This window comes from Muntiacus reevesi, chromosome 18 (assembly GCF_963930625.1).
Source record: "Muntiacus reevesi chromosome 18, mMunRee1.1, whole genome shotgun sequence".
In the NCBI taxonomy this organism is placed as follows: Eukaryota; Metazoa; Chordata; class Mammalia; order Artiodactyla; family Cervidae; genus Muntiacus; species Muntiacus reevesi.
In genome coordinates, this window is record NC_089266.1 from 53,918,934 (window position 1) to 53,979,881 (window position 60,948).

At 45.9% G+C, this 60,948-nt stretch overlaps 1 protein-coding gene across 1 annotated transcript; it reads left to right on the forward strand.

Annotated features, from left to right (window-relative positions):
- The first annotated feature begins 23,258 nt into the window (after positions 1-23,258).
- TRIM25 (tripartite motif containing 25) lies at positions 23,259-54,390 on the forward strand. Its single transcript, XM_065910999.1, has 9 exons — positions 23,259-23,933; positions 28,792-28,887; positions 32,185-32,418; positions 35,068-35,239; positions 37,285-37,350; positions 39,966-39,992; positions 40,319-40,396; positions 40,475-40,573; positions 42,321-54,390. The coding sequence occupies exons 1-9, from the start codon at positions 23,334-23,336 to the stop codon at positions 42,848-42,850; spliced, it is 1,902 nt and encodes a 633-aa protein (XP_065767071.1). The 5' UTR covers positions 23,259-23,333; the 3' UTR covers positions 42,851-54,390.
- Positions 54,391-60,948: the final 6,558 nt, after the last annotated feature.

Genomic DNA, 60,948 nt, shown 5'->3' on the forward strand with positions numbered 1-60,948 from the left:
GCAGTTATGAGGGGCGACCACAACCCCTGGGGCTGAGATAGAGCCCCCAAAACCCCCATCCCTGGGGGTTGTGATCAGACCTTGTTGGGAGGGCTGCTGGAAATCCACCATCTTTCAAATCATGACACATTAAATTATGCATAATTTTAAAATTACATTTATTAATACTGCCAAATGTCTGATCTCACCAGAAGGGTCTTTTAGTATTGGGGAGCTATCAGCTCACTATTACCAGATACAAGTTTTCCAAAATTGTAATTTTTGCTTGAAAGCTCAAATTTTTTTTGTTGGCAATTAACACCACACACACACACACACACACACACACACACAACTATTCTGAAGGAGAAGGTCACTTCATTCATTGTCAAGACAGTGTCTGGCAATACCCATGTCTGCATGACCACTGGTTTTCTATCAGTAATTATTTCAAGTAATACTGGTGTTCATGAAAAATGGGGCAGTCCAGCTCACAATGCAACCAGTTGCACACATGGTTTTCCTTGGGACAACCCTGCTATAGTATGGTATGAAGCCTTTAAGGGTCACAATTTAATAACAGTTGTCTCTGCTGCATCAAGGATGTTCTCAAGTGCAACTGTCTTCGCCCCTCCCCCAGCCCCCCTACTGTGAGTGAGAAAGCCAGGCCACCACTGGCTAGATTGGTGCTCACGTGCAGGGCTGGTTGCTTTTGCACCATCACTGCAAACATCAACACGTGAAAAGACAAATGACGTCTTAGGAGTTCCGACCTCACAGAACCCCTGAAAGTGTCTAAAGGGCCTACCTGCAGGGAGTTCACAGGCTGCACTTGGAGAACTGCTGAGGAAAGTTACAGTGCAAAGAACGGGTTTTGAAGTCTGAGCTACATGACAAAGGTAAGTGCCTTCATTTGTAGAATGAGACCAACCCACCTTAGATTTGTAATGAAAGGTCAAAGTAATGTTTGTAAAATGTGACATTCGGAAAGTATTGGTCTATCCTTAAGACTTTAATATGAATCTACAGAAACGAATTGATAAAATAAACCCTGGTGGTCCAGTGTTTAGGTGGAAAAGTCCCTTGGACTGCAAGGAGATCCAACCAGTCAATCCTAAAGGAGATCAGCCCTAAAACTTCATTGGAAGGACTGATTCTGGCTCTAGGTTAAGTGAGCACACCATTGTGGTTATCTGGGTCATGAAGATATTTTTTGTATAGTTTTTCTGTGTATTCTTGCCATCTCTTCTTAATATCTTCTGCTTCTGTTAGGTCCATACCATTTCTGTCCTTTAGTGCCCATCTTTGCATGAAGTGTTCCCTTGGTATCTCTAATTTTCTTGAAGAGATCTCTAGTCTTTCCCATTCTATTGTTTATTAGGTCCATGAATCAAGGTAAATTAGAAGTGGTCAAACAGGAGATGGCAAGAGTGAACACTGACACATTAGGAATCAGTGAGCTAAAATGGACTGAATAGGCGAATTTAATTCAGATGATCATTATATCTACTATTGTGTGCAAGAATGCCTTAGAAGAAGTGGTGTAGCCCTCATAGTCAACAAAAGAGTCCAAAATGTAGTACTTGGGTGCAATCTCAAAAATGACAGAATGATCTGTTTGTTTCCAAGACAAGCCATTTAGTATCACTTAATCCAAGTCTATGCCCCAACCGGTAATGCTGAAGAAGCTGAAGTTGAACAGTTCTATTCAGACTTACAAGACCTTCTAGAACTAACACCCCAAAAAGATGTCATTTTCATTGGCGGGGACTGGAATGCAAAAGTAGGAAGTCAAGAGATACCTGGAGTAACAGGCAAATTTGACTTTGGAGTACAAAGTGAAGCAGGGCAAAGGCTAACAGAGTTTTGCCAGGAGAACACACTGGTCATAGCAAACACCCTCTTTGAACAACACAAGAGAAGATTCTACCCAGGGACATCACCAGATGATCAATACCAAAATCAGATTGATTATATTCTTTGCCGCCAAAGATGGAGAAACTCTATACAGTCAGCAAAAACAAGACTGGGAGTTGACTGTGGCTCATATCATGAACTCATTATTGCAAATTTTAGACTTAAATTGAAGAAAGTAGGGAAAACCACTAGACCATTCAGGTATTACCTAAATCAAATCCCTTACAATTATACAGTGGAAGTGACAAATAGATTCAAGAGATTAGATCTGACAGAGTGCCTGAAGAACTATGGATGGAGGTTCATGACATTGTACAGGAGGCAGTGATCAAGACCATCCCCTGGGAAAAAAATGCAAAAAGGCAAAATGGCTGTCTGAGGAGGCCTTACAAATATCTGAAAAAAGAAAAGAAGCAAAAGGCAAAGGAGAAAAGGAAAGATATACCCATTTGAATGCAGAGTTCCAAAGAATAGCAAGGAGAGATAAGAAAGGTTTCCTCAATGATCAGTGCAAAGAAATAGAGGAAAACCAACTCAATGGACATGAGTTTGAGGAAGCTTTGGGAGACGTTGATGGACAGGGAAGCCTGGCATGCTGCAGTCCATGGGGTCGCAAAGAGTTGGACACGACTGAGCGACTGAACAACATTCTTCTTGGTTGATTGATTCATTTCACTTTTCAAGTTATATTTATGTATCCTGCTTTAAAATGTTCATTCTTTAGATTCACTGCCTAAATGAGAGTGGGGTTGTAGCTAACACCCAGCTCTTTAAACAGTCTAGGCACCATGCTGGGAATGGATCAGCCAGGAGAATATCATCGCCTCTGTGTCCCAGTGGACTCAAGGGAGAAATAAAGCTCTGGTCTGAACTGTGAGTCTTTCCAGGAATCTAAGCACCCAATCTTTGATCATCGTAGGGTCATAAAATGTTAAAGCCAGAAGCCACCTTTGGAATGACGAAGCCCAAACTCCATTTTACCCTAAAACAGCAGGTTCAGAGGTGGTGAAATAACAGAGATGCTTGCGGTTGGAACAAGGGCACTAGAGTCTGATGAGCCAGGTACAGTTCTGTCTTATTCCCTTTGTTGTCATTTTCCCATAAGACAAGTCATCTAACTTCTCTGAACCTCAATTTCCTCATCACAGTAACCACCAATAAGAGTATGGTGAGGATTGAATGAGATAATAATGCATGTAAAGCATTTAGCACAGGCCCTGGCACATAGTAAATGCTTGATAAGACATTACTTTGCCAACAAAGGTCTGTCTAGTCAAAGCTATGGTTTTTCCAGTAGTCATGTATGGATATGAGAGTTGGACCATAAAGAAAGCTGAGGGCCGAAGAATTGATTCTTTGAACTGTGGTGTTGGAGAAGACTCTTGAGAGTCCCTTGGTCTGCAAGGAGATCCAACCAGTCCATCCTAAAGGAAATCAGTCCTGAATATTGGAAGGACTGATGCTGAAGCTGAAATTTCAATCCTTTGGCCACCTGGTGCAAAGAACTAACTCATTGGAAAAGACCCTGATGCTGGGAAAGATTGAAGGTGGGAGGAGAAGGGGATGACAGAGGATAAGATGGTTGGATGGCATCACTGACTCAATGGATATGAGTTTGAGTAAACTCCAGGAGTTGGTGATGGACAGGGAGGCCTGGTGTGCTGCAGTCCGTGGGGTTGCAAAGAGTTGGACACGACTGAGTGACTGAACTGAACTGATATAGTTACCACTTATATTTCCATTTTGTGACTTCCTCAGGTACTGCTCCAAATTTTTGGTAGAATTTGAATCCCCCTCTTTTTAATTTATTTTCACTTGTTAGAAACAACTTGTGTCATATCTCATATCATGGTTTTCATTTTTAGATTTTCTTTAATTTCCTCCTTCAGGTAGGAGGAAGTCAGTCACTTAATTCTTATCAGTGATTTTTTTTGAATAGTTGGCTTGGAGAAGTCTACGATGAAATACAGAAATACAGATTTGGTTCAAATTTCACAAAATTTTATGCTAGTGTCCATTATTTGTTTTCATACCTTATCAAGACTCTACATTGTATTTAATTGCATTGCGTAGCTTCAGCTGCATGCAACAAATTCTGGTAAATTCTCTTTTGATTTTTATTCTATTAAAAATATTTTCTAATTTTCCTTGTTATGGCTTCTTAGATACACCCATCATTTAAAAGTGGACATTTAATTTCCAAACACATGGGATTTTGTTTAAAGTATCTTTAATATTAATTCCTCATGTTGATACTAACTTCTCATTTAAATGCTTTCTTCTCTGCAATCACCTTCTGGGTTTTTTTTTTAGTCTAACTTCACTGAGGCTTTCAGTGAAGTTCAAGATCTTTCTTGGTAAATGCCATATTGGACTTGAAAATATGTGGGTTATTTTCAAATATCTTTTAATATTGATTTCTAACATTATTCCACAGTGCTAACAGACTCTGTATGATTTCAATACCATTAGAACATGAAATTTTTGCACTTTTTTTTGTGTGTGTCCCTGGATATGTTCTAGTGCCTCCTAGTTTAAAGTCTATGGAAACTTGAATGGAATTTGTATCTTGCTATTGTGTGAAAAATTTCACTGTTTTACATCCTTCCTCTCTGCAAATGTTTTGCCACAAGCATGCCATACCTGTACAATTTTGTAGTACCTTTTTTGGTTTGTTTTTTATGTATAACCCATTCTTTTTATTGTGGTAAAATATACATTATATAAATGTTACCATCTTAACCATTTTAAAGTGTTAATGCAGTTCAGATATTAAATATATGAAATATATTCAGAAGGTTGTGCAGCCATCGCCACCATCCATTTTCATAATTCTTTTCATCCAGTAAAACTGAAGGCAACTGAATCTGACTCTGTGCTCATTAGATAATAACTCCCCTGTCCCTAGTCCCTGGCAAACACCATTTTACTTTCTGTCTCTATGGTTCTGACTACTCTTAAGTACTTTATACAAGGGGAATCATACAGAATTGGTCTTTTTGTGACCGGTTTATTTCACTTAGCATAATATCCTCAAGGTTCATTCCTGTTGTAGAGTATATCAGACTTTCTTTCTAAGGTGTTAAGTAATTTTTCTGATCGTGAAAATAATATATAAAACTCAGAGTTCTTGGTCTTATTTGCCATCTGCCTTCCACAAACTCCAGAAGAGTAGTAGTTTGTGTCTTCCTTTAGGAGGGCACAGAAGCTCCATTTAGGAACTTGGCCTGATGCCTGTCTGTCTGGGTCAAGGTAATTACTAGTGGTGCGGTGCTCCCACAGTTTGAAACATTTGACCTTTGACTTGACTTCAAGTTTGAAGACAGTATCATACACCATGCTCGCTGTACGCTCAGTACCTTCGTGAAACGAGTACAGAGTTCAGTAGGAGATGCCAGACTCCTTCCAAGGCCTAAACAAAAAGGATTTCAGCTATAATGCTTTGCTGTAACTTGCTATTTGTCCGGCTGTAGTATATGCTTTAAAGGGATGTGGTGTCAGTAGGAATGTTACTTGGGAAAACGTCAGAAAGTAGAGCTACTGGGCAACAGGAAGTAGAGGGGTTGTAGGGTCGGGAGTGGGTGGGGCGGGATGACGATGCAGAAGCGGCTAGTGATACAGGTCCTGATGATTTCCAACATGAAATAAGAGATATACGGCAAACCTTGGCCATCATAACTTTTTCTCTTTTCCTGAGGCTCCGCAATTACTTCAGGGGACAGGGGGAAAGAATAAAGGATCTACAATTGCCCAAAAAGCATAGCCCGCTCCCGGGCTCCGGGTGCGGGGTAGGCACCGAGGAAACGCGATCCGGGTCCCGCAGCCGCATCAGTCACGCTGCCTCCACGGACATCCAGCCTTGGCAGCAGCCCGGCACCAGCGAGAGGCTCCAGCATGCTGGCGGGGCTGATGGGCTGTGGCCACACGCGCAGGTTCCCACCTCGCCATCAACCGGTTAGTAACTCAGCAGGAAGAAACACATACCGAATTCCACATTTAGGGGCTGAGCAAAAGGTTTGGAGCGGAATCCCTTTCGCTTAAGAATGTGCTCTTGTAAAATCAATAAGTAAAAAAAGCCAAGCATAATTGAATACAAGAATGTGTTTTGGGCCTATTAACAGATAATTAGAATGACCTGCTCTGTGTATAAGGGTTTTGGTGCCTTTTTTTTTTTTACTGTTTTACGATAATGATCAGTGCAATACTTTTCCCCCCTTCAATATAAATTCAAATGTATATTGTGTCATACATGGTCATATTAAACTTTTTAACAACAATACAGAAATAGAAGAAATATAGGTAACATCATCCTCCCTCCCATTTTTTTTTTTTAAAACAAATGCTGTCTTACAAAACCCTTGGATTTCCAAACACTTACTGCATTAAAGCTGCCTGTTGCCAACTCTCTTAGAATCCCCTTTGGGCAGCAGTCTTGAGAATGCCACTCAAGTAATTACAGTAATGACAGTAATAAAAATATAGCTAATCTACTATTTTCAATTCCAGATTTAATTTCTGGAAACAGCCAAGTTTGGTGGATAAAGTGGAGATACCATCTCTGTTTCCAAATGAGGTACAACTCTAACATAATGTCCCTGATGTTATTGTGTGGGTCTGGAGGACAGCCACAAACAGTTTTATATACCTTGGTAACAGTGGGGATCCAAGGACCTCAGATGAAAAAGTCCAACTTTCGAGAATTTCCTTTGGCTCATTTAACTAAGGGATCTATTAATGCTCCAGCAATCAGGTGGCTTTTAGATACAGGAGCCTCTGGTTCGATCTCTGGGTTGGGAAGACCCCTTGGGGAAGAAAATGGCAGCCCGCTCTAGTATTCTTGCCTGGAAAATTTCATGGATAGAGGAGCCTGGCAGATTATAGTCCATGGGGTTGCAAAGAGACAGACATGACTGAGCAACTGATCACAAACACACAAACATGCACACACGCAGGCATGCGTGCACACCTTCAGAGGCCATGGTGCTTTAAACTATCCAGGGCTCCCTGCAGACAGGAGCTAAGAACAACAGCTCGGCACAGCTGGAGCCCTGCTTTCCAGTCACAGTACTGCAGCTGACCAATGATCTGGCTCCTGGGATGGAAGAGAATGGACGTGACATTGCACTCCGGCTGACACGTGTCAGTTATTGAGTTCTGATTGTTTTAAGTGCTTTACATTCATTCATTTGATCCTCACAGAAACCCTAAATCGTGTTGCCTCCCTTTCATAGCTGACATGCGGAGGCACCAGAAAGCCAAGTAATTTGCCCAGAAGTCACAGGATAAGCAGCCAAGCTGGGATTTGAAATCGGCTATGCTGAGCTCCAGAGTCACTGCTGGTGTCTTTAACCACTCACTATGCTGTACGGACAAGAATCTTAAGCCACTTAAGTGTGTATTTCAGAATCTCATAATGTAGGAGTTTTGTTTGTATTAGCAGATGTCTCATGTAAAAGTCATAGGAACTTGGGACTTCCCTGGTGGTCCAGTGGCTAAGACTCTGCACTTCCAAGGCAGGGGCCCCAGGTTCGATCCCAGGCCCGGGAACCAGATCCTACCTGCTGCAACCAAGGGTTGCATGCCGCAACTAAGTCCTGGCACAGCAAATAAAGAAATAAAAGTAACTAGAAAAGCCATAGGAACGTGGACAAGTCACTTAACTGCACCAAGCCTCCCTTTGTCGTCTGAAGAAATAGGGAGAACACAAACTCAAAGTTACAAGGATTCCTTAAAAAAATGGATACAAAGCTTCTGGTATTTAAGAGGCAAGCTGGCCATTTCCTATAGAAGAAGGGTCAACTACAGAGAATGCCCACTTACTACTTACTTTTTACAGGGTGGGGGGCACATTATGAGAAGATTATTATGATTCCACTTTAATATAATAAAAGTTTGCTTAATATCATGAACAATCTTCCCTATTTTTACCATTAACTCCTTTTTGTTCATATGATTCAACTCATTTAAAAATTATACCTTTTTCTCCTTAAAAACAATATATGCGTTGTTTGTAATAATATAGAAAACACATAAATCATAAGGAAAGAAATGCTCACAATACATTTACCCACAAATAACTCAGCATTTTGATGTGTAACCTCTTTCTACACACAAATACATTTAAATAAAACTAGCATCAAATTGTATATACTTTTTGCAAGCTGCTTTGTCTTAAAAATGTTATCATGGTGTGAGCTGTTACATATAGGATGGATGAACAACAAGGTCCTACTGTATAGCACAGGGAACTATATTTGATAACTGATAAACCACAGTGGAAAGAATATTAAAAAAGAATGTATATGTATGTGTGTGTGTATATATATATATATATATATATGTATGTATAACTGAGTCACTGCTATACAGTAGAAATGAACACATTATAAACGAACTGCACTGTAAAAAAGAAAGAAAAACATTAGTGTCTAGAAATATAAAATCAATACGTACAAATAGCTATTTAATCAATATTCCCAAATGATGTTACTATATAATGGCTAAGAACTTCTAGAATAATGGATAGAACACAAAAAAGAATATAAGAAAATATAACAGAAACAAAATAATGCCCAGGTGAGATGCATGAGACGAGTGCTCAGGCCTGGTGCACTGGGAGGACCCAGAGGAGTCGGGTGGAGAGGGAGGTGGGAGGGGGGATCCGGATGGGGAATACGTGTAAATCTATGGCTGATTCGTGTCAATGTATGACAAAACCCACTGAAATGTTGTGAAGTAATTGGCCTCCAACTAATAAAATAAAAAAAAAAAAAAAAAAAAGTTACAGCTGAAGGTGGTTCAAAATAAAGGAAGAGGAAATAAATTTTATTCTCCACCCGTAGAATCATCTGATATCTCTGTATTTCCATATTATATTAACTGAAACATCAGTCATGTAATATTATCGAATAAAGTAATATTTACTAAAAAAAAAAAAAATAATGGTGTGTCTTTGGTGTTCCTCAAAAAAAAAAAAGAAAAAAAGATGAGGAAACAAGGTTAAAAATATGTTTTCACCAAATGTTTTATAACTTTTAATAAAACACGTTAGTCAACTGTTTTCCTAAAGGAATTAAAGCTATAATAAAAACACAATCATCTCAAAAACAAACAAAAAATGTTATTCTGAAAGTATTAATCTTACTCTCCCATGTTAAGTATTCTCCTCCAACATCTTTGTGAAGGTCTGTAAACTATCACATCACATGGATGTATTAATTTACTTAATTAAGCAGTCCTCTATAGATGTTTTGTTTCTAAGTCCACAGTGAATATCTAACTAGATGTTAAGATGGTTTCTGAGGATACAATGAATATCCTTGGGGATAAAATGCATAGAAATATAACTAATTTTTTTTTTCAGGCAAGGCTTTACTGGGACTCCTGCTGCAGCAGGAGAGAGTGAGAACAAGTCACAGGTTCCCTTGCTCACTCCCAAGCAGGGGTTAACTGGTTCCATGTACGGGGTGAGGGTAGGGATGTGTCCAGACCGAAGGGGTGACCGGTTATGTTGTGTGCAGAGGGCATGAGCAGTACCCTGCTTTTACTCAGGGCACCGGGCTTTTGCTCCCAGCTCTTCAGAAGTGGAGTTGTGTTTTTTACCTTTTTGTATTTTGTTGTCCATAATTTCCTCCACCTGCACACCCACACCGTTATTTTTAGTCCCTTATGAAAGTGAAACTGATAGTCACTCAGTCGTGTCCGACTCTTTGTGACTCCGTGGACTGCAGCCCATGGAAATCTCCAAGAAAGAATACTGGAGTGGGTTGCCATCCCTTCTCCAGGGGATCTTTCTGACCCAGGGATGGATCCCCGGTCTCCTGCACTGCAGGGAGATTCTTCACCATCTGAGTCACCAGGGAAACCCCTACATAGTTTCCTTGTTTTCTGCTATTCTTACAATTTCTTTGCATTCTGTTGCTCAAGGAGGAGCTGTTTTTCCAGGTGCAAGCACTCAGTGAAGGGTCCCAGGTCCCAGCCTGTCTCATCTCTCCCCCAGGGGCGACCCACCTGACTTTGAAGAACAAAGTCTGCAGGCAAAAGGCAGTGAGTCTCAAAGCCCCACGTCCTGACTCTGGAGGAAAGTCACAGTCCTACGGAGGTCAACAGAGCAGATCTTTAGAGTTTGGGGGAAGTTCCCTTTTCTCCCAGGTCCCAGAGGCTCCCAGGCTCTGACTGGGCCCTGGCTGGAATCCAGAACAGATCCAGAAATGTCTCAGGGAGACTGGAACAGAGGTAGGGGGAGAGGACCCTGCCTTTGACAGCCCAGCTAGAGAGGAAGCCACCAGTGATCGTCCACCTCTCGGCCTCAGGCCTGACTCCATTGGCCAAGCCACCCCCTTCCCTCTCAGATCCTACACTGAGAAGAGGCCAAACCACTGGGGTGACCAACTCAACCGTTTGCCTGGGACCTCGCTAGTGTCAGCAGCAAGAGCCCTGTGACCTGGCTAGCCTGGGTGAGCTAGCATGGCTAATCAGCCTCCATAAATCCAAGTCACTGCAAATGCCCATGGCACCCTGGATGCAAGGGTCCAGGTATTCCTGTGGGCAGGGGTCCTCCAAGACTCACTGGCTAAGTTCCCACAATCTGATGCAGCAGGTTTCACTGCCTGTGAGTGCATTTTTCCTCCTCGTTCACCAGGATTTTCCATCGCTCACAGTCAGATCCAGTAAGCGCAGCTAACTAGTAACTGTGGCTGTGGCCAGTGATCGGTAGACACTGCTTTCGGTTTCTCTACCTGAAACATCCTCATGCTCTAGGCAGTGGTCCCCGTCTCTGGAGATACACTAGAATCCCCTGGGGGACTGGAAATCTTCGTTGTTCAAAGCTCCAAGGTCATCCTGGTGCACAGCTAGGATTCAAGACCCACAGCACTAGGACATAGAACACCAGCCACTTGATTTCCTTTATCTGAAACAATTTGTTTCTCAGGACAACTCAGCTCTGTTCAGGGTCTTCAGCTCTCCTTTCTGCATCTGTGAACTGGCCTCCACTCAGGCATAAATCCTGGTTAAAGCAATTTTCTCAAACCAAAAAGATCAGCCCTCGATTACATTTTCTTTCTTTTTTAAAATTAATTTATTTTTGGCTGCGTTGCTGTACGCAGGATTTCCCTCGCTGTGGAAAGTGAGGGCTACTCTAGATGCGGTGCATCGGCTTCTCGTTACAGTGGCTTCTCTTGTTGCCGCTCGTGAAATACAACTAAGTTATAAAAGTAGTCTAAGGCAGACTACTGAGGATGATAAACCCCTGGCCTCTAAAATGACCCATCGTGTTTGTTTGTTGTTAAACAATTATTTGATGTTTTGAATTCTTAGAACCATTACTTCCTCTGAGAATAAAATTAAGAGAACGTGCTAATGTGCTAGGTATATAGGAGCTGTCTAGTTTTAGATAATCAATGCAAACAGCACATTCTCCTGAAAGCTCCCCTAAGCCTGTTACAATTCCTTTAGCTGGCTTTCCTCTCAGTTCAGTTCAGTGCAGTCACTCAGTCATGTCTGACTCTTTGTGACTCCATGGACTGCAGCACGCCAGGTTTCCCTGTCCATCACCAACTCCCAGAGCTTGCTCAAACTCATGTCCATCGAGTCAGTGATGCCATCCAACCATCTCATCCTCTGTTGTCCCCTTCTCCTCCCACCCTCAATCTTTCCCAGTATCAGAGTCTTTTCCAAGGAGTCAATTCTTTGCATCAGGTTTCAGCTTCAACATCAGTCCTTCCAATGAATAGTCAGGACTGATTTCCTTTAGGACTGACTGATTTGATCTCCTTCTAGTCCAAGGGACTCTCAAGAGTCTTCTCCAACACCACAGTTCAAAAGCATCAATTCTTGGACACTCAGCTTTCTTTATGGTCCAAATCTCACATCCATACATGACTAGTGGAAAAACCGTAGCTTTGACTAGAAGGACCTTTGTTGGCAAAGTAATGTCTCTGTTTTTTAATATGCTGTCTAGGTTGGTCATCGCTTTTCTTCCAAGAAGCAAGTGTCTTTTAATTTCACGGCTGCAGTCACCATCTGCAGTGATTTTGGAGCCCAGGAAAATAAAATCTGTCACTGTTTCCATTGTTTCCCCATCTATTTGCCATGAAGTGATGGGACCAGATGCCATGATCTTCGTTCTTTGAATGTTGAGTTCTAAGCAAGCTTTTTCACTCTCCTCTTTCACTTTCATCAAGAGGCTCTTTAGTTCCTCTTCGCTTTCTGCCATAAGGGTGGTGTCATCTGCATTTCTGAGGTTATTGATATTTCTCCTGGCAATCTTGATTCCAGCTTGTGCTTCATCCAACCCGGCATTTTGCATAATGTACTCTGCATAGCATTTGCTTAATCCAGCACCATTTTGACTCCTAATTAATTTATCAAATAGACCATTAATGGTATCACAGAATAGTTTTGAAATAGGAGAGAAGAGGGTAGGACAAAACATTTGAAAGAATGACATAGCCTTAGGACACAGCATAAGCTGATTAGAATCAAATGGGTCCAAGATGGCAGACAAGTCCAGCTGACTAGTCCTTGATCTTCAGTGTATGCTTACTGGAACACAGCAGTGAACTACATGACACACCCACAGGAACTGCGACAGGCCCAAGGCCGACCATCAAAGATCAAAAAGTGGATGGGGGCCCAATTCCTGGTCATCTCCGCCCTTTCCCCAAAACAGTTGGAATAAATTTTCCACTCATTAGCCTATGAAATTACCCAGCCCATAAAAACTAACCACACCACATTTCAAGGCCACTCTTGTCTTCTGACGTGGCCCGCATTGTTTGGAATGTGTTTCTTGCTAAATAAACCCACTTATTACCTATCACTCTGTCTCTCACTGAATTCTTTCTGTGATGAGACATCCAGAACCTGAGCTTTGAACTACCCGTGTGGTACAGTGGATGGGAATCTGCCTGCCAATGCAGAGGACATGAGTCCAATCCCCGGTCTGGGATGATTCTACATGCCACAGAGCAACTAAAGTTCATGAGCCACAACTACCGAAGTCTGACTCACAGACCGCCACTACTGTGAGCTGCCACTACTGAAGCCCATGTGCCTAGAGCCTGTGCTCTGGCAGAAAGAGAATCCACTGCCAGAGAAGCCTGCACACGGCAACAAAGTGTAGCCCCTGCTGAACGCAACTAGAGAATGCTCGCGTGCAGCAATGGATACCCTGCACAAACAAAACTAAAAAAGAACCTGAGCTTTACTAGGTCTTGAAACCAGGTCTTGAAACCTCAACTGGAAAACTATGGCTTTTGGCCAGGTGCAAGTCCCAACCACAGGGGTAAGAGTCCCAAACTGGGTTTTGGCTGAGTTTGAGTCCCGGCACATGGGTTTAAGTCCCAATATGAGATGAATGGTTTCCATTTCACTGTCTTAAAAATCTTCTGGAAACCACTGATCTTTTTATGTCTCTATATATTTTGCTTTATCCAGAAATGTTATACCAGGGACATATCCAGAATGTCCCTGGTAGCTTAGCTGGTAAAGAATCTGCCTGCAACGCAGGAGACCCTGGTTTGATTCCTGGGGCAGGAAGATCTGTTGGGAGAAGGGATAGGCTACCCACTCCAGTATTCTAGGACTTCCCTGGTGGCTCAGCTGGTAAAGAACCCACCTGCAATGTGGGAGACCTGGGCTTGGTCCCTGGCTTGGGAAGATCCCACGGAGAAGGGAATAGCTAACGGCTCCAACATTCTGGTCTGGAGAATACCATGGACTATACAGTCCATGGGGTCGAAGATAGTCAGACAGGACTGAGTGACTTTCACTTTCAGAATGTCATATAGTTGGAATCATACAGTATTTATCCTTTTCAGATTGACTTTTTTCACTTAATAATGTACATTTAAGTTTCCTCCATGTCTTGACTTGACAGCTCATTTCTTTTTAGTACTGAATAATATTCCATAGTCTAGATGCACCAAAGTTTATTTACCCATTTACCTACTGAAGGACATCTTGACTGTTTCCAAGTTGTGGCAATTATGAATAAAGTTGCCATAAATATCTGCGTACAGGTTTTAGTGTGGACACTGATTTTCAACTCCTTTGGGTAAATACCAATGAGCATGATTGCTGAATTGTGTGCTGAGTATGTCACTTCTGTAAGAAATATTAAACTGATTTCTAAAATAGCTGTTCCCTTTTTGTATTCCCATCAGCAATGACTGAGAGTGCCTGAAGGGTATTGTTAAAGTTTTAGATTTTGGCCTTTCTGATTGATGTAAACTAGTATCTCGTTGCTTTAATTTGTATTTCCTTGATGACACACCATGTGGAGCATCTTTTCATATACTTATTTGCCATCTATATATCTTCTTTGATAAAGTTCTTGTTCAGGTCTTTGGTCCATTTTTTTATTGGGGTTGTTTGTTGTCTTATTGTTGAGTTTTATGAGTTATTCGCATATTTTGAAAAATCGTCTTTCATCAGGTATATGTTTTACCAGTATTTTCTCATATTCTGTGGCTTGTCTCCTTATTCTCTTGATCCTAATCCATTTTTAGGATTAGAAAATAGAGCGGGGGGGGGGGGGGGAAATAGGAGAGAGGGTGGTGCTGGATTATTGAAATGGTGGACTAGGACTAAGCTTACCGCCCCAGTAGAAAACAGCATCAAAAACATCAGAAACAAAATGTTCTGAAAGAATCTGATATCAAAAAAGACACGAGAAATGTCGACCTCTGGCTCCCTCCGCCTCCTCTCAGTCACTCAGGGGTGTCTGACTCTGCAGACTCCCCACTGACTGTAGCCCACCAGGCTCCTCTGTCCATGGAATTTTCCAGGCAATACTGGAGTGGGGTGCCATTTCCTACTGCTGGGGGATTGAACCCACATCCCATGTGTCTCCTGCACTGGCAAGCAAATTCGTTACCACCAGCGCCACCTGGGACAGCAAGTTAAAGACTTCAGAAGAAAGGATTGGTAAACCCTGAAATCAAGTCAATAGAAACAATACTAGCTAAAGAAGAGGAAGAAAATGAGACTTGAAAAGATTAACAAAGCCTCAGTAACCGATGGGACAATATCAAGCTAGCTAACATGTATTTAACTGGAGAGAGGAAATGAGGCCCCAAACTGGAAGAAACAGGAACGGAAAACATTGTCCAAATTTGGAAAAAGAGAATGAGTTACAAATCCAAGAAGCTGAGTGAGAGAGTCAGTTCTTACGTAGGTTGATAAGGAGTCCAGGGCCTTGGAGGAGGAGAAAGTGGTCTTGGGCCCTAGAGGAGAAAAGGGATAAACCTTTTTTCTACCTTCCTTGTCTTAGTGAGGTAAGACTTTTTCTTAAAGCTCTGAGTTGTTACTTGCAACAATCTATTTCTTCTAAGACTTATTTAAGCCCAGAGCTAATCATTATACAACAAAACAATTCATCTTGCGCAAGGGCATGTTTTTCCTTAAATTCTGTACTAATGATTATAAAACAACAATTTTATCTTGCTCGAGGACATATTTCTCCTTCTTAACAAGAACCTTCTGACTAATCCTATTATCTTAAAGTGTATGTTGTGGGAGTGGGTCTGGTAAGACCTTTCTTTTGTTAGTAACCAACTGGACAAAGTATATAAGGTCTTGATAAGACTAGTGAGTGGGGCACTCTCTGCCCCTTTCTGATGTCTATGGCACAAGCTTTCTCTCTTTTTCACTGTAATAAAACTTTTTCCGAACAAAGTTCTGAGTGCCTGAAGCTGTGTCTCTGGTCCCGAAGCTAAATTCTCTACTTCAGAGATCACGAATCTGACACCTTTCACCAGAAGCTATCATTAGCAAACCCCAAGCAAGATATTTTTTTAAAAAAGACACTTAGGCACATCATAGTTAAAATGCTGAAAATCACAGTTAAAGAGATAATCTCAAAACTCACCTGAGGAAGTAAAAATCATTCAACAAACTGTGGAAAATTCTTAAAGAGGTTGGAATACCAGACCACCTTATCTGCCTCTTGCTAAACCTGTATGCAGGTCAAAAAGCAACAGTTAGAACTGGACATGAAACAACAGACTGGTTCAAAATTGGGAAAGGAGAACACCAAGGTTGTATATTGTCATCCTGCTTATTTAGCTTATATGCAGAGTACATCATAAGAAATGCTGGGCTGGATGAATCATAAGCTGGAATCAAGATAGCTGGGAGAAATATCAATAACCTCAGATATACAGATGACACCACCCTTATGGCAGAAAGTGAAGAGGAACTAAAGAACTTCTTGATGAAAGTGAAAGAGGAGAGTGAAAAACCTGGCTTAAAATTCAACACTCAAAAAAATAAGATCAGGGCCTCCAGTCCCATCACTTCATGGCAAATAGATGAGGAAAAAATGAAAATAGTGACAGACTTAATTTTCTTGGGCTCCAAAATCACTGTGGACAGTGACTGCAGCCATGAAATTGAAAGATGCTTGCTCCTTGGAAGAAAAGCTATGACAAATCTAGAGCATATTAAAAAGCAGAGACTTCACTTTGATGACAAAAGCCTGTCTAGTCAAAGCTATGGTTTTTCCATTAGTCATGTACAGATGTGAGAGTTGGACTATAAAGAAAACTGAGCGCCTAAGAATTGATGCTTCTGAACTGTGGTGTTGGAGAAGACTCTTGAGAGTCCCTTGGACTGCAAGGAGATCCAACCAGTCCATCCTAAAGGAGATCAGTCCTGGGTGTTCATTGGAAGGACTGATGTTGAAACTGAAACTGCAATACTTTCGCCACCTGATGTGAAGAGTTGACTCATTGGAAAAGACCCTGATGCTGGGAAAGATTGAGGGCAGGAGGAGAAGGGGGTGACAGAGAATGAGTTGGTTGGATGGCATCACTGACTCAATGGACATGAGCCTAAGCAAACTCTGGGAGATAGTGAAGGACAGGGAAACCTGGTGTGTTGCAGTCTAAGGGGTCACAAAGAGTCATACATAACTTAGCAACTGAACAATAACAACAGGGGAGCCCCAATACAAATGGAAGTTGATGTCTCATCAGAAACAATAGAGGGCAAAGAGAACAGAATGTCATCTTTAAAGTGTTGAAAGGAAAGTCAACCAACAATTATATGTGCTGTGAAATTACCCATTAAAAGTGAAGATGAAAAAAGACACTTCCAGATAAATAAAAGATGAAAGAATTGCCAGCAGTTCTGCATTACAGGATATGCAGAAGTAAACTTGCCGTCAGAAGGATGAAGGCTACTGGAAATGGTAAATACGTGGAGAATAGACCTATCTTTTATGTATAACTGTATTTCCCTTTGAGAGGTGACTGCTTAAAGTAAATGTAATAATATAACACTGTTAAAACATTAACTGGGGAACATTACACTTGTGAAGAGTTCATTGGAGCAAACGATTTAAATCAGGCAGTGCCAAACTGAAAGTGGCTAGAAGGCACTCACTCCGCCAGCAGGAATGAAGGGGAAGGCTCCTACAGGGCAGACACAGGACAAAGCAACGGGGTCGTTTAACTGGTTTTAGTTTGGGCAGTTGCATTACTAGGGAAAGTCTAGTTAGTGGGGTTTGTGATTGGTTGTACTCAAGTGTTGATTTCTTTTTTTTTTTTTTTTTTAAGTGTTGATTTCTTAACCTTGAGGTATTTACAGAAATTGACTCTGGCTTAGGTTGTGGCTTGCTTACGTTGGCTGCCAAGCATGGGAGTCACCCTATCTAATGACTTCCTTGTTTAATGACTTTCACAACGGTGAGGGGTTAATAGGTATGTATATGTAAAATGCATGTGTACTTGGGCCACTAAGTCATGTCAGGCTCTTACATGACAACAAGAGCAAAAGAAGTGGTAGATAAAATTTTAATGTAATAAGACTGTCACACTTTATATATTTATTCATTTTAATATATTCATTATAAATAGACTGTGATAAATTAAGGATGCATATTAAAATCCTTAGAATAACCATGAGAAATATAATAAAAAGAAGGGATAGTTAGGGAGTTTGGGACTGACATGTACACACTGTTATATTTAAAATACAACCAACAATTTAAAATAAAATCAACAAGGACCTACTGTATATAGAACAGGGAATGTTCTATGTTATGTCTGCTCAATGTTATGCAACAACCTAAATGGGAAAATAACTTGAAAAACGATAGATACATGTATAAGTGAATCACTTTGCGGTGCACAGAAACTAACATAACACTGCCAACCAATCATACTCAAATATAAAGTAAAAAGTACAAAAAAAAGTATAAGCAAAAGGCCAAAAGAGAAACGAAAAAGAAATGTACAACATCTTTGATTAGTCCAAAAGAAGACAAGAAAAGAGGAAAAACAGAAAAAACCCAAAGAAACAACCAAACACAAGTAACATTTTGGTACATTTCAAATCAATAAGCATGTTAAATTCAAATGGACTAAATACTCTAGTTGAAAGGCTGAGATTGTCAGACTCGATGTAAAAGGAAGACCCAACTATGTTCAATCTACAAGACATATTTTAAATATAAAGACACAGAGAAACAGAAATTAACAGGTTAGAAATCTATACCATACAGGTAGTAAGATAAGAAAACTATTTGACTATACTGATATTGGACAAATTGGATTTTTTTTTTTTGTTTTGCTTTTTTAAATGATGTATCATCTGTTTATTTATTTGGTTGCACTGGGTCTTAGTTGTGGCATGCGAGATCTTCATTGCATCATGCAGATCTTCTGCTGTGGCACGTGGACGCTCCAGCTGTGGTGCGTGGACTCAGTAGTTGTGACACATGGGTTTAGTTGCTCCACCAAATGTGGGATCTAAATTTCCCAACCAGGAATTGAACCCACATTCCCAGCAGAAAAGTCCCAACAAAGTAGATTTTAAGAGAAAGATTATTATGAGACATAAAGGTGGATTTCAAGGGGTTAAATACCACAAAACATATAAAATCCTTAATGTGTATGTACTTGTACTAATTTCCTAGGGTTACCATTACAAAGTACCACAAACTAGGAGACTTAGAACAAAAATTTATTCACTCACAGTTCTGGACGCTGAACGTCTGAAATCAAGGTATCAGTGGGCATGCTCCCTCTGGAATCTGTAAGAGAGGCTCCTCTCTTGCCTCTTTGCAGCTTATGATGACTTTCCAGCGATCTTTGGTGTCCCTTGGCTTTCAGCTACAGCACTTCAATCTCTGACTTCAGTGTCATCCTACATCATGCCAAATTAGGGCCCCCCTAATGACCCCATCTTAACTGATTACAGCTGCAAAACCCTATTTCCAAATAAGATCACATTTATAGACACCAAGGGTTAGGACTTCAATATATATTGTGTAAAGACACAATTCAACGCATAGTGAAGTGAAAGTGAAGTCACTCAGTTGTGTCTGACTCTGCAACCACATGGACTGTAGCCCACCAGGCTCGTCCGTCCATGGGATTCTCCAGGCAAGAGTACTGGAGTGGGTTGCCATTGCCTTCTCCAGGGGATCTTCCCGACCCAGGGATTGAACCCGGGTGTTCTGCATTGCGGGCAGACACTTTAACCTCTGAGCCACCAGGGAAGCCCAATTCAATGCATAATAGTACCTAATAACAAAGTTTCAGAATACATTGGGGGTGCGGGGCAAATATAAAGTGAGAAACAGACAGACAAGTTCATCATCACATTGAAGAAATTAACATCCTGTCAGTCTCAACATATTTCAAAAGACAAACATCTTAAGTAATAGAGCTGGCCTAAAATGAAATTATATTAGAAATTAATAGCAATAAGATATCCAGGAAAGCGCTAGATATTGGGAAGTGAAGCCATATCATTATAAGTAATTAGAAAGAAATTACAATAACAAAGAAGAAATTACAAAGGAAATTAGAAAATATTTTGAATGAAGTAACAATGAAAATACACATATCAAAACTTTTGGAATATAACTAAAACAATGCATAGAGGGAGATTTATAAACATTTATATTAGAAAAGAAAGTTTAACAATATTGATCTGATGTTCCAACTTCATAAACTTGAAAAAGAAGAGCAAACTAAACCTAAAGTAAATAGAAGGAAATAATAGCTAGAAGAAATCAATGAAAAAAAACAGCAAATAGAGAAAATTAAAGCTGAAAGCTGGTTCTTTGAAAAAAATTAATAAATTAATAATCTAGTAGATGGAGTAACCAAGAAAAAAGAAAACACAGATTACTTGTATCAGGAATGAAAGAGGGGTTACTGCCACAGATTCTACTGACATTAAAAGAGTTATATGGCAGAAATAAAGACTTCTGAAAATTCTGCCTCTATAAAAGAAAACTAGCAAAAATTCCTAGGATAAACGTTTTCAGCTCTCTATAAATTAGCAAAAAGCTTGCAACAATTCAGAAAAATGCTTACTCAAAGACAGTGGCTGAATCTTGGTAAGAACAGCAAGTTTTGTGGGGTTTTAACTTGACCTTTTCCCAATATCCCCACCCTAGCTCCATGGCAGCCTCAAAAAGTAGTGGTCTGCAAATAACGCCCAGCCCTTAGAAAACACCGGGCCAGGATTTAGGGACTCAAGGAAATTCGTATCTAATCACTGGCTGATCACGAAGCTGAACAAGCTGAGTTACGAGTAACACAGACAAAGAATACAGACTTCACAGAATTAACTCAGAAAAGTCACTAAACAAAGAAAAACAAATGGCCACAACAACAAACCCTGGGTATGGGGGAACCTGGGGTCCACAGTGCCACGCTGTACTATTTTAAATGTCCATGTCCAGTTTTGAACAAAAAACTGATGACACATACAAAGAAGAAGACATGGCCCATATAAGGGAATAAAACCAGAAACTGTCCCTGAGTAAGCACGGATGTTGTACTTTCTAGAAAAATTCTTTAAATCAGTTATGCAAAATATGTTCCAAGAATATCAGGAAATCATGTCTAAAGAAATAAAGCATGAGAATGACGTCTCTTTATTGTATCAGTATGGAGACAGAAATTATTATTATTTCTTAAAAAGAACCAGATTGAAATTCTGGTTTTGGAAAGTACAATAATTACAATGAAAAATTCACCAGAGGGACTCAACATCAGACTTGAGCAGGCAGAAGAAAGAATTCATGAATCTGGACGTAGATTGAGACAATCCAGTCAGTGAAGCAGAAAAGCAAAAGAATAATGAATACAGGCTCAAAGACCCGTGAGACATCAACAAGCTTATCAACATACACATGATGGAAATTCCTAAAGGAGAGGAGAGAGAAGGAGGGAGGAAAGAATATTGGAAGAAATGACAAAAGAATAAAACAGTTTACTTGAAAATATTGAACACAGTAATTGGGAAGTTGTTTAGTTGCTGAGTCATGTCCAACTCTTTCGTGACCCATGGGTTGTAGCTCCCCAGGCTTATCTGTCCATGGAATTTCCCAGGCAGGAATACTCGAGTGGGATGCCATTTCCTTTTCTAGGGGATCTTCGCAACCCAGGGATCCAATCCACATCTCCTGCACTGGCAGGCAGGTTCTTTGTGGCTGAGCCACCAGGGAAATCCAGTAATGGAGATACTGAAGTGCAAAAAGATATATGACATAAAAATAGGTAGTGAATGACAGATAAAAATCCTATCTTCTGAGGAATTTAATGTAAATGGGTCAGATGCTCCAATTAAAAGGCAGAGATTGGCAGGATGACAAAAAAATGTGATCTGACCATATACAGTCCACAAGAACCACACTTTTAGATTCACAGACACAAATAGGTTGAAAATAAAAGGATAGAAAAAGAGAAACTATGCAAATACCAACCAATGACAAGACAGACCACATTTGGGTCTCAATAAATTTAAAGGATTGGAATAATACAAAGTATATTCTCTCTCCATAATGGAATGTATTTAGGTAGGTCTTAGTAAGTAGCTACTGCATGGAATTTGATAATAACATATGTCCCTCCTAATGTTATTCACTGACTAATCAGCCTTTCTAAACTTCTCTTCCTGGAAGGAGAGTTCTACAAGCATTCTGACATGAGTCAGGTCACCTCACCCACAAGAGCTAGGTCAGAGGGAATTTCATAATGTTTATTTCCTGGAAAATGCTCCCCATGGGGGGACAACATTTTATAGTAGGACACACTTGGTTTTTGGAATCATAGTCTGGATACCAATAATCATTCTTAGACAAGTTAGTTTCTCTAAGGCTCAGCTTTCTCATCTGTACCATAAGGTATTTATACCTCAAGAATTTAGATACTAAATAAATAAATCTTAATTTCCTACCCTCTTCTGTCTTCTTTCTTTTTCTCATACAAATAACATCGCAATATGCAAGAGAAGAAATGGGGTAAATAGTCCTGGAGCAACAGTTAGAGAAAGCTGGAATCAGGATGTTGAATAAAGCAATCTTGAGCTAGTATCCCAGCCCTCTTTTGTATGAAATACGTGACCCTGGTCTATAAAATCGACATAATGACGTCCCTCCTGTAGTGCTAACAAGGATTATGGGAGATTATAAGGGTATCTATGACTCGCCTAGCGCCCAGAGGTAGTGATAAATGGCAGTGATCAGAATTAGAATCTGCCTTTCCCCCCTTCCCCAAAGTAAACTCCAGTTCACTCCTCCCAAAGCACTACCTTTCCTTTCGCTCCGCATCTCCTTTCTTGAACACGTCTCCCCTAGTGTACACACACTTGTCCTGCACCGAGGCTAGGGCAGGCAGGAAAACAAAGCTACAATGAAGTAGAAGAAAATAACTCTAAACAATTTTGAGAACAACGTCTCAGAATTGTATTTGTGTGCGTGCACACGTGCATGTGAAAGTGGGTATGTATGAGACAGGAGATTTTCGTGAGACTAGGGTATCGCCAAACTCCAGGAAAGTGGAAGGCGGGGCGGGGCGTGGAGGGGAAAGCTTGTTACATCGCCGGGTGGGGAAAGAAATCGCCAAGCTGAAGCCTCAGTGTGTGACCAGAAGTTCCAGCCTGCGGAGATCGTGTTGCCCAAACGCCAGGGCCAGAACCAGAGAAAAGAAAGGAAGGATGAAATAAATAAAATTTTCAAAAGGCAGTGAGGCCACCCGGGAAGCCCTTACTGTAGGTGTTTTCACCGGTCCATCCGAGAAGCCCGCCCGACTCGCGGGGGCGGCTGGCGCCGGACCGGGCTCCCCGAGAGCCGGGACCCGCGCAGGCGCGTCCGCCTGGGGCCCCCGGCGCGCCCGGAATCCGGGGTTCACTCCCCTCGACGCGCCCGCTTTCTCCTCCGCCGCGCGGCCGCGGGAAACGCCCGGGGGGCCGAGAGGCCGGTCTGAACGCCCGGGGTCCGGCGCCCCGCGCCCCGCACGCGTCACCTCGGGGACCCCCGGGCACCCCCGCCCGGCGCGCCCCGCCCGCCCCACGTGACTTCCTGGAAGCCCAGGAGCCCCGCCCCGCCGCTCGGTTTCGTTTCCTCGGCGGCCTCGCGGCCACTGCGCCGCCGCGTCCCCGCGCGTCCCGTCGGACTCCCCCGACGCACCATGGCGGAGCTGTGCCCGCTGGCCGAGGAGCTGTCGTGCTCCATCTGCCTGGAGCCCTTCAAGGGCCCGGTCACCACGCCGTGCGGCCACAACTTCTGCGGCGCGTGCCTGGACGAGACGTGGGCCGTCCAGGGCGCGCCGTACCTGTGCCCGCACTGCCGCACCGGCTTCCCCGCGCGGCCGCAGCTGCGCAAGAACACGGTGCTGTGCGCGGTGGTGGAGCAGTTCCTGCAGGCGGAGCAGGCCCGGCCGGCGCTCGCCGACGACGGCTGGACGCCGCCTACGCGCGCCGCCGCCCCCAGCGCGGCCGGCCAGGTGGCCTGCGACCACTGCCTGCAGGCCGCCGCCGCCAAGACGTGCCTGGTGTGCATGGCCTCCTTCTGCCAGGAGCACCTGCGGCCGCACCTGGACAGCCCCGCCTTCCAGGACCACCCGCTGCAGCCGCCCGTCCGCGACCTGATGCGCCGCAAGTGCGCCCGGCACAACCGCCTGCGGGACTACTTCTGCCCCGAGCACAGCGAGTGTATCTGCCACGTCTGCGTGGTGGACCACAAGACCTGCTCGCCTGCGCCCCTCAACGAGGCCAGCACCGACCTGGAGGTAGGGGGCGGCGGGCGGGGGCGCCGAGGGGCAGCCTGGGCCGGCCGGGTGGCGCACAGGGCCCCGCTGTGGGCAGCGAGGCCGACCAGGCGGATCCCGTGGGTGCGGTGGATGGGCACCCTCAGGCCTGCTGTGCCTGAGATGAGGGCGGGGGCACAGCCAGTGTCCAGGTGGAAGGGGCCGTGAGAACATACAGCCCTCGTATTCGTGGCTCGCCCCATTCACCCATTTTACAGAGGGAACTACTGAAGACACGTGATGTGTTGTTTGCATTAAGCCTAGCAGTTGTCTGGTGCTTCCCTTGTGGCTCAGACGGTAGAGAATCTGCCTGCTATGCGGGAGACTCAGCTTCTGTTTTGGGTCGGGAAGATCCCCTTGGAGAAGGGAATGGCAACCCACTCCAGTGTTCTTGCCTGGAGAATTCCATGGACAGAGGAGCCTGGCGGGCTACAGTCCCTGACGTCTCAAAGAGTGCGACAAGACCGAGTGACTACACTTTCACTTTAGCAGTGGTCTGACATGTTTAGTAGAGGGTTTTGAACATCAAATATGAGCGCTGGAAGTTACCTCTGTTCCCTTAAGGTTCCCTAGCACCCAGGTGATGGTATAATTAGTTGTTTACAGCTGAGGAAATAGAAAATGGACATTCAGAGAAGTTCATTTCACTCGAGTTAACCCAAGTGGCCAAGTGGCCATTAAGCCTTGGCCAGCTGGTCCAACACCATCGTTGCTGTTTCTCCCGGTGGACCAGCCTGAAGGCCAAGTCTTGGAGTTCAGAGCACAGAACATTCCTGAGGTCATGTGAGATAAAGTCTTTGTGAGCCAGAGACTTCTGGTGACCAGGGAGGACCGACCACTATGAGGGAGGGTGGGCAGGGTCCCAGGAGGCCCAGCCGCACGCTTGCTGTGCCCTTTCTTCTGCCTGAGCCACTTTAAAGGACCCGGGCTGGTCCTCATTAGCAACGTGAGGAGGGGCATCAGATGGATTCCTCAGGGCCCTTCTTGCTCTGAGATGGTTTCAGTGGTTCGCGGATCCTGATTTCCCATCTGGAACGGAGGCAGAGGCTGAACAGGCGTAGTCCCACTCCCTTGCCTTGCCTCAGTCTAACTCCAGGGTGAGGCCTGGGTTCTCTTCCCTCTCCTAGGCTCTCGGGGAAAACACGGGCTGTCCTTGTGCTGTCTAAGGAGACGTGAAGTCTGGGGAGGTTTGCAGTGGCTCCAGGGCTCGGGTGCAGTGCTGCTCTGGCCCGGGCAGGCCCCTCCCAGCCTGGCCAACCTGGCCAGGCTGAGCTGGGTTCCTGCGGCCTGCTTCCCCGAGTCCCTCAGGCCTTGCCTGACGTTGACCTGGGAGGTAAAACCATCTCAGGCCCAGCCCACCTGGGTCTCCACCTGTTACAGGAAAGAACCTGTCTGGCCTTCAGAGCCTGGAGGGCTGCTCTGCTTACATTAGCTGTGGTTCAGGGCAAGTCATTGCATTTCTCTTGAGGGTCAGCTTCTTCATCCCTAAAATGGGATTAATAGCATTCCCTCTGCACGTCCAAGGGTGGCTAGGAGGCTTCAGAGGGCTAAGCTGTTTGGGAAGTGCTTCTTAGGCAGGCCCCAGAGCCTGGCTGGTTGACTTGGACTCTGACCAGAGCTGAATGTTGAGACCTGAGTTTGAATACTGGCTCTGCTTCCTGGCTGGGAACCTATCAAAGGGCCCAATAATGGTGCCTAATTGAGGAGGCTGTTGGGAGGATTAATGAGGTGATCCATAAATGGCGGGTTTTGTTTATTTGTTTTGAACACAGCTGTCAATCCGCCTGCAGGGCGGGAGACCCAGGTTCAATCCCGGGGCCGGGAAGAGCCCCTGGAGAAGGGAATGGCTACCCACTCCAGTATTCTTGCCTGGAGAATTCCAAGGACAGAGGAGCCTGGCAGGCTACAGTCCATGGGGTTGCAAAGCATCAGACATGACTGAGCAACGAACACTTCACTTCTCAGCTTTTAGGTTGTATATTTTGTTTTTTTTCAGTTGACAGAGATCAGAGTGGCTTTTTTAAAAAAAATAGGTATTTTAATTTTTGGCTATGACAGTCTTAGTTGTGGTGCACAGGATTAGTTGCTCCTTGGCATATGGGATCTTAGTTCCCTGAGCAGGGATTGAACCTGTGTCTCTTGCATTGGAAGGTGGATTCTTAGCCACTGGACCACCAGAGAATTCCCCATACATGGCATTTTTATAGTTCACTAGTGCTGATTAGAGCTGCTGCTAACATTGCTGTTACTCAGAAATGCCCCGAGGAGAGTTTGCTGCATGGAGGGTGTTAGACTGCCCAGATTTTCTTCTTCATGGGATGTGTGGGCCTGAGGACTTGGGGGGCCTGGCTCTGCTCAGAAGGCCTGCTAGCGGTTCTTATCCAGGAGGCAGAAGGCAGGGGCAGAAGGACCCGTCGTAGTCTGGTCTGGAGCCACAGCTTCCACTCGGTCTCCAGGGCCTGGAGCTGGAATCTGCACCCAGATTATCTGTATGCCCTACACACTTGACTTTTTAATCCTTTTAACAAGCCTTGCCTGCCCCCATCTCCTGGCCTGCAAGTCCTTTAACCCGGCGGCCCCCCACCTTTTTGGCAGGCAGCAGGGACTGGTTTCGTGAAAGACAGGGAGAGGTGGTTCAGGCGGTGTGGGGAGCGGCAGATGAAGCCTCGCTTGCTTGCCTACTGCTCACCTCCTGCGCTGCGGCTCGGTTCATGGCAGACCTTGGACTGGTACCGGTCTACAGCCCAGGGTTGGGGACTCCTGCTTTAACCCGTCTCCTTTTCCAGTCCTGCTGCTGGTCAGTACTGGCAGCAGAGCCAGCCCAGCTGGGTTTAATCACTGGTGTAGGGTGGACCTAGGACTCTGGTGCCTACTTGGAGGACCGAAGTCCCCAGTCTGTGAAGGGATGCTCAGAACTTTGAAAAGTTCCCTATCCTTGATTAAGCTGCTCTCAAAGGCCTTGGGTGTCTTTCCTTTGGTCTGTAACCCTGTGGGCCCCTGTGTATCATCAGGGACTGTTGTATGCCTTTGATCAATATGTATAAAATCTTTCAAGATATGGTGAGGGGCAGGGAGGCCTGGTGTGTTGCAGTCCATGGGGTTGTAAAGAGTCGGACACAACTGGGAGACTGAACAACTATAAGAACAACCCCTGAGACTGGGTCTTGGAAACAGTTGTCAGCCTCCAGGAGTCCTGAGGTCTGTTCCAGCTCTGAGACCTGTGAGGCTGGATGTGCCCAGGGCTGGCCTTCCGCCTCTGGTCACGGTTTATCTTGGCCACTGCTAGAGGCCGGGTCAGAGGTTATTGTCACAGAAGTCACATCTGAAACACCATCAGTGACTTGGGCCTTCAGGGTTGAGTTAGTGTGGCCTTGGTTTGTGCTTCCAGGCTTTCCATGTGACTGTCACTGGGTTATTCCAATCCAGAGTGAAGGTCAGTGACCTGGGAGAGTCAGAGGAGAGGAAGGGAAGGCCAGAGAATTGTTGAGCCAGCTAGTTAAGGGACGTGCATGTTTTTCCCCTAGAAATTTCCTGTGTACTCAGTTTGGACATAAGTCTGTCATTGTAACACCAGGATCTTATAACACCAGTTAATAGCGATGTGGCCTAGGTAAGCCCCTTAATTATTCTGCTTCAGTGACATCATCTGTAAAGGGTGGATAACCCTCTACCTCCTACTGTTGTTTTTAGCTTTACACAGTTAATAACGTGGAAAGCACTAGAACAGTGTCTGACTTGGAGTAAGTTCATGACCACCACTGGCTGCCGTCATTACAGTGGAGGTGGTGGTGATTTTCGTACCTATTTCTATGCCCCAGGATTTCGCCTGAGTTGGGTGCAAGTTGGCTGGTGATTATGAAAATTTACAAAAATACTAGGAGGACTCGGGTGACATTAGCTGCCTTGGTGCCTAATTTACTTTGCATCTGAACATGACCTGGGGACTAGTGATTCTGAATCACCCTAGTTCAGTTTCAGGGACTGAGCTGGTTTTCCACCAGTTCATCCTTATTCCAGGGTGTAGCCCTTGGAGGGCTCAGTCTGTGGGGCTTATCAGGTGAGCCTTGGACTTTGGTTTTTGTTCTCCCCCTGCCTCTCTGAGGCGCATAGAGGCTCTCCCAGCTGTGTTCCGGAACTGGCAGATGGTCTGGCAGAACCCCAGATGCCAGACCTATCTCTTTGGGTTTCCTTTTCTGGATCTTAATTGTGTGATCCTCCCCTTCTTTGTTAGCCCCGCTTTGGTTTTCAGTAGGTGCCCCCTCCCCCAGTGTTACGTCTGCTTGCTGGTTGTTTGTAGTGGGAAGCTTGATGTGAACAATTCCATTTGCTGCTTACTGCTCGACTGTCTCAGCTCATTCTGTCTGGGTGAGCTTGGCCCCCTTGCTTTCTTCTCTGCCTCAGTTTCAACATCTGTAAAATGGGTGCTAATGAAGAAGCTTGTAATAATCCAAGCTGACATTTACTAAGGATGTTTGTCCTTGCTAAGATCCAGGCACTAGGCAGGCTGAGGACTCACACTGCTTCAGTTAATCGTCCTCCTAATCCTGCAGGGTATGAACAGCGGTATCTATTTCTTGACCAGAGAAGCTGGTGAGAGGCAGTTCGACAACTGAGAATTGAGTCGGTCTGTCTAGCTCCAGGTCCTAATAACTTCTTCCCTATCCTGTCCCCCTGAAAGGATGGAAGCTGTAAATACGAGAATGCGTCAGAAAGCTGCAAGCAGGCGAGACTTGGGGGGGTGGAAACAGCTGTGGGGGAGAGTTGAGGGTAGTCTCTGGTGTTGGGTGCTTCTGGGGGGCTGGGACAAGGTGTGTTCTTACCCGGTTCATTTTCTCTGCAGAACAAGTTGAGGCAAAAACTGACTGTCATGTATGGCCAGATCAATGGGGCGTCAAGAGCGCTGGAGGACGTGAGAGCTAGGCAGCAGGAGGTGCAGGTGAGTGACGGGGCTCCTGGCCCCGCCCAGCCCCGCCCAGCCCCGCCCCCGCCCCGGGACCTGCCTCTGCCCCCGCCTCCGTGGAGGCGGGCACAGCTCTGGCATCCACACGGCTCCTGTTGGGTTCACTCACAGTGTCAAAATTCAACAAAACATGCAAAGATCTACATGCCCAGAGAGATCCTTCATAGACTATGAGTCCAACCTGGGTGGGAGGAATCACTTAAAATTAAGGTTAAAACATAGTAACGTAAAAAGTAGTTACCGTTTAAGTGGGAGAGAAACAGGAAGACAAAGCTGCATCTATTTATTTAGTTAGTTTTTGGCTGCGCTGCATGCAGCATGGAGGAACTTTTGTTCCCCAGCCAGGGATTGAACCCATGTCCCCTGCATTTAAAGCACAGAGTCTTAACCACCAGACCACCAGGGAAGTTCCTGCATCTATTTGTTTGTTAACAGTGTATTTGTCTTTTAGGACTGCTGTAACAAATTACCACAAACGTGGGTTAGGACAACAGAAAGGTAGTTTCTCACAGTTCAGTTCTCTGGTTGTTTGCAGGAGGAGGCTTGGTTTGAACGACCCCATCTGCCACTTACTGAAGCCGCTATCTCAGCTAATTCCGTCTTTGTGAACTTGACCCCCATGCTGTCCCCTCTGCCTCAGTTTCATCATCTGTAAAATGGGTGCCAGGAGGCCAGCAGTCCAAATCCAAAGTGTTGACAGGGTCACATTCCTTCCGAAGGTTCCGAGGAAGAGTCTGTCCCCACCTCTCCAGCTTCTGGTGGCATCAGGCATTCCTTGACCTGTGGCTGCATCACTCCAGTCTCTGCCCCCATCTTCACATTGCCTCCTCCCTGTGTCTGCTGTTTGTCACCAATAAGGACACTTGCTAGTGGCTTTAGAACCACCTGGGTAAACTAGGATGATCTTGGCTCAAGATTTCTACCTTAGTTACATCTGCAGAGACTCCTTTTCTCAGTAAGGTCACACTTCCAGGTTCTGGAACATGGATGTAACTTTTTGGGAGCCACCATTAAACCCATTACCGGAAGTGTAGGAAAAAAGACTGGAAGGAAATATAGTCAAGGAATAGTAGTACGAGTGTTGGAATGGTAGAATTATAGAGGTTTTTTCCCTGCCAGGTTCGTAATTTTTATAAGGTTACAGTGCTTTTATATTGAGAGAAGTTTTGATTTTTAAGCATCCTTTCTAAAGTGGCAGCGTCTGGTTTCATTGCCACAGCTGTGGTTAGATTAGATGAGATCTGGGTTAGAATACTAGCCTGTGATACTGTAGTCATGTTGGCAGATCTCTGAGCCTCAGTTTTTCCATCTACTTCCAGAACCTCTTTCCGAAGGTGAGTTTGAGGCTTAAGTGAAAGAATGCACATGAGAATACCTGTATTGATTGGCGGGCAGGCTCAGTTCTTGCAGCAAGCTACCCCTCAGAATCAAGGCTTAAATAGGATAGCTGTGTATGTTCCTCACTGTGACCGCTCAGGGCTGGACCTGCGTAACCCAGGCAGGCTATGGGGTGGTCTGCGGCCTGTGACCCATCAGGGTTCAGGACCTTGCCTTCTCACTGCCCTTCCTCGTCCCTGGCTGCCACTGGGTCGCCATTAGATTTTGCTGTAGCCTCTGAGAAGGTGGGGCACGGGGGGAGAGTGTTGTGCTCGTCACTTCTGTTCCCGTTGTGTAGGCAGCAGCCTAGTCACGTGACCAGCTGCAGGGGACGCCGGGAGATGTAGTCTGTGGCTGGCAGCCATGTGGCCATCTGAACCCAGGGGTGTGTTCTTACTGACGGGGGAGAAGGAGGATGAATACTCGGAGACATTGCTAGTCACATTGGAAGTGGCAGGGTCGGGTACTGGTTTAAGAAGTAATTGAATTCTCAGGAATACCTGGTGGTCCAATATTAAGACTTTGCGCTTCCATTGTGAGGAGGCTTGGGTTCAAATCCCTGGTAGGAAAACTGAGATCCTGAATGTCGCATGGTGCGGCCAAAAAAAAATTGGTTTCCAATCTCCCTGGCCCTCTTGTGTGTGTTTCTCTTTGTCACATTTGATTCTGAGCTGTTGAGATTACCCAAGCTGTAAAGGGAAACTGCAGCTTCTAGAGCAGCAAAGCAGCTTCATCCAGTAGAAATATAAAGTGAACCTTATATATAACTTTAATTTGAATAATACATGCGACTAGTTTTATTAATATTTTTTATTTAACTCAGTACATCCAAAGTGTTATTTTAATCAATATAAGATATTAATGAGATATTTCATGCTCGTTTTATTTTACCCTGTCTCACATCTTAACTGGGACTGGCCATAGTTAAGTGCGCTGTAGCCACGTGTAGCAAGTGACTGTAGTGTTGGGTAGTGCAGTTCTAGAGGAAGTTGTCTAGGGCAGCTTCATACCCTTTAAGAAAACTACTCATGAACAGCTTTCTAGCTTAAGAAATAAAATATCACCAAGGAGAATATAGCCCTGGCTTTGCTTCTCCCGTCTGCATCCCTCTTCCTCTCTTCCAGGAGTCGCAGAGAGTCCATGGGGTCGCAGAGAGCTGGACATGACTGAAGTGACTAAGCATGCACACGCGTGCCATGCTATTTGTTTCGAAGTCTTATGTGAAGCGCATCTTGCCATGTGTCTTCTATAAGTCATTTTTCCTTATCATAGTTTAACATTCCATCCCAGTGAATAATTTTCAGTCTTTTACCAACAGACATTCAGTTTGTTTCCTTGATTTTTCTATTCAGTGCTGCTGAGAGCGTTCTTGTGTGTCTCAGGAGCAGAGCCTTTTTTTAGAGTATATTCTTTGGACTCAATTGCTGGGTCCTAAGGTGGCGGTGGTGGTGGTGTTCAGTTGTGTCCGACTCTTTACGACTCCATGGACTGCAGCACGCCAGGTCTCCCTGTCCTTCACTATCTCCCAGAGTCTGCTCAAACTTATGTCCACTGAGTTGATGATGCCATCCAAGCATGTCATCCCCTTCTCCTCCTGCCCTCAATCTTTCCCAGCATCAGGGCCTTTTCAAATGAGTCAGCTCTTGGCATCAGGAGGCCAAAGTATTTGAGCTTCAGCAACAGTCCTTCCAATGAATATTTAGGGTTGATTTCCTCTAGGATTTAGATCATAAGGTATGAACACCTTGAAATTCACTGATCTTGCCAGATCGCTCTCCAAAGTGGTTGCACCCGTCTGAATTCCCATGAAGTATAGGTGAGGGCTGGTGGTGCTCCACATCTCAGGCCGAGCCTTTCTGCCAGTCTGATGGGTGCCCTCTTGTTCTGTCCTCTCAGGAGGCTGCACACAGGAAGGTGGACCAGCTGAGACAAGAATACCTGGAAATAAAGGCTCTCATTGATGCCTCAGAGGCCAGCTCCACAAGGAAAATAAAGGAAGAGGAGAAGAGGGTCACCAGCAAGTTCGACAACATTTACCAGATCATCCTCAAGAAGAAGAGTGAGATCCAGACCCTGAAGGAGGAGGTTGAACTGGCCCTGACTAAGGGGGACGAGTTTGAGTTTCTGGAGGTGGGTCATGATGAGGACGCTGTTCAGTCCTCTTTCTGCCTCGCCTTACGGTGTTGAGTGGGACTCTCAAGGAGTTGGGGCGGTGAGGGGTTTTGGGAAGCATCCCTGAGACACGCAGGCTGTATTAGTTTTCTATGTTTTATGACCACTTAGTGCAAACTGCATGGCTTAGAAGAAAAGCTGTCTGTTACGTCGAACTCTGTGTGGCTTAGGCTGTGGTCTCACCAGGCTGTATGTTCCTTTTGGAGCTCAGGGTTGTCTTCCAAGCTGACATGCTTTTTTTTTTCCCATTGTGTAATTTTTTTTTTTTTAACAGAGATTTGTTTCTCTGATATGATAACTCTACTATTTGAATTCATAGATGGGATGAGATTCAATCAAAGCAGTCAGCAGTTTGTGTCTGTTCAGCCTCTTTTCCACTTTTATTCTTCTGATTGCCCCAGAGTTCTTCTTCCTGTTATTCACATCTGTCAGAATCTTAGTGACAACGTTACTAATTCCTTTCCAGCTTAAACTGTCTTCAGCCAGTGTCTGGTCAAATCACTTGGAATAAGCAGGGTCATCATTGATATCCGATCCTAATTGAACTCCATCTTTGTGTACAGCTTAAAGTCTTCATTCAAAAGGCTTCATACTCCGAGAAATCCACACACTTGAGGGAAGTTTTAGCTCGACCCATTTTTCAGTGTTTTCTGCTGTTTGATGTATCCCCTTTGCCTGTTTGACAAACACAGACATAATACCTGTGTCCCTTGGACATTTCCCCCAAGACATGTATTGCTTTCTCCCTGAGAAGAGAGTCTAATTCTCCTTTGTTGGGTTCCAGTGTGTTTGGTAAATGTGGTAATAACTCACAAATAGGAAGTCTGACTCTCCTGTTTGAGAAAGGAGGATATTCTCTGATTGTTTAGTCGCTAAGTTGTGTCTGACTCTCTGGCGACCCCACGGACAGTAGTAGCCCGCCAGGCTCTTCCCTTGGTGGGATTTCCCAGAGAAGAATGCTGGAAGGGGTTGCTGCTTCCTTCTCTAGGGACGCTCACATGCTTGTCGGCAGAGTTCAGTCCCTCGTGGTGCAGGCCTGAGGTCCCTGTGTCCTTGATGACTGTCAGCTGGGGCCAGTTGAGGTTCCTAGAGGCTGCCACGATTCCTCAGCGTGTAGTCCTCTGTCGACTGGGCAGCAGGTTTCCTCAAAACCAGCAGAGAATTTCTCCTTTTGGGAAGGCCCAGTTTCTGTTTTAAGGACTTTTACCTGATTTGGTGAGGCCCACCCAGAAGAATCATCTTTCTGATGAACACAAAATCAACAGATATGGGATCTTACTTACATCCGCAGTACTCCTTCATTGTTTCCATGTAATGTAAACTAGTCCCGGGAGTGATAACCCTTTCATATTCACTGTCCTGCCCTTAACCTGGGGAAGAGGATGTGTAATGTGTGTGCCCAGGGACCATCATGGGATGCTGCCTGCATTAGGCCTCCACCTTCTTTCCCCCCATCCCGCCTCTGCATGGCCCCTGGAAGTAGCTTTCTACAGCATGGACAACCCTTGCCACCCTTTCTGACTTTGTGTTCCTCTGCGTGGCCCTTAGGGCCCTCGGTGGCCTGCCTGCCTTTGCCAGCAGCCTTATCTCTTGCGAGCCACCCCCAGCCTGTGCCTGGGGCTCTGGCCACAACAGGGCGCTCCTCAGAGGCCCTGAGCGTGGGCAGGGATCTCTGAGCCTCCCTCTGCTTCCTAAACCCTGTCGTTTGTCCAGGGCAGCCCCAGTTCCCCCATCTTCCTGGGATCTGTTGTTCTCCCACTGCTGGTGATCCCTGCTCTCTCCCTTGATGACCTCAGTCTAGACGTACTTCTTTTCTTGTTTGTTTCGAAGGCTGCCCGCACCTCTCAAGGGGGGCCCTTCATCCTCCTGGCATGTCCGAGCACAGCAGAGTGCCGGGCACATGACGGGTGTCTCTGGGAGCCCTGCTGACTGGGTGGCGTGCTGCTTTGACACCTCAAAGGCCCAGATCCCACATTCAGGTCCTGGGGAGGCACAGGAGTGCCCAGGAACCTTCTCTCCTGTGTGCAGGGTCTTCTAGCCACTCCTGGGCGGGATGGCATTTTCTTCTCACGTGCCCACTCCTCTTCGTTGACCCAGCTGCCTCGAGCTCTCCCAGAAGGATTCTGAATCCACATCTGGGCCTCTTGATGCCATATGATCTGATTTGGTCTCTAAGCTTGGCACGCCTTCTGTAAGATTCTTCTCCTGCATTGGATGTGTGGCTGAATCCTGAGCCCTTCAGGCCTTCCTGTTCGGTTTTCAGAACATGCATTCAGAACTGGTCTTTGAGGGGCGATGGTGATGGCAAGAGCTTTATCCATAGGTTAGGAGGCCTGGGTCCCAGCTTTGTCCTTGCTACTAATTGCAGAGGTCCTGGCAGGACACCTGTCATTTCTTGACTGCAGTTTTTCCCTTTGGAAGGCGAGGGCTCTTCCACCTTCAGATGGCTGTGTCTTAAAGTGGCACTTCAACCCCCAGCCACTTTTGAGAGGCTGATTAGACTTTTTGCCCACTGGCACGGGGAATCTCCTTCCAGGGTTCATGAGGCCTGAGCCTGGGCCCTAGCTTCGCTAGAGCTGCCTGAACTAACCTCCTGCCTCATTGCAGAAAGCGACAAAACTGCAGGGAATCACCACGAAGCCGGTCTTCGTCCCCAAGGTGGAGCTGAACCACGAGCTGATTAAGGAGGTCTGTCAGAGCACCTCCGACCTGAAGAATGAGCTGAAGCGGTGCCTCAGACAGCCCCAGGAGAAGAAGCCCGAGGAGCTCACCATCCCAGGTAACCTTCGGCAGCCTCCCAGGCTTTTCACTGGGGTTCTGGAAATGGGATGGGTTCCCTCTGTGGTTCAGGAAGGGAAATCCTGCTCTGGAGCATTGGGGCTTGAGCTTCAGATGTTATAAGACCGCTGCCCTCATCTAGGAGGTGGTGGGCAGTCTTCACCTCATCCTGAGACTGTAGCCTTCCTTCCTCGGATGTCTTTTGTGGCCAGGTGTTATGACGGGCCTTTCTAGATAGGCTTTTATTTGGTCTGAGTCTGAGGCTGGCTCAGATGGGCTGAATGGATTCTGGGTTGTCAGTGTTGTTTGGTAAGGAAGTGGCTAGTTTGGAGGTCAGAGAAACATGAAATTCTTTCTTGATACCCATACGCTGGGGCCTCCTGGGTGGCTCAGTGGTAAAGAATCCACCTGCCCAGCAGGAGACGTGGATTTGATCCCTGGTTTGGAAAGATCCCCCAGAGAAGGAAATGGCAACACTTCAGTACTCTTGCCTGGAGAATCCGATGGACAGAGGAACCCAGCAGGCTACAGTCCATGGGGTTGCAAAAGAGTTGGACACGATTTAGTGACTAAACAACCACCACCCGTTGCCCTTCTGCTTATATCCAACCCATTGTCAGATTTTGCTTCTTAAATATCTCCGGACTCAGCTCGTTTCACCGCAGCCACCATGTGGCTGCTCTCCGTTGAATCACCTGCAGCAGCTTCCTAATGAGCTCCTCTGCAGCCGCTCCCATCACAGCTGGAGAGAGCATCTCAGGATGATGGTCTGCTCTCCTGGCACCCTCTCCCCTGCCTCCTCTTTGGAGAATTTCCTTTGTTTAGATTGCAGACCACATGCTTGACTCTGGCTGTTAAGCCCCTGCCTGATCAGGCCCCATCCACCTCTCCAGCCCTGAAGTGACCCCCTCCCCCCAATCCATCCCTTTACGCTCAAGTCTTCAAATATGTTAACCTCCCCCCACAGGGTCTTTGTACACACCCCCCCCTCCTCCCTGCCTGGAGGGCTCAGACTCCACCGGATGACTCCTGTCTCCCTTTGGAGATCAGTTGAAACATTACATTTCCCAGCAAAACATCCTTGTTGCCAGTCTGGCTCCTCAGACAAGGTTCCAGGGTCCTTATCCTTCCTTTGGGGCCCTTTTTGCTCTGTCATTTTTTTAAAAAGAATATTTATTTATGTAGCTGCATAGGGTCTTAGTTGCATCACGCGGGCTCTTGCATTGAGACGGACAGACCCTCTAGTTGTGGCTTGCAGGCCCTGGAGTGCCCAGGCTCACAGGCTTAGTTGCCCTAAGGCCTGTGGGGTGTTAGTTCCCCAACCAGGGCTTGAACCCGCGTCCCCTGCTTTGCAGGGTGGATTCTTAACCACTGGAGCACCTGGGAAGTTCCTTCACACCCGTCATTTTACTCTTCCCTGCCATCATCCTCTGTCTCCCCTGCCAGACTGTGATCTGTGAGAGCAGGGGCTGGGTCTGTTTTTCATCTAGTACTGTCCCCAGCACTGGGTCTTTGGTCTGTAATCCAGGGAGCAGGCCTGAGTCCCAGCCTGGTCGGCCGAGTGGCCCTGCCGAAGAGCCTCTGCAACCGGGGTGTTGCGGCCATGGTCGAGGGAAAGCTAATTTGGTGCATTAGCCCCGTGTGTTTGTTTTCCTGCTACGTCCGTGCTCATGAGTGGTGAGAAACTCCCGGGGGAGGGGAATCTCCTGGACACAGCGGGCACCTTGGTCTTGCCCCCTGGGTGAGGAGTCCTCCCTGTGGTGCGGGCGAGCAAGTGCAGCTCGCAGACGGGTCAGTGGCCGTCGAGCGGGGTGCTGGCAGGGAAGAGACTGCACCCCTGCTACCTTTTAAGGCAGAGAAGAGAGGGAACACACCAAACTTGTGCTTCTGTTGCCTTGTTTCTAGTCCTTGTGAGTGATCAGTGGGGAATGCCGCTGGGAATCACCTCTGTAAGCTCCCCGCAGTTTGCTGCCCTTCCACCGTGAGGCTGGCTCCTCGCTTGGTGTGGAAGAGCCGCCTAAACTAACCTCTCCTTCTTTGGCCCAGGGGACGCTGGAGGACACTGCGGACCACATACCCCGAAGACCCACCGGCCTGTGAAGAAGCCCCTGAGTAAGTAGTTCTGCCTCTGTGCAGAGGTGGCGGCAGCCGTGGGCATCAGCGCTCAGGCTCAGGCACCGGAGGGCGTCCTGGCTCCTCCCCGGGGGGCCCGGGCCAGCCCGAGTTCGGGGGGGGGGCGGGGGGGGGGCGCAGCCTGGAAGCGTCTCGGGGCAGGTACCGACCGACCCTGATGCGGGGAGGTTGCAGAGCTCCTGGGAGGACCAGCCATCAGCGCTGGATATTTCCACTGCCCAGGACAGCAAGGTGACCAAAGCTGGTTCGTCTTGAGGAATACTTACGTGATGCCAAATTCTGGCCTGGGGGCATCACCCCAAGAAGAGGCTGTCTCTCTTCAGTCCCGGGTGTGACGTGAGTCAGCCCTCACAGAGCCTCTCAGCCTTTTCTCCGTTATTACCCTCCTTTGCTTTTACTTCTGAAGCCCTTTTAGGCAAAATTTTCCAAATCACCCCATACATGAAGTTTAATGCCCCACATATGGTGTGTCTATTTACATATGGTGCTTTGATCCATAAAAAGAACAAGATTTTTCCTTCCTTACCTCTTCCTGAGCCCCTAAGAATCAATTTTTGTCCCCTACTTTGGGGGTAATGGGCTGATGACTCAGTTGGTACCTAATCTGCCTGCCATGCAGGAGACCTGGGTTCGACTCCTGGGTTGGGAAGATCCCCTGGAGAAGGGCATGGTAACCCACTCCAGTACTCTTGCTTGGAGAACTCCATGGACAGAGGAGCCTGGGGGGCTACAGTCCATGGGGTCTCAAAGAGTCGGATGTAACTGAGTGACCGTCATTTTCACTTTCACTTGGGGATGTTGGAACCCTTGTTGAGATGGGGACTGGGTGGAGAATGGTCCTCAGTTTCCTCATCCGTCAAATGCAGACCATAATGGCGTTGACCTCATGGGATTGCTGTGTGAGGTTTATGTGGGACACTGATGGTGATAGCTCTTTAAAGGCCAGGCGTATGTCCCTGATGCTGAAGCTGAGACTCCAGTACTCTGGCTGAATGAAGTGAAGAGCTGACTCACTGGAAAAGACCTTGATGCTGGGAAAGCTTGAGGGCAGGAGGAGAAGGGGTTAGCAGAGGATGAGATGGTTAGAAAGCATCACAGACTCAATGGACGTGAATCTGGCAAACTCTGCGAGACAGTGAAGGACAGAGGAGCCTGGTGTGCTGCAGGCCATGGGGTCGCAAAGAGTGGGACAGAACTGAGCGATTGGACAGCAGTAAATGTCATCAAACTGTTGACCGAAACAGTCAGTGAGGATGGAGGAGGGCTGCCCGCCGCCATGGGGTGGTGAGGGGCTGAGAGGACGCTGCCCTAGTGTTTGTTGTTGGTTACTCGTTGTTAGTATTTAGTGCTTGTCTTTGGCAGACAAGTGTGTGGTTTCTGAGTGGAGTGTAGTCAGGGGCTGGGATGCCTGGGGCAGGGGAGGAGGGAGGCGTCGGGGAGCCTGAACACGTGCATGGGCACCCGATGTGAAGAGGAGGTGACCCGCACTGTAAACTGTGTCCTTCTCAAGGAACGGACCCAGAAAGCCTCCTTCCCACTGCCCCCCCTCCGCAAGCCTGCTCTGCATACGTGAGCCGAGGATGCTGGCATCAAGCTGGCTCGTGGGTGGACTCGTCACAGTGTGGGTGAGCCTCCTGTGGTCACTAGGAGGGGGCCCTGTGCCCACAGCTGAGGTCACAGCCTGGAGTCCTCCCAAGATGCTGGTCCAGTGGGAGTGGGGGGCGGGGAGAAGCAGCTGGGGAGATGGGGAGAGTGAAAATGACCCTTGAGAGACGGGGCTCTGGAGGGAGAGGAAGGGGCAGCCGGGGGCCAGGTGGGCCGTGGGCGGGTCTGGTGGGGCTGGTCTGGAATGTGCAGGGTCCTCAGGCCGGCAGGGATGAGATCCAGGACTCCCCTTTTCATTTCAGTTGTGGTGGTGAAGAGCGGACCCGAAATCTTCTGGCCCTCCAAACTTGAGCACATGTCAGAGTCCAGTGGCTTGTAACGCAGACTGTTAGTTTCAGCAGGTCTGAGGGGCCTGGGAATTTGCATTCCTTACAGCTGCCCGGGTGAAGCTGATGCTGCTGACTTGGGGCGTGTGCTTTGAGGACAGTTGTTTTAGCTAAACTCAGTTCCCATAGATATAACACTCCAGATACTTTGTAAAGACTATTGTGATATCTGGCAAGCATGTTTTTTTTTAGCTGGCTTTCTATGTGGGTTTTTTGTGTGTGTTTTTGCATTTTTTTCTTTAGTGGAGATATGATTTACCTACAGTAAAATGTCCAGATGTTAAAAGTACAGTTAGATTAACAAACGCATACATCTGTGTTGCTGCTGCTGCTGCTGCTAAGTTATACCATTACTCAAATCGGGATAAAGATTTCCATTTCACCAGGAAATCCATTCATGCTCTTTGTTAGACCCTCCCCGCCAAAACCATGATGTACGACCACAGATTAATTTGCCTGTTGACCCCCTTATATTTCTCAAATTAAAACATATTAGCTTTATTTGTATGGGCCACATTCAGGTAACGATTATTATTATGGTGTTTGAAAGTGTGGTTGTGTTGTGCTTTGAAACATCTTAATTCTGAAAATTTTGTTTTTCAGAAGAAGAGAAGAAGCCCAGGAAACCTGGTAAGTTATGCATGTCTGTGTCTGTTAGTTCCTTGAGTGCCTGAATGCGGAACTAAAAGCCAGCAGGGAAAGCTGGGCTGTGGGCTGGTGTGTGGTGGGGTCTGAGGTGGGCCTGGGCTTCCCGGCTCTGACCTGTGCTGGCCGCCAGGTCTGGGCTTGGGGGTGAGGATACGTGGACAGGCATGAGACCAGTACGATGCGTGTTGCCCAGGCTGTCCAGCTGTGTGTCTCTGGAGGCAACTCTTGAGCAATGGTGTGGGAGGGATTCCAGGCCATCAGGTCACTCTGTCGTTTCCCCAACTCATGCCTCTTTTTTCTTATCCCAGCCTCTGCCGCCCTCAACAAGCCTGTCACCTTTGGATCCTCGGAACACTTAGTGAATCTCAAACCAACTGTCCAGGAGGGTAAGTTCCAGTGGGCTGTGGACAGTGCGATGCCTACTCTGAATTTGTTTAGAAAATGATTTTCTGTTGCTCCTCCAGGTGCAGCCAAAGCCCCTCCCGTGCCGCCGACCTCAGCATCTGTCACCACCAAGGTGCTGGAGAACTTCCTAACCAAGTCCAGGCCGGAGCTCCTGGAGTGTGAGTAGCTGCTGCCTTGCTTGTCCTTGTCTCTGTCTGGTGTGGTTAGCCTGTCCCCTGGAGAGTCCACTGTGTTCTGCTCTGTCGTGCCCTTACTGCTGTCCTGTGGCTTCCAGCCTGGAAGTGGTGGGAGTTCCTTCCTCCAGGCCAGGCCTCCGGGCCACCCATAGCTTCACCCACGGAGCACCCTCCCCTGGTTCTCACATCCTTGCAGCTGCCGAAACCTCTTTCTGCACGCTCTGGCCCTCCTTTCCCCACAGCCGCAGTGGGCGTGGTTCACCCGTTGCTGGAGCTGTGGGCGTGGTTCTGGCGCAGTGGGCGTGGTTCACCTATTGCTGGAGCCGTGGGCGTGGTTGTGGCACAGTGGGCGTGGCCCACCCATTGCTGGAGCTGTGGGCATGGTTCTGGCGCAGTGGGCGTGGTTCACTTATTGCTGGAGCTGTGGGCGTGGTTCTGGCACAGTGGGCGTGGCCCACCCATTGCTGGAGCTGTGGGCGTGGTTCTGGCACAGTGGGCGTGGTTCACCCATTGCTGGCGCTGTGGTACCTGGTTCTCAGGGCCGGCCTCCCTGGAGCTTCCTGGCTGGGAAAGGCCTCCCCTGCTCCCAGCCCCTGTGACTGCTGCCAGGCTGCTGGGCGCGGTGCTGAGCCACATGTCTGTGGAGCCCCCTGCGCTCGGCGGTGCAGCTGTCTAAGCAGGAGAAACGAGTTCTAGGGGCTTCGGGTGTTCAGAGGACATTTTCCCAGGCCATTCATTTTGCCCTGGGGGAAGCCCAGGGCCAGGTGCAAAGTGTCTTTCCCTGGGCCACTGAGCCAGGGGGTGGCAGAGACCCCTGGTCTCTAGCTTCCCAGTTCCCAAGCGCAAGCGCGGGATTTTCCCTGTCTGCCCTGGTTCAGGGTCCTCGGCGAGTGGAAGGGCAGGGAGGGCTATGTCCTGGGGAGGAGGTGGAGGCCAGGCTTGTGTCCTAGTCAGGGATTCTATTCAGGCCATTGCTGTGCTTGCAGACCTCAGTTGGCTGCCTGCTGCCACCAGTTAAAGTCGAGACCCTTTGACTCACCACTCGTGGCTCCAGGGGTCCCTCTTCTCTTGCTGCGGCCTCTGTGTTCCCAGCTGCCTGACCTTCCCTGGTCCCGGCACATGTCTGCCATCCTCGTGACTCCATGCTTGCCTGCACTGTCTCCTCTGTCCAGCATAGCCTTTCTCCCTCCTTTGCTCTCCTGTTTAATTCTTCTTATCTCCCTTTCGCTTGGCTCAGATTCCAGTCCGCCCATGAAGTACGTGTTCCTCTGTGCTCTCCCCTCCCTTGGCCCGTTGCCCTCATGGCTGTGTCCTTCCAGCAGAGTGCCTGCCCTTTAGTGGAGTGTGGAGTCTTCACTGTTGTCGTTACTGATGGGCTTGCCTTCTTTCTGCGAGTGTGAACTCCACGAGGCCAGGCACCACGTCTGGTTCATGGCTGTGTGTCCTGTATAGAACTTGGCATAAGCCAGGGGCTCAGTACATGGTTTTGGGTGGAGGAATAGACAGACAGATGGGTGACTAATAGACACACAGATGGCTTGGTTGGTGGTTAGAGAGATGGACAGATGTCTGACGAGCTAGACAGAAAGAATGGACTGGATGCATGTATGGATGGAAGGGTGGTTGAATGGATGGGTAGAACAAATGAATAAATATTACCAGCTAGGGAGGGGATTAAAGGTGAGAGCGTTTGGAGCTCCTCATGATTGACCCCTTGATGCTTCCTTAGATGTTGTTAAAGTTGTCCTGGACTACAACACCGCCCACAACAAGGTGGCCCTGTCCGAGAACTACACCGTCGCGTCCGTGGCTGACACGTCCCTGAACTACCGGCCGCATCCCCAGAGGTTCACATACTGCTCACAGGTGTTGGGGCTGCACTGCTACAAGAAAGGGATTCACTACTGGGAGGTGGAGCTGCAGAAGAACAACTTCTGCGGGGTGGGTATCTGCTACGGCAGCATGGAGCGGCAGGGCCCCGAGAGCCGGCTTGGCCGCAACAGCGCGTCCTGGTGTGTGGAGTGGTTCAACACCAAGATCTCCGCCTGGCACAACAACGTGGAGAAAACCCTGCCCTCCACCAAGTCCACGCGGGTGGGGGTGCTTCTCAACTGTGATCACGGCTTTGTCATCTTCTTTGCCGCAGCTGACAAGGTCCACTTGTTGTATAAGTACAAGGTGGACTTCGCCGAGGCCGTGTACCCAGCCTTCTGGCTCTTCTCCACGGGTGCCACGCTCTCCATCTGCTCCTCCAAGTAGGCCGGCCATGGATGCTCGGCCGGACCGCCCGCGCGCTTCCCCAGGTCCCCCAGGGCCAAAGGGATGGGAGGGCAGCTGCCGAGGGCGGGAGGCAGGGCAGATGGGATGAGAGGTCAGGGTTGGCCAGGGACAGGGGTGGGGTGTTTTCCTTGTGGGTGAGGAAGCCTCCCGTTTCCTGGTGCCTCTCCAGCCGGATCCCCCTACCCCACCCCTGCTCGGTTCTGGTAGATCTCCAGGCTGCTGGGTGGGTCTCTGGGGAGTTAAAGTCACTAGCGCCCCTTTCCTGCTGGACATAATCTGTAGCTACTGTGGGTTCTTCCTCAGGCCTCTGGTGCCTGCTTCTTTGCTCTCTGAAGTAGCCTTCAAATCTTGGAGTTCTGATGACTCTGTAGAGCTTTTTAGCTCTGTAGATTTAATAAAAAAAAAAGCCAAAGTCGGTGAATTTCATTCCCCTCCACTGCCTCTGCACAGGAGTTGGGATGAACGCTCAGACTTCTGGTGATTTTCTGTGCTCGAGGGAAGCGACAGGTCTCCACCCAGACCGGAGTTTCCCAAAGAAGTATGTCCTTTATCCCCTCCAGGTCCCTTCCTGTCCTGCACCTCATCACCCCATCCACGGTTTTAAAATGTTGAGTCCCAACAGGAACCCTTTCGGTCTGAGATTTCAAACCATGATCTGAATCAGCCTGTGTTGACTTTGTGATTCAGGGTCAGCATGACCTGGTCCTCATGTGGCCACAAGCCCCTCCCACTCCCGTGTATTATGAAAGGCATTTCCACAGATGCCTTTGGCTTCAACTGCAGCCCCAGACCCTTCCGGTCGCGCAGGCCGTGGGGCAGCGGTCCCCCATAGGTAAGAGGGCGTTAGCAGTTGGCAGTTTTGCTCTTATCAGAGCATCTTGCCTTCTGACTGATCGCTCTCCTCAGTGGTAGCCTCCATCCTCCAGGATCGTGAGATCCTGCCCTGGCTGGTGGAGACCCCGCCGTGGCCAGCAGAGCTCAACGGTTAGCTAAGGCTGCTGTCACTCAGACAGGCTGGGTGCAGCTGCCTCTGAGGCCACCCCCGTCACCTGCTGGGGTGCCTACTTGTGGCCAGAAGGGTCTGCTAGCAGATCCATGGGAAGCAGCAATATTCCTGTTCAACCCAGCGCTTGGTCCTCTTGTGAGTCAGAGAGGCCCAAACCCTTTCTCCTCTCTGCCTCACGTGAGCCAAATGCAGATGTAGGAATTGACCAGGAGAAGGGTCAGACAGGCTGAAACCAGGGAGGAAACACAGCTGCCAGGCTCAAGTACAAGGGGCTCTTTTTTTCTGCAGCATTTCTGTGCAGTGGAAATAGCCTCAGCCCACTGAGGGCTAGAGGGAATGGGTGGCTGGAATTTCCCGAGCTCCTGATATCCTGACATTGTCAGAATGTAAGTTTTCATCCCCACTGTGGGAGCAATGTAACGGCTTGTGATGAAATAAGTCCTGCTCCGGGCTTGCCCAACAGGGGAGCTGAAGTCAGTTTCCTTATGCCTTAGGGTCTGAACAGGATGATACTACTGGAGACACACACCCCAGCCTTTCCGTAAAGATATTCGATGTTAACATCAGTTCATCTCTGGTCTTGTGCTGGGTCCCTAGGCATTCTAGTCAGGCCCGGAGCACTTGATGTTCCCAACAGAAGTGTTGATCTGTGTCATCTTCCAACACGAACTTTTACTTCCTTGGGAGAGAACTCATCTTTGTAGGGAAGATCCCCTGCAATAGCTGAACTGTGGGTGTTTGAAGATTTTCTTCCTTTGCTACTAGGAAGAAAAATTCTTTGGTGATTCTTCTCTGCTTTTGGAGATGGTTCAAAGCACCTTCCTTGATCTCCTGAAACAAAAGCCTTGTTCAGAGCCAGTTTGTGCTTGGGAAACAGCTGAGTTAGGAGGAGAATGCCCAAGATTAAACCACAGGTCCTGCTTGGGCTTTGCTCTAGAAATGAGGGCAGCCGGGGGGGCGCTTCCCTGACAGTGCATCGTCCAGCTCAGGATGGAGGAGCCTGAGCCCCTCTTGTGATGAAAGGTGAGCAGGTAACCCAAGCTGAGGCCTCTGCGGGTGCCTTGGAGACACGAATTGAGGAGCACACCCTCGCTGTCTCGAACCATACTGTGTCCAGTGGTGAGACTTCGTGTCCCCTCTTGCCTTGCAGGGCTGGTACTCAGTGCTCAAGTCTTAGGCTTGGGGGAACTTTGCATTCATTTGACTTCCTGTTTTGCAGAGTTAAGTCAGATGGGCAGGTATTGGATGAATCTACTCACTGCTCCTGCCATCCCGTCTTGGAGGAGGTACCTTGTAGATGCCTCCTGGTACCTTGGGGGAGGGTCAGAACTTCCCAGATAAACATACAAATATTCTCCCAACCTAGGTAGCAGGGACTGTCTCTGCCACTCTGGCATGATAGATCAAAGATTGGGGTCAAGTTTTTGTTGTTCAAAGACTGGTTGAATGGTTTGCCTGTTTTAATTATTCTGAGATGGGTCTGTGATCTATAAATAATACTGATACATTATTTCTTACCTTACTGTGTCTGACCCTGAATTGATTTTATTTAGGAATATTTAAGCCTGTGTTCTTGAGCTTGTTTTTCTATGCGTTGATTCTTTAGGACATAATCAGTGTTGTAGACACTATTCCTTTGAAAGGCATGAGAAATATCAGGACCAAGGCTGGCTTACATGCCTTAGAAGCTTTGAATGCAATCAAGTGGCGTTTGGTGTTCTTGCACACATTGCAGTGTATGTAGAAAGTGTTCCTTAACTGTCATGCAGGAGTCAGCAAATGAGGTGCCCAAGAGCATCTGGGTGCCCCCCACTCAGCTGCCTGCTAGATTTCAGCAGAGCTGGAGCCTACTTGAGGCTGCTTGGGTGGGGCAGCCCCTCAGGAAGCTTGCCATGAATTCTCAGCCAAATGTCCTTCTGGGCTTTGCTTCAGGATGATCTGAGGATGAGGGTAGGGAGGCAGGGGAGGGGTATGAGTGAAAAGGTAAATAAACCACAGTTGAGTAATCAGGGAAACAGTGGTGGAAATATGAGTGTTTACTATATTATTCCTTCCACTGTTGCCTCTTTTTGAAAATTCCTATAATAAAAACTTAAAAACAATGAAACAAAACTAGCTAGCAATGGGCCCAGATTTTATCCTTGTTTGAACAGGGGAAGGGAGTTGTGGGAGGTGTGGATTTGAGGTTGCTGTATAATAACTTGACTGGCTGTTGTCTCTTGTTCCTGGTGGGGAGATTCTAAATCCTTGGAATTGCCCTCAGTAATGGGAGTGTTCTTATTATTCACCAGCCCCTTGGATCACATCTGAGCTTATGCTAAGAGATGAGATGACTCAGGATCGGGGCTGGTCATCAGAGAGACCAGGCATGAGATTATAAATAGAATAACATGTACAGAGCAAAGGAAACCATAAAGAAAACAAAACAGAAAGACACCCACGGAATGAGAGAGAATATTTGCAAGTGATGCAACAGACAAGGGCTTAATTTCCAGAACAGACCAGTACCTCATACAAGAGCAACAACAAAAAACAATCCAGTCTAAAAAGAGCAGAAGACCTAAATAGATAATTCTCCAAAGAAGACATGCAGATGGTCAATATACACGTGAAAAGATGCTCAGTGTCTCTAATTATTAGAGAAATGCAAATCAGAACTACAGTGAGGTACCATCTCACACCAGTCAGAATGACCATCTTTTAAAAGTCTGTAAATAACAAATGCTGGAGAGGTTGTGGAGGAAAGGGAACCGTCCTACACTGCTGGTGGGAATGTAAGTTGGTGCAGTCACAATGGAAAACAGTGTGGTAGTTTCTAGGAAAACTAAAAATATTATAAAATTAACCACATGATCCAGCAGTCCCACTCCTAGGCATATATCTGGACAGAACTATAATTTAAAAAGATACATGTACCCCTGTGTTCATAGCAGCATTAGTCACGATAGCCAAGACATGGAGACAACCTAAAAGTTCATCGACAGAGGAATGGATAAGAATAGGTGGCACGATGGGATACTACTCAGCTGTTAAAAATGAAAATGTGATTTGCAGCAACATGCATTCAACTAGAGATGATCACACTAAGTGAAGTCAAAAAGAGAAAGACAAAATACCTATGATGTAACTTACATGTGTTATCTAAAATACGGCACGAATGAACCCATCTGCAAAGTAGAAACAGACTCACAGACATAGAGAACAGGCTTGTGGTTGCCAAGGGGTGTGGGGAAGGGTTGGACTGGGAGTTTGGGGTTAGTAGATGCAAACTATTATAGATAGAATGGATGGACAACAAGGTCCTACTATATAGCACAGAGAACTATATTCAACATCCTGGGATAAACCTTAATGGAGGAGAATATAAAAGGAATGTTCGTATGTTGTATAACTGAGTCACTCTGCTTGCAGCAGAGATTGGCATAACATTGTAGATCAACTATACTTCAATAAATTAAAAAAAGAAAATAATGTGTATGCTGCTCTTGTTGGGTGGAGGGTTCTGTGTCAGCTGGTCAAGTTGGTTGATAAATGTTTGGGTCTTTTATACTCTTTAAAACAATTTATTTGGCTGTGCTGGGTCTTAGCTGTGGGATCTTTCAGTTGCAGCGCGTAAACTCTTACCTTAGTTGTGGCATGTGGGATCTAGTACCCTGACCAGGAATCGAACTCGGGGCCCCTGCATTGCGAGCATGAAATCTTAGCCATTGGATCACCAGGGAAATCCCAGGTCTTTTATATGCTTATTGATTTGTGTCTACTTGTATTAATCACTGGGGGAAGGGTGTTAGAAATCTCTAAGACTTTGAATGTATCTACCCTTCCTTGAGGTTCTGTCAGTTTTCATTCTGTGTAATTTGAAGTTGCCTTGTGCTTAGTCGCCCAGTTGTGTCTGACTCTTGCAACCCCAGGAGCTCGCCAGGCTCCTCTGTCCATGGGATTTCCCAGGCAAGAATACGGGATTGGGTTGCCATTTCCTTCTCCAGGGGATCTTTCCAACCCAGGAATTGAACCTGGGTCTGCGTGAAGCTGCCCTACTAAGTGTATAAATACTTAGGATTTTTATGTTCTTTTGGTGATTTTACCTCTTTATGAACTAACCCTTTTTACACTGCTACTGTTTTTTGCTCTGAAAAACCACTTCTTGTGATATTAATATAGACAGTCTAATTTTCTTTTGATTAATGTTAGTGTGACATATCTTTTTTTCATTCTTTTGCTTTTAACCTGTGTCATCATATTTAAAGTGTATTTCTTATAGAGAGCATGTATTTGGGTCTTGCAGATCTGACAGTCTGTTTTTAATTGATATACTTAGACCATTTACATTTAATGTAATTGAGCATGTAGAATGGGAAATAATGGTGTGGTTATCTCTGGGGGGAAAATCTGTGTTAATCCTCTGAGTCACTTCTTCTTGAGAACAAGTGAAACCATGTGACTCATATCGGGACTTGAACCTGGTCAAAACCCAGGTTGGGATTTGAACCCACAGTCTTTTAACTGAGATCACACCTGGTCTCAGGGCTTAATGAATCTGAGGTTCTTGATGTGTCATCACAGAAAGAATTCAGTGAGAGACAAAGTGATCGGCAAGAAGTGGATTTATTTAGAGAGAAAAACACACCACAGACAGTGTGTGGGCTGTGATAGAAGGTGAGAGAGAGCCTCGAAATTGGCAGGTTAGTTTTTATGGGCTGGGTAATTTCATAGGCTATTGAGTGAGAGGATTATTCCAGCTATTTTGAAGAATGGTGGAGATTTGCAGGAAGTGGCCACCACCCACTTTTTGGTCTTTGATGGTTGGCCTCGAAACTGACAAGATGCTGATGAGTGTATCACTTGACACATGCTAATATATTATGATGAACATGTGAAGAAACTGAAGGTCCACTGAAGGTGATATATTCTGCCAACCAGAACCTAGTTGGTTCTAACCAGTTTTCAGCACATACTCAATGGCTATGTCATTCTTTTAAAGGTTAGGCCGTGCCCTCTTCCTTCCTGTTTCACTTGCATACTGGTTTCAGCTTGCCAACACCTGTAATAATTTAGTATTGTTCTTTGAAAATATTGTTGTTTTGAGTATGAGGGAATGTTTTTATATGTGTGTGTGTATATATATATATAATTACTCAGTTTGCAACTTTGCATTCATCTTTGGGTAAAAGATTCAGATACATATACAAATGGCATTTGACTTTCAATACCAATGTCCATGAATAATATTAGAATATTAATCACCCTCTGTTGCCACTGGGACTATCAGATACAATAACCCTTAAAGTTACAAAAAGAATAGTGTCACCTATTTAGAGCACAAAAACTAAGTTCTTAAAATGCCGTGCCAAATCAATGTTTCTTTTAACAGAAACTACTTTTTTTTTTTTTTTAAAAAAAAAAACTCAAAAGTTTATTCCCACTTTATAAAACAGTCATTGCTTATCTGTAAGAAATGACATCTCTTTATACAACACTTAAAGAAAAGACTGAATGCAATCTGTGCTGTGTTCCCTTTTTGGAAAGTTATTTTTTAAAAACTATAAGTCTAAATTTTCTAATGGTGTAGGAAGTGCCAACTATCTTTAGTCAGAAATAGATGCCAGTAATGTCATCTCAAAACAGTTCTATGAAGTGTAAACAAAAAAGCTACCTTTATTTCCGTGTTGTGGGTTGCTGCCCAATTTTGTGCTATACTGTGAGCAGCCCTTTGCTCTATTAGTAGGAGCCCCACCTGTTAGGTGGAGTGGTTTCTGTTTTGTATTTGTGACACTTAATTTCTAACATCAATTCATAATGATTCATGATTCTTTATGTCTGGCTGTTTAAGTTGCCTCAAGTCAGATTTGCTTAGCAAATTCTAACAATGGCACACAGTGACCTTCCTTTTGTCACCTTTCTGGAAGGTAGCCAGTTATCAGAAACTACAGTGGTACTGGGTACTCTTGAACACTTTTAGGAAATAGTAGTTGCTACCATGAGGAAAAGGAAAGAGTAATAGAAGTGGTAATTCCTAATTTTATGGCAAGATAGACACAAAGAGAAGCTGAAAAGTAGAGGTAGGAATTCTGTTCCACAGTCACCTTTTCTCTTGTGTATTTTTAATCTTTCCCTTTCCCCTATGCTGCATGGCAACCCACTCCAGTATTCTTGCCTGGAGAATCCCATGGACAGAGGAGCCTTGCAGGCTATAGTCCATAGGGTTGCAAAGAGCTGGACACAACTGAAGCGACTTAGCATGCATGCATGCTGCCAATTATGCCATTACATTTCTTTCTTTAAAAAAAATTATTTTATTTTTGACTGTGCTGTGTCTTCATTGCTTTGCATAGGCTTTCTCTAGTTGCTGTGAGTGGTGGCTGCTCTTCGTTGCAGTGCATGAGCTTCACATTGCAGTGGCTTCTCTTGTTATGCAGCTTAATAGTTGCGGCTTGTAGGCTCTAGAGCAGGAGGTCAATAGCTGTGGCACATGGGCTTAGCTGCTCCTTGGTATTCAGAGTCTTCTTGGTTTAGAGATCTAACTTGTGCCCCTACATTGGCAGGCAGATTCTTATCCACTGCATCACCAGGGAAATCCTCTGCCACTATACTTTTTTAACAAAGCACCAATATTTAATGAAAAATCGCACTAACTTGCTAAATCTGTTGTAGCCCAAGTGTTGCAGGAAGGGGGACCCCTTCCAGGGCCTGAAAGTGGGCTTTTACCTAACACCCCGAAATGAATTGTCCGAGGAGACACACATGCTGACAAAGCAAGAGAGTTTATTGGGAAGAGGTGCCTGGGTGGAGAGCGGTAGGGTGAAGGAACCCAGGAGGACCGCTCTGCCACATGGCTGGCAGTCTCAGGGTTTATGGTGATGGGATTAGTTTCTGGGTTGTCTCTGACCAGTCATTCTGACTCAGAGTCCTTCCTGGTGGCGTAACCATCGCTCAGCCAAGATGGATGCCAGCGAAGAAGATTCTGGGAGGTGGTCGGACAGGTGGTGTCTCCTTTTGATCTTTCCTGAACTCTTTTGGTTGGCAGTGGCTTATTAGTTCCATGTTCCTTACCAGGACCTCCTATCGTAAAACAACTCACGCAAATGGTTACTCTGGTGCCTGGCCAGGGTGGCTGGTTTGAGTAAGTGTGAATAAGAGTAAGACCTTCCCCTGACGCGAGGGTCTGCCTCCCAGGTCCTGGTTCATCTTCAGCTGCTCCATGCAGGACAGCTGCTGCTCTGTTACTGAACACAAGTTCACGTGCCTGATGCACAGTGATGTTACCAGGTCCAAGCTTGCTCTGCTCACTGCACAACAGGCCAGTAAACCATGAGGTAAAGTGTTGAGGCAAGAAACACAACTGTATTTGGAAAGCTGGCAGACCAAGAAGATGGAGGACTAGTGTTCCCCTAGAAACCATTTTATTGGGGTCTGGATGCCAGTTTCTCTTATAGAACAGAAAGGAAGAGGAGATGAGCAAGTAAAATAAAATGGCAATTAGTATTGCAAAATATTGCCTGGCTTGACCAGCATCAGGGAGGGGATGTATTAATTTCTTCTTTTCTGTAGCTATTCACAGGTGGGCGGGGTCAGATTGTCGCTCTTTGAGATAAACAAAGTCACTTTAGTTTAATACTCAGACAGAGGGGCACATTTCCTGGGGCGGGCCATCGTGTGTGAATGTAATAACAAAAGCAATGAGAAAAAACTCAGAGAAACAGATCCAACACAGAGTCAGATTTTGCTAAACTTCCTGTTACAGTGAAGCCAAATAAACTGAAATATCAGAGTCTGGAGCAGAGAAAGGTTTATGGCAGTGTCAAGAAAGGAGAATGGGTGGCTTGTGTTTAAAAGCCTTGACGTCCGTGATGGTTTGGGAGAAGGATTTCTTACAGGCAACTTTTGGGGTAAGGGCTGCAGGGTGTGTGACTTTCTTCTGATTGGTTGATGGTGAGGTAACAGGCTGGTGCTCCAGGGATCTAATGATCATGGAGAAGTTACCGTCCTCCACCTTGGTAGAGACCTTTGTTTCTGCAGAAGAACGCAAAGATACTGTTACTGTATTCTTCAGGAGGAATCAGGACCCTGCCCCGAGGCTATACTATTATTTCTTGACTGCTCCTCCTTTGTTTTTGTATTCCTTCCCTTCCCTGATGAGCAACTGTTTGAATCTGCCCTTTGGAACTCAGGGGAGGTCAAGGAGGCTGAATGAAACCTACTGCCTACCAATAAGAAAAGTGGACACAGGACTTGCACCCAGCAGGGCCCCACAGGGTCCTGCTGCGTCACCTCCATGTGACTTGTTCTGTCCCCTCTCCCCCCCAGGTACGGCTCCAGTTCACTAGTGCGTCCTCACCTAGAACCCTGGCTCACCACCCCCTTGAAACAATGCTCCTGTTGCTACAGTGGCCTCGTGGACAGGTGCCTTATTCCGTGAGCTTTTTCTGAGTTCCAGTTATGTGCCAGGCATTGTTCTCATGCTGGGGACACAAGGGGGAAAAAAACACCACCACCAAACCCCTGCTTTCATGGATCCTACACTCTAGCAGAGGGTACAGACAATACACAAAGTATTAGTTAAGGAAAAACTGCTATAAAGAAAGTAAGGTAAGGGGATAGCAAAGCTCTATACAGTCAGCAAAATCAGTACCTGGAGGTGACTGAGGCTCAGATCATGAACTCCTTATTGCCAAATTCAGACTTAAGTTGAAGAAAGTAGGGAAAACCACTAGGCCATTCAGTCAGTCAGTTCAGTTGCTCAGTCATGTTCAACTCTTTGCAACCCCATGGACTGCAGCACGCCAGGCTTCCCTGTCCACCATCAACTCCTGGAGTTTACTCAAACTCATGTCCATTGAGTTGGTGATGCCATCCAACCATCTCATCCTCTGTTGTCCCCTTCTCCTCCCACCTTCAATCTTTCCCAGCATCAGGGTCTTTTCCGATGAGTCAGTTCTTTGCATCAGGTGGCCAAAGTATTGGAGCTTCAATGAATATTCAGGACTGATTTCCTTTAGGATGGACTGGTTGGATCTCCTTGCAGTCCAGGGACTCTCAAGAGTCTTCTCCAACACCACAGTTCAAAAGCATCAATTCTTCGGCACTCAGCTTTCTTCATAGTCCAACTCTCACGTCCATACATGACTACTGGAAAGACCATAGCTTTGACTAGACAGACCTTTGTTGGCAAAGTAATGTCTCCACTTTTTAATATGCTGTCTAGGTTGGTGATAACTTTCCTTCCAAGGAGTAAGCGTCATTTCATTTCATGGCTGCAATCACCATCTACTGTGATTTTTGAGGCCAAAAAAATAGTCTGCCAGTGTTTCCCCATCTATTTGCCATGAAGTGATGGGACCAGATGCCGTGATCTTAGTTTTCTGAATGTTTAGCTTTAAGCCAACTTTTTCAATCTCTTTTTTCAGTGTCATCAAGAGGCTCTTTAGTTCTTCTTTACTTTCTGCCATAAGGATGATGTTATCTGCATATCTGAGGTTATTGATATTTCTCCTGGCAATCTTGATTCCAGCTTGTGCTTCATCCAGTCCAACATTTCTCATGATGTACTCTGTGTATAATTTAAATAAGCAGGGTGACAATATACAGCCTTGATGTACTCTTTTTCCTATTTGGAACCAGTGTGTTGTTTCATGTCCAGTTATAATCATTGCTTCCTGACCTGCATACAAGTTTCTCAAGAGGCAGGTCAGGTGGTCTAGTACTTCCAACTCTTTAAGAATTTTCTAGTTTGTTGTGATCCACATAGCCAAAGGCTTTGGCATAGTCAATAAAGCAGAAGTAGATATTTTTTTGGAACTCTCTTTTTCGATGATCTGGCAGATGTTTGCAATTTGATCTCTGGTTCCTCTGCCTTTTCTGAATTCAGCTTGAACATCTGGAAGTTCACAGTTCACATACTTTTGAAAGGCCATTCAGGTATCAGCTAATTCAATCCCTTATGATTGTACAGTGGGATAGATTGAAGGGATTAGGTCTGATAGACTAAGTGCCTGAAGAACCATGGACAGAGGACTATAATGAGGTAGAAATTTCTAGGCCATCAGTATAGGACTCTGAGACCTCAGTCTTGTTTTCAATAAACATCTCGCACCATTAACCTAAAGCTATACCCCTTGTTCTGAATTCCTGGAATGTGTTCTTGGTCTGATAAATTATCAGCACTCAGATCCAGGGAAGGGCTGTAATTAGCTTCTGTTCCACATGCCTGAGGGGAAAACAAGTGGTGATCATTAATCTTTAGCGCATACATCTGTTCCATTGTAAAATGACCAGGGGGCATTTCTTCAATCCGAGGATCAACAGAAGCCATAAAGATGTTAAGTTGACCTTTAAATTGATTGGTTAAAAGTGATCTATTTTAAGGAAAGGAGCCAACCAAAAATGTACAGGTTAATATGGGTAAAGATATAAACTCTTGTAAGTCCCACCTTTGGGGGACTCTCTACCCCATCTCAGTGTCTATGCTGAGAGTTTTGTACTTTCCTTCTCTTTAATAAATGCTATTTGCTTGCTACTTTCAGTGTATGTGTGTTCTTAAAGTTCATCCTTTGGCTTCATGAACAAAAACTTGGATTCCCATTTCATCAACATTGTACAAGAGGCGGTGATCAAAACCATCCCCTAAGAAAGAGCATTGCAAAAAGGCAAAATGGTTGACTGAGGAGGCCTTACAAATAGCAGAGAAAAGAAGAGAAGCTAAAGGCAAATGAGAAAAGGAAAGGTATACCCATCTGAATGCAAAGTACCAAAGAGTAGCAAGGAGAGAGAAAAAAATCCTCCTTAAGTGAATAATGCAAAGAAATAGAGGAAAATAATAGAATGGGAAAGACTAGAGATGTCTTCAAGAAAATTTGAGATACCAAGGGAACATGTCATGCAAAGATGGGCACAATAAAGGACAGAAACAGTATGGACCTAACAGAAGCAGACGCTATTAAGAAGTAAGAATACACAGAACTGTACAAAAAAGGTCTTAATGAACCAGACCCCCATGATGATGTGGTTACTCACCTAGAGCCAGACATTCTAGACTGTGAAGTCAAGAGGGCCTTAGGAAGCATTGCTACAAACAAAGGTAGTAGAAGTGATGAAATTCCAGCTGAGCTTTTGTAAATCCTAAAAGATGATGCTGTTAAAGTGCTGCAGTCAATATGCCAGCAAATTTGGAACACTCAGTAGTGGCCACGGACTGGAAAAGGTCAGTTTCATTCCAATTCCAAAGAAGGGCAATGCCAAAGAACATTCAAGCTACTGCACAATCGCACTCATTTCACATGCCTGCAAGGTAATGCTCAAAGTCCTTCAAGCTAGGCTTCAGCAGTATGTGAGCTGGGAAACATCCAGATGTACAAGCTGGGTTTAGAAAAGGCAGAGGAGCCAGAGATCAAATTGCCAACATCCATCATAGAAAAAGCAAGTGAATGCCAGAAAAACATCTACTTCTGCTTCAATGACTATGCTAAAGCCTTTGTGTGGATCACAACAAATTGTGGAAAATTCTTCAAAGAGATGGGACTGCAGAACTACCTTACCTGCCTCCTGAGAAACCTGTGTAGAGGTCAAGAAATAACAGAACTGACATGGAGCAACAAACTGGCTCAAAATTGGGAAAGGAGTATATCAAGGCTGTATTGTCACCCTGCTTATTTAACTTCTATGCAGAGTACATCATGAGAAATGCCAGGCTGGATGAAGCACAAGCTGGAATCACGATTGCAGGGAGAAATACCATTAACCTCAGATATGCAGATGACATCATCCTAATGGCAGAAAGCAAAGAGGAACTAAAGAGTGTCTTGATGAAGGTGAAAGAGGAGAGTGAAAAAGCTGGTTTAAAACTCATCATTCAGAAAATGAAGATCATGGCATCTGGTCCCATGACTTCTTGGCAAATGGATGGGGAAAAAATGGAAACAGTGTCAGATTTTATTTTCTTGGGCTCCAAAATCACCTTGGATGGTGACTGCAGCGATGAAATTAAAAGATGCTTACTCCTTGGAAGAAAAGCTATGACAAAAACCTAGACAGCATATTAAAAAGCAGAGACATCCCTTTGCTAACAAAGGTCTGTACAGTCAAAACTATGGTTTTTCCAGTAGTCATGTACTGATGTGAGAGTTGGACCATATAGAAGGCTGAGTGCTGAAGAACTGATACTTTTGAACTGTGGTGTTGGAGAAGACTTTTGAGAGTCCCTTGAACTGCAAGGAGATCAAATCAGTAAATCCTGAAGGAAATCAACCCTGAATACTCACTGGAAGGACCGATGCTGATGCTGAATCTCCGGTACTTTGACCAACAGCAACAACAGATTCCTGGGCTCCATCTGTGAGTTTCTGACTTGAGAGTTTGTACTTTTAGCAAGTTCATTGGTGTTGCTGATGCTGCTGATCTGGGAACTGTACTTCGAGAATCAATGATCTAAAAGAACACCTCAGGGGGTGTTCATCCACCTAGGCTTTTGCATGTCATATTTGTCCCCTTTGAGGTCTCCACTGATAAGACTGCAAGAGGATCTGCTCTGCAAGATTTATATGGTGGAATCACCCCTTGGTATTGATAGAGGTTTACCCTGTATCTGAAAGTACTTGTTTGTTGTTGTTCAGTCACTAAGTTGTGTCTGACTCTTTGTGACCCCATGGACTGCAGCATGCCAGGCTACACTGTCCTTCACTGTCTCCCGGAGTTTGCTCAAATTCATGTCCACTGAATCAGTGATGCCATCCAACCATCTCATCCTCTGTCATTTCCTTCTCCTGCCCTCAATCTTTCCCAGCATCAGGGTCTTTTCCAATGAGTCAGTTCTTCACATCAGGTGGCCAAAGTATGGGAGCTTCAGCTTCAGCATCAGTCCTTCCAATGAATATTCAGGACTGATTTCCTTTAGGATGGACTCGTTTGATCCCCTCACTATCCAAGGGACTCCTAAGAGTCTTTTCCAGCAGCACAGTTCAAGAGCATCCATTCTTCAGTGCTCAGCCTTCTTTATGGTCCAACACTTACATCTGTGAAAGTAGAGCACACCTATTGTGGCATAAAGGAAAGAGTATCCCCAGCTTTCAGTTAGTTCCAGTTAAGATACAGACTCACAGGCTTAGATTTGGCAACCGTTATGGTTGCCACTGGGGAAGGATGGGGGGAAGGGATAGTACAGAGTCTGGGATGGACATGTATACACTGCTATACTTAAAATGGATAACCAACGAGGACGTACGGTATAGCACAGGGAACTCTGCTCAACGTTATGTGAAAGCATGGTTGGTGGGGAGAAGTTTAGGGGAGAATGGATACATGTCTATGTATTGCTGAGTCCCTTTGCTGTCCACCTGAAACTATTAAATATTGTTAATTGGTTCTACTCTAATATAAAATAAAAAGTTAAAGTAATAGTTCCAGTTAGATCACTTTGCTTTCACAGAAGTCCTACATTAGTACATTAATGTGGCAATGACTGTTTTTCATAAGAACAAAAATTCTTTTCAGATGTCTCCAAGTTGTTGAAAACAGGGACTACGGTAAGTGTTTTGTAAAAGCAAAATAGTGTAATGTGAACTTCCAGAAATTGAGAGATACCTGTAATCTCATCTCCTTGGCTTTCACGATACTTCACTTCTTTCCTTTCCTGGTATTTGTCACTTTGTCCGTTGTTGATTCTCCCTAGCCACTCTCCCCTAAAGTAGAGTGTTCTCCTCAAAGTCCACCGTTTTTGCTATTCTCACCTGAGTGTTCTGATTTCCAAGAATTCACCCTCTTTCTTCATCGTCATCATCATGATCATTGCAGACATTTATTTCTACTTACTGTGTTCTTGTGTTCCTTGTAATGCACCACAGTTGATAAACATATCAGGATGTTGCTTTTGGAGGCAATGAGCAGAAAATCCAACTTTTAAAAAAATAAGATGGCAGAGGAGTAGGTGGACGTGGAGTACATCTCTCTCCATGGATGCATCAAGAATACACCTTCAGACACAGAAGTGCGTGCAGAACACCAGCCGAAAGCAGACAGGAGTACCTGACCGTGGGAAAGAATATATAGAACCATGCAAAACTCAATAGGACGAAGGAACTAGGGGGGAAAACAGGAGTGTTAGTAGGACTGGACTTGTTCTCTGAGGGTAGGGGAACGGAAGCAGGTGTCCTATACCCACATCGGGGCAATTGTCTTGAGTCAGAGGAGAAACATTTAAGGTTGAGAGTGAAACAGCTGATCTGTGGCAGCCTAAATGGAATGAGATACAGAGAGTCCTTGCCACAGCCGTACATACCTCGGACAGGGACATAGGTCCCGTGGAAGGCGCAGTGGCTGGGAGCTGGAGTTTGGGGATTGTGGTGCAATCCCAGGATGAGTGCTGCTGTTGACTGCGGATTGAGGGGATGTGAGGGAGGAGATGTGGTGGGAAATGCCTGTGCAGGAAAGCCAGAACCATGGAAGCAAAGTGATACTGCTGAGTCATGAGTAGGGGGTGGCGCCATCACCATAGCCTCTCTCTCCCCAAATGGCCAGAATGGGCAATTGAACAATAGAGAGGCTGGCCCATCAAATGCCTGACGCACTGAACTACAGAGTAGGGCCCCACCCAGGGTGCCTCTTTAGTGTGTGATGCCCCGACCTACAGAGGAGGACCCCAGCCAGGGGGCCCCCTCTCTGTGCCTGATGCACCGAACAGAGAAGGACCCCAGACAAGGGAGCCCTCTAGGTGCCCGAATGGGCAGAGCAAGGAGAAAGACTGGCCAAAGATGCCTTCTGATCGCCAGTACAAGACGGTTGAAAAAGACTCTGATTGGGCCACAACTCCTACGGGCGAGGCAGTCCATGTCCCTGCACACTTGGCGCCACCAGGGTCCCCACAAGCCAAGCAGCTGCCCCACCTTCACACTCAACCCTCACTGGGGCAGAGCTGCCACAGGCAAAAAATGTCTTGCGTCTACATGCACAGGGACGCTTCAGGCGTGTCCGACTCTTTGCGACACTGTAGACTGTGGCCTGCCCGTCTTCTCTGTCAGGGGGGTTCTCCAGGCTAGAATACAGGAGCGTATTGGCCAATACTGGTTGCCATACCCTTCGAGAGCACTATATTCCCTTCTTCCTTAGCCACCAACTCCCCTGAGCACCTGGTGCTGCCAGAACCCCTGTATCCCAAACAGCTGCACCACCTCCACTCCTGGCCCTCACAGGGGCAAACCCAAGTCCTTCAGGGCAGCCTCAGGAGCAAACCCCAGTGGACGACCCACATGCAGAGGTGGAAATAAAACCACAGCTGAAACCCAGGGGCAGTGTGGCTATGGAAGAAGACCCAAAACCTTTCCACCAGCTGTACAAGCTGTAGATTAAATCCACACGATCAACTAGGCAGACTGTGTCTATGGAATATGTTAAAGTCCATTGGGAGCTGCCGTGAAAGAAAATGCACTAGTTCTCATAGCTGTGGACATTGGAGGTAAGAAACACAGGAGTAGGACCAGATTAGTATCTGAGCTGCCCCCACAGCAGGTGCAGAGACCATCACAGGGTTGGAGGGCATCCTAGGGAGGTGAGGTGGACTCTGACTCCCAGCGAGGGAAAGGACTCTTGAAACATTTACTATTCTTATGTTTTGACTTGTTCTGTAGATTCTTTCGGATTTTTTTCTCTCTCAACCCCCCTCCTTTTCTCCCTCTGTTTTAGTTGTTGATTTTATTGGCACTATGAAATCTAATTAAGCTTCTGAGGTTTTGTTTTTCATCAGTCACACTTTTTATTGTTGTCATAAACCTCTGCCTCTATGCTGGGCTTTTGCAGTTCTGGGAAATTTTCCTTTTTTTTCTTTCTTTTCTCTTTTTTTAATTTAAAATTTTAATTTTTTAAATCTATTATTATTTTTTATGCATTTCTTTCTCTTTCTTTTTTTTTTTCTATTCCTGAACTCATATAAGTCAGTTTTATTGAATTTTTAAACAGGAATGTAACTTTGCTTTCTTTGTTTTTGTTTTTTTAATCTCAAGCAGCATTTTATTTCTGCATTGTAAAGTTTTGATATCATCAGGGCATGAGTTTCCCATAAATTAATTTTCCAATAACAGCACTTATTCTTTTTTGATAGAAAGCTATGTTACCTCTGTATTCCTCAGCATTTTTTAAAAAAAATTTTTTAAAAAAAAATTAATTTATTTTACTTTACAATATTGTATTGGTTTTGCCGTACATTGACTTAAATCTACCGTGAGCGTACATATATTCCCCATCCTGAACACCCCTCCCATCTCCCTCCCCTTCCCATCCCTCTGGGTCATCTCAGTGCACCGGCCGTGAGCACCCTGTATCATGCATCAAACCTGGACTGGCGATTCGTTTCACATATGATAATTTACATGTTTCAATGCGATTCTCCCGTATCATCCCACCCTTGCCCTCTCCCACAGAGTCCAAAAGACTGTTCAATACATCTGTGTCTCTTTTGCCCTCTCGCATACAGGGTTATTGTTATCTTCTTTCTAAATTCCACATATATGTGTTAGTGTTTTTCTTTCTGGCTTACTTCACTCTGTATAATAGGCTCCAGTTTCATCCACGTCATTAGAACTGATTCAAATGTATTCTTTTTGATGGCTGAGTAATATTCCATTGTGTATATGTACCACAGCTTCCATATCCGTTCGTCTGCTGATGGGCATCTAGGTTGCTTCCATGTCCTGGCTATTATAAACAGTGCTGTGATGAACATTGGGGTGCACGTGTCTCTTTTGATTCTGGTTTCCTCAGTGTGTATGCCCAGCAGTGGGATTGCTGGGTCATATGGCAGTTCTATTTCCAGTTTTTCAAGGAATCACCTCACTGTTCTCCATAGTGGCTGTACTAGTTTGCATTCCCACCAACAGTGTAAGAGGGTTCCCTTTTCTCCACACCCTCTCCAGCATTTGTTGCTTGTAGACTTTTGGTAGCAGCCGTTCTGACTGGTGTGAGATGGTACCTCATTGTGGTTTTGATTTGCATTTCTCTGATAATGAGTGATGTGGAGCATCTTTTCATGTGTTTGCTAGCCATCTGTATGTCTTCTTTGGAGAAATGTCTGTTTAGTTCTTTGGCCCAGTTT

Bases quoted from the DNA above. Each gene is read 5' to 3' on its own strand.
- TRIM25 (XM_065910999.1), top strand. From the start codon at position 23,334: ATGGCGGAGCTGTGCCCGCTGGCCGAGGAGCTGTCGTGCTCCATCTGC. The intron at 28,888-32,184 runs GTGAGTGACGGG...CTGTCCTCTCAG, and splicing joins CTAGGCAGCAGGAGGTGCAG to GAGGCTGCACACAGGAAGGT. The intron at 35,240-37,284 runs GTAACCTTCGGC...TCTTTGGCCCAG, and splicing joins CGAGGAGCTCACCATCCCAG to GGGACGCTGGAGGACACTGC.